Source organism: Prionailurus viverrinus, chromosome E1, assembly GCF_022837055.1.
Source record: "Prionailurus viverrinus isolate Anna chromosome E1, UM_Priviv_1.0, whole genome shotgun sequence".
Taxonomy (NCBI): Eukaryota; Metazoa; Chordata; class Mammalia; order Carnivora; family Felidae; genus Prionailurus; species Prionailurus viverrinus.
The window spans coordinates 1076847-1145198 of NC_062574.1; the positions used below are offsets into that span (position 1 = coordinate 1076847).

At 64.0% G+C, this 68352-nt stretch overlaps 2 protein-coding genes across 7 annotated transcripts in view; one reads left to right on the forward strand and one right to left on the reverse strand.

Moving 5' to 3' along the window:
* Positions 1 to 10024: 10024 nt before the first annotated feature.
* Positions 10025 to 42744, reverse strand: WSCD1 (WSC domain containing 1). 5 transcript variants are annotated; one of them, XM_047833071.1, is made up of 9 exons: positions 41098 to 41187; positions 32718 to 33378; positions 28149 to 28263; positions 26638 to 26822; positions 23244 to 23365; positions 16358 to 16517; positions 15863 to 16027; positions 14359 to 14559; positions 10025 to 13777 (listed from the first exon to the last, which is right to left on the reverse strand). In XM_047833071.1, exons 2-9 carry the CDS (start codon positions 33142 to 33144, stop codon positions 13425 to 13427), a joined length of 1728 nt encoding a protein of 575 aa, XP_047689027.1. In that variant the 5' UTR covers positions 33145 to 33378; positions 41098 to 41187; the 3' UTR covers positions 10025 to 13424. The 5 variants fall into 5 exon arrangements, with proteins under 5 accessions (XP_047689027.1, XP_047689026.1, XP_047689030.1 ...); XM_047833070.1 differs by lacking the exon at positions 41098 to 41187 and adding an exon at positions 40051 to 40150; XM_047833074.1 differs by lacking the exons at positions 32718 to 33378; positions 41098 to 41187 and adding an exon at positions 42661 to 42744.
* A 22950-nt stretch (positions 42745 to 65694) lies between these two features.
* Positions 65695 to 68352, forward strand: part of LOC125152201 (uncharacterized) — a 5619-nt gene continuing 2961 nt past the window's right edge. Inside the window, exons 1-2 of one of the 2 annotated variants that reach the window (XR_007147081.1) lie at positions 65695 to 67373; positions 67722 to 68352. The exon at positions 67722 to 68352 is cut by the window's right edge and continues 850 nt beyond it. Coding sequence is in view for 1 of the 2 variants with exons in the window: in XM_047834048.1 (XP_047690004.1) it covers positions 66609 to 67373 (765 nt within the window). In the remaining variant the exon portion in view is untranslated. The remainder of the gene's footprint in view (positions 67374 to 67721) is intronic. The other variant, XM_047834048.1, reaches the window with a different exon arrangement.

The window sequence follows — 68352 nt, forward strand, 5'->3', positions numbered from 1 at the left end:
GGGACGGGGGCACTTGCCACGTCCCGCTCTGTGTGGTCCCCACAGAGACCGCGCACCCCCCACCCCTGACTCCCGGCTCTCGTGACAAGAAGACCAGGGGCCAAGGGGAGGTGGGCACGGCCTCCAGACCCTCCCGGTTCAGGAGGGGAACCGCCTCCGTGTTTCCAGAACCACCTTAGGAAGGGATCTCACTCTTGCCGAATGGAAGTTCAATCCCCCACGTGGAACGTGTTTCCTTCTCTTCTTGCTCCCCTTGCCCATCCCCCGCGGGGCTCCGGCCCGTCTCTGACCTCTGCGTGCAAAGCCAGAAGCCAACACGGACGGAGGGGAACGGAGACGGCTTGGGAGGGAGGCGCCCACTCACCGGCCTTCGCACGAGCTTCTCTCCGGAGACAAGACCCACCCTCTGCTTGTGCCGTGAAGCCTGACGAACCCTCGGAGTGTGTGTGTGATTACGTGTGTGTGCGCACGTGTGCATCTGCATGTGTGTGTGCATGTGCATGTGATTACACGTGTGTGCGCACGTGTGCACCTGCATGTGTGTGCATGTGCGTGTGATTACACGTGTGTGCGCACGTGTGCATGAGCGTGTCTGCATGTGTGTGCACGTGAGTATGCACAAACATGTGTGTGTGCGTGTGTGTGAACACGGGTGTGCACGTGAGTGTGTATGACCGAATGCCTGTGTTCCCGTGTCTCCAGAAGTCCCCAGGATGGGAGGACGGGGCCCCCCTCTGAGCATCAGGTCAGGCTGGGCGGTGGCCAGCGGGCAGGTGGGCCACGTTCTGCGTTTGTCCCTGGCTGCGCCCCGGGTACACGTGGCCGCTCCCTGAGCCGAGCGTGTCTGCCACGTGCTCGCCAGCACCGGAGGCTCGTCTGGGACGGAGACCCGGGTCGCTCCTGCCCCGTCCTTCCAGCGGCCTCCGCTCTGCCGGCGCCTGTGGTTCCCGCAGGCAAAGTCACGGCTGCGGCCCGGCGTCCGAATATTCAGTCAGCAAACGTTTAATGAGCACCTAGTGAAGCCAGTGGGTCAGGGCCGTTAATCAGGAACCGAGTTGGAATCCCAGCCCTACCATCCCACCCTCTCTCGGGGAACCCCGTTTGCTTATCTCTTAAATGGGTGTAAACCCAGTACGGGCCTCCGGAGACCGATCTGGGGAAGCCAGCGGGATCACATTTTAAAGCCCCCCTGGCTCTTAGCTGCCGTTACTGGCGTTGATGTTGTCACGGTCAAGCCAGGTGTCAGGCGCCCACCCCGCGGAGGCTCACGGTCCGGCAACGGCAGGTAGGAAGGGTGCCCGTGATGGGGAGCAGCTTGCGACGCGTCAGATGGAGGAGACGCCCACCATTTCTGCCTGGGGGGCAGAGAAGGCCGACGGAGGAGGCAGGTAGCTGGGCCGTGAAGGATGTTTAAACGTTCGGAGTCAGGGACGGGGAGGAAAGTCATCCCAGGAAGACGGAAGAGCGTGGAAGGCCAGCCGTCTGAGGCGGCCGAGCAGATTGGGGATGGCGGCCGCGAAGAGGACGGTTGTGTGGCCGGATTACAGAGAGCCTTGAATGCCAAGCCAAGTGGGGCATCTGGGTTTAATTGTCTGGGCCGCGGGAGTGGTTCCAGCGTCTTAAACAAAGGAGCAGCAGATCTGATCATTGCCAGCGGTACGACTTGCCATTATAACGGTAAACACGTCTACCCAAGACTAAGGAAGTTGGCAGGAATAAGCGGCCAGATTTTCAGTGCTCTGCCTGTGAGCCCGCTTCCTGCCTCAGGAAAAGGGGCCAGGAAGGGTGACGTCACGGGAGCTCGGCGGCCTCCTGTCCGGAGCAGGCAGCCAGCTTGTGCTCGCCAGGGGCCCCGAGGCCGGGAGGTGACCCAGGTGGCATCTGGAGACTGGCTTCCTGCAGTCCTGACAGCCGCAGTGGCTCCTAGGTGCCCGGAGAAGCTCCGGGTGAGAAACCCAGGCGGGGTGAGGTGGGTAGGGGTTGGAGCCAAGGGGACCATGGGGCCCAACATCACCCTGTGATGCAGGGCCGGGGCAGGGTGTCCTCGTGGGTGAAGTGGGCACAGAAAGCCGGTCACAGCGAGTGGGGAGGATCTGGGACAATGTGACCTTCGGGGCACCCTGCGGGGTTAGAGCAGGTGCTCTTAGCAGGCAGGTGTGGGCGGGGCCTCTGAGACACTGAGCACAGGCTAGTCCGCCCAGCCGCACCCCTACCCCAGCACCTCTGCCTCCCGCACCCCTGCCTACCACTCCTGCCACTTGCAACCCTGCCACCCTCACCGCTGCAGCCCGGACCTCTTTGTGCTGCACCCCTGTCTCCCACACCCCTGCCTCCCTCCCCCCTGCCTCCCGCACCCCTTCCTGCCAGCAGGCTCTGCCCAGGGCTGGTGGGCGGGACAGGGCGCCTGGCCCTGGAGGGGTTGTCATCACGGAAAACCGAAGCGCATCATGCGGTTTTCTCCACGCTCTCTCCCAAGAGGGTAAAACACACATCCTGCATCTTTTCTTCTAGGACCTTTGAAGTTTTCGCTCCAAGTGGTAAAACACATCAACGGGTTTCCCCATGAATATTTATTGAAATGGCACCTTTAAGACAAAGCCGTTGTAGTGAAACTCCCAGGAAATGCATTTTGTGCAGCCACTGATCTTAAAATATTTACTACGAATGTGCTCGTCTTGCAAATATCGCGCACTGCTCTTTGTTGTTTGTTCTGGGATTTGGCCTACGTGGTCTCGTACGGTTGAGCTGGGTCGGCAAGACCATCTTCTGGACGGCGTTCAGCTTCCTTCCTCCTCCTTCCTCCTTCCTTCCTTCCTTCCTCCTGGCCCTTGGTTCGCCGGTTTTGCCACCTCTGCGCGCGTCCCTGGGCTTCCCGAGCGGCTGGCTGGGGCCGGGAAAGACACACCTGTAGCAGGTGAGCTCTGAGAAGAGACACTAGAGAGTCATGGACACTTGAGCAAGAAAGAGCTCGGCCGTCACCTTGCCGGACGCCCTCACTCACCCTCGAAGGTGCCCGTCGGATCAGAGCCACCTGGCACCCCCACCTGCCGGGTCAGCAAACCACGAGGACTCGGGGAAACAGGCCTTTGGCACGTTCTGGTGGGGATATGAACCGCTACGGACTCTTTGAGGGTGAGGCCACCCAACACCCATCACGATGAGAAGGCCACCCGGCCTCTGAGCCAGCATGCACCTTTGGGGGGTCTGTCCCTCCGTCCTGAAAGTAGGAGACGTCCGTGCACAGCAACGCGGGCTGTCACGTAGAGGGTGGCGGCCCCGCTAGAAGCCGCGTGCACACCTGCCCAAGGCGGCTGGGAAGGAAGAACCCCCCCTCCTGTAGACTGCTGGTCTCCGAGGGCTTCTGGCCTCTCCGTCAGTGCCAGCTCGCACGTCCACGGTGTGCGTGTGCATTTGTGCAACCGAATGTCTTATAGACAAACGGAAGATAGACATTTTTTTTTAATTTTTTTTTTTTTTAACGTTTATTTATTGTTGAGACAGAGAGAGACAGAGCATGAACAGGGGAGGGGCAGAGAGAGAGGGAGACACAGAATCCGAAACAGGCTCCAGGTTCTGAGCTGTCAGCACGGAGCCCGACGCAGGGCTCGAACCCACGGACCGCGAGATCATGACCTGAGCCGAAGTCGGACGTTCAACCGACCGAGCCACCCAGGCGCCCCACAGAAGATAGACATTTTAAAGGGATGGGCCAACATGCCGGATGTCTGTTCCTCCTGCCAATGGGGCGTATGCACCTCGAGTCGGACGTCCTTGCGGGATGATGTCATGCCGCGTTCCTCGAGCACATCGCCTGGTGGAGGCTACAAAGACGGAAGAGCCTGGGCCCCGTGCGGTCACGCCGCTGCAAAAACCCACGACGGCCTTCAGAATTCCCCTACCTCGGTCCGCGGACTGCGGGTAACGTTCCACGGGCACAGCGATGCAGGTCTGGACGCCATTGTGCGTGTATATGGGCGCACGGAACGGGGTGGGTGGGGTGGCCCTCCGCTGTCCCCCCCGGAAGCACAGTGGGGGCTGGACGGGAACACGGGAAAAGGAGAAGAGTGGGGGACAACAAGGGGTTAAAAAGGTAACGCAGACCGAGAAGATATTCGCGATAGCACGCTACCTAGGAAGGAAAGTAAACGGCCGTGCGCTGCGTCCGCCCACACGGGGAGAAGGTCGGCGTGCGAAAAGGCGCCTGGGCGCCCCAGGGACGAGTGCAGGCTTTGATGGGATGAGGGGGCGCAACTTTCGTCTCGGGTTTCTGTTGTCATCGTAACGTCGGCCGGTCCTCCCCGGGGCATTTCCTTCTGGGCTCTCGTCTCTGCACAGGGTGCTGTTCCTGCTTCCCCGCAGGGAGAGACCCACGACCGCGTGCCTTCCCCTCATGCACGAGCAGACGGGCTGGGGTCTTTGGGGCCCAAGTCCCGGTGCTGGAAAGAGAGAGCCCGACTGCCCCGGGTCAGGTCAGGGGACAAGGTCATGGGGTCTGAGTGGGTGTCAGAGCACAGACACCAGAGCCCGAGCCCCCAGATCCCGGGCCTGGTGGCCTGTCCACTCGTCCGAGCTTCCTCGTTCCCGTGTCCGAGGTCTGGTGACTCGAGGCAGGACGGCTCAGTGATCTGTGGGTTCAGACAGGCGTTCCTGCGGGAACAGAGGGACTCCCAGCAGAAGGTGGCTGTTTACAGAACACAGCACTTCCACCTGTGGCCCCTCTGTGCTCTGCACCAGGCAGTCTGCTCACGGACTCCGCTGTCCAGCACGATCAGCAGGTCTGAGGGTTTGCCTGCTCCCTGCGCAGCATCCGGGCCCTGAACGGTGTAACAGCTCAGCCTGCGGACAAGGACGGAGACAGAGAGACAGAGCGTGGTCCTGGCAGAGTCCTGAGGGCCCGGCCTCCGTGGCTGGGACGAGCCTCGTCGGTGCCCTGAGGGGCAGGGGACGGAGCCTGACCCGGACGCCTCCTCCATCCGACTCTGTGGGTCGTGGATGGTCCCCCTGCCCTCGGCTGCTGGGCCATTTGAGACAAGACTTGACACGTAACCGTATCATCCTTCCATCCTTCTGGAAGTCTGTCATGGTAAATAAGTGCTAATAAGGCGAGGGACACAACGTGGGTGGTTTCCCAGGGATCAAGCTGCACTGCCCAGGTCAGGTCGACACCGTCTTCAGCGGGGGGGTGGGGGGCGGTAGTCGGGCCAGCGCGGCTGAGTGAGCGTCAGGACAAAAGCGAGGAGTCGCTCAGTGTTTTCCGTTTGAACATCTCATTAGACTCTGTGTCATTCAGGGGCGCACTGGCTGGCGGAAAGGTGACGTTTAAGGTCTCTCACGGAGAGCCAAACCCTTCATTATGTGATGGAGGTTCACGTGGCCTTGGAAGAGGGGAGTGTGGGCGGCGGGGACAGTGGGTTACGTTGAGCTGTTCTGTGGGTGAGCCTGAAGACTGGCCGCCGTTTTCCGCCCTCGCGGGTCCCCTTCCAGGCTGAATGTGGGGACCTGGACGGTCGTCTGCGTCTGCAGTTGGAGGGCGGAGGCTGCGGGAAGCGGGCGTGCAGAGGCGGGGCCACGACGCTTGGTCGGGGTGTGCGGGGGCTTCCGACGGAGCTTGTTTCCCGAAGGGACTGCCTTCCGGCCCGCGTGCCCCTTGTGGCCCCTCCTCTGGGTGCTTCTAGCAAATGCAGCAAAGCGATGGGACCCGCAGGGCTGGGTCACAAGGCTGGCGTCCACATCGCTCACACCCTGTGCCCTCCCCCCTCCTCTCTCCGACGGAGCGAGTGAGCCACGTGGGTGAGGGCCTTGCGGGGGGGGGAGTCCTCTGTCCTACCACCCGAGAGGAGCCTCATCCTGTCCACGGCGGGCGAGGGGCTTGGCAGTCAGCCCCCTCAGGGCTCTGCGGGTCCGCGGGCTGCAGGGCCCTGGTCAGCTGTGCCTGGACTCCCGACCCACAGAGACTCCGAGTCTGTGAGCGTTTGCTCCGAGCCGTGGTTTAACGTGGCTGTTCTGGAGCGACCTGTGGCACGGTGACGGGTCACTCGCGGGTTCAGACTCTGCGGTGCCACTGGGGTGGGGGCTCCAGCCTCCTGGGGGGCAGACCCCCTGCACGTCCCCCCTCCCCCCCTCCCCTGGGCAGTGGGGCTGGGAGGAGGTGCCCGATGCCCCCGGCCTGGGCCGGCGCGTGTGTGTGTGTGTGTGTGTGTGTGTGTGTGTGTGTGAGAGAGAGCCCGGGGGGCTGTGCGCCCTCTCCTTGCTACGTGCAGCCAAACGTGCTTGCCCTCCTCTGCTGCCCTCGGGAGGAGGGGTGTCTCCGTCTCACACCTCGGGGCCCGTGACAGAAAGGAGGTTTCCATTTCGGGCAGGTGTCGCTGTGGGTTTGACGCTCAGCTTGAGGTGCCAAGCGGCTGAACCGGGGGCAAAAGTGGAGGGAGGCCGTTAGGCCGTCTTCCCGAACACCCACCGGCAGGGCCCTGGACAAAAACCCTGCCGCTTCAGCCACGGCCCCCAGCTCACAGACGGGAGCGCGAGGCAGCGTTTTCCGGGAAGTGGTTGTTTTCCTGGAAAACTTTTTGAAGCCAGATGGTCCGGGACCGTCCCGCCACCCTGCTTCCTTCCCCTGATGTTCGCCCCGCCCCCTGCATACGAGGCCCGTGCCAGGAGCTGAGGCCAGAAAAGTAAATACGGAATACAGGACTGTCCCCATCCTCGCTGGCTTAAAAGCCAGTGATGCGAACATGTAAATCTAGCTTTTCTAGTGAACTGAAAATGGTGATTATCGAATTTAAAACATGAAGAATGGGAGGAATACACAAAAATCATCCTGAGGGTATTTGATGCTTTTCGCGGGCACTATCCATTTTTGGGAAGACCTGGCAGAGACCAGCCTCTCCAGCGAAGGTCTGGCCATGATGGTGTCACTGTTGAGGCCAGCATCCTGAGCACGGGCACGGGTGGTCCTTGTTGGCCAGGCTGTGCAGATGACATCAGGATTTTAGAACGCCCAAGCTGGATGAGGTCTTAGATAGTTCTTCTTCCAAACTTTTCAGGGTTTGGGTTTTTTAAAAAATATTTTTAATCTTTATTTATTTTTGAGACAGAGACAGAGTGTGAGCAGGGAAGGGGGACAGGGAGAGGAGGAGACACAGAACCCGAAGCAGCTCCAGGCTCCGAGCCGTCAGCGCAGAGCCTGACGCGGGGCTCGAACTCATGACCCACGAGATCATGACCTGAGCCGAAGTCGGATGCTCAACTGACGGAGCCCCACGGGCGCCCCAAGTTTTTTTTTTTTTTTTTTTTACGAGGAACTTGAGATTCAGAGAGAAGACAGTCGGCCAGGGTCACACAGTGCTTGCGTGTGATGCTCCTAGGTCACCTGATCTGATTTTCACCACCAGGGATCTGGATCCCAAGGTGGCTGGGGAAGCAAGCATGTGCTGAGCCCTCCTGTCCCCAAATCAAATGGATGCCGTGACGTGTTTGCGCTGGAGCACAAGGAGGGCGAGCAGCGGGCAGGAACGGAGCCCACCCTGAGAGGCAGCAAACAGAGAAACAGGAGGCGGTAAGAGCCCGGGACACAGCCGGGTTCGTGCCTCAGAAAGCAGGCGGGTCCCACTGGGAGTCAGCGGGATGGGGGGAGCTGGAGGCGACCTGGGGTGATCCACGGGGTCATCGGCTGCGCTCCCAAACCCGGGATCGCCAGGGCGGTTGACTTGATGGCGAACCTCCTTCTCGCCTGTAACGAACGCACAGCCGTCAGCATTTGATCCATGAAAACCAAGAGTTTTCATGAGAGAGATGGCACGGTGGACACGGAGAAGCTCACACCTGAGGAAACAGAGTTAACAGAGCTCTGAGTGTATTTAACATCCTCGAGTAGACGTGAGGGGGCACCATCCACGGAGCCACTCAGATCGGGATCAGAATCACTTAGAAGCCCCAGGAATTAAAAAAAAAACCTCACGTAATTACGGAAATCAACAGGTAGGTTGGGGGCAAGTGTTTGCAGTGAAAAGCAAATGACAGTTTCTGACGATCAAAGTGCAGAACGTCCGTGAGAGACGGCCCCCAAGGGCTGGGTCTGGAGTCCCGGCCTCGGGGAGTGAGCGTTGGAGAAGGGACGAGGGGGCCGTGGGAGGTGGGGGCAACACTGAAGCCCAGATAGTGGAAGATCCACTGTGCGCTGTGCACGACTGATTACAAACGGGAGCTCGCAGGTGGCCAGTGTGGACTGGGGACACAGCCCTGACCGGCGCTGACGCCCCCAAACGCCCACCACACTCAGCCGCCAATGAAGGCACCGGGTTCTGGACTCTTCCTACATTGGTGCCGGGCAGACAGACCCAGAGGGGGGTCCCTGGGGGCCCGGCCTCCAGGCATTCGTGCCTTCGTGGGACCCCTGCCCCCCGGGGTGAGGGTAGGGCTGTGATGGGCTGGGGACCACGGGATGCGGCATAGGTCACGGGTGGCGTTCCCGTGATGCTGTGACACAGGTGGGACCCCGTGTCCCCCTCCCGGCAGCCCCAGAGAAGCCAAGAGCCAGGTCCCGCCCCTCCTAGGAGAGGCCCACGTGTCAGGACTGGGCTTGGGCCAGAGGGACCCGGGGCCTCGGCCCTATGACCTTGCCAAGAGTTTGGGTGAGGCTGGGCACAGACGTGGCCCCAGTCGAGCGCCTGCGAGGGGTGCGGCCCACTGAGGCCCGGAAGTGGAGGCCCGGCTGAGCCCCGGAAGTGGAGACGCCCTCAGACCCGGAAGCGGAGACCCGGAAGCGGAGGCCCGGCGGAGCCTCACCTAGCTGCCCGACCCCGGGGGGCTGCGGGACGGTGCCTGTCCGGCCGGCTGAAGCTGCGGGGTTCGTGGTGATTTGTCACGCGGCCATGGAAAACCGACTCAGGTGATTCTGGGGAGGTGTGGTGTCGACGTGGGGCCGATCCCGGGGCGCAGTCTGGACGGCAGGGGGTGGGCAGGGAGGGAAGCGGCCTCTGATGTGCGGTCCCCCGGCTTCCTCCCGATGCGCGTCAGCTGGGCCGGGGGCTCCGGCTGTGGGGGGCAGGTCATCGAGCGGCTTGACGCCGGAGCCCGGGTGAGCAGGGGCCCGTCCTGTGGTCAGGAGGGCAGGCACGAGGGCAGCCGCGGCGCCCCCTGCGCGCACACGCGTCTGCGAACACGCCCGAGGCCCGTCTGCCAGCGGCTGTGCGAGCGGGACCCGTCTGCTGCCCGGGTGTGGTGACTGAGGGTGAAGACCCCGGGCACGTCACGGCCCCTGCCCTGCTCCTCCTGGGCGGGTCAAGCGCCCGCCGTGCTTCGACCGAGCGGCCCTCAGCGCTGAGCTCCGGCGCCGCCCGAGCGCGTTTCCGCGAGCGAGCGGGGTAGGGGTGGGGGGGTCTCGCGGGCTCGCTGCCAGGCGCCGGGTGCAGGTGCACACTCAGGGCTCCAGCCGCGTCGCCGGGTCGCGGGGAGGCCGCGAGGCGGGGGAGGGGCGTGGAGCGGTTTCTGGGAACCGGCCCGCACTCCCGCAGTGACCCCGTAGGAGACGCGACCGCCCCTGGGGCCCGGCGGCCGGAAGGGCCGCGGGTACCACCCGCCGTGTCCGGTAGAGGGGGAAAGGCAGAGTCAGAGGAGGGGGCTCCTCGGCGGCCTCAGCCCCCGCCCCGGCGGCAGCCACGTGCCCCGGCCAGCGTCCCCAGAGCTGCGTGGCACCCACCGGCTCCCAGGGGCAGTTCCCCGCCCGGCCAGGCCACCCCACGTCCAGTCCAGACGGTGAGTGTTCTCGACGCCACCGCACATTATTCCCCCGCGGAGGGAGGCAACGGGGCCACCCGTCCACGGCGCTCAGATCGGTGTCCCCGTGTGTCACAACAGCCAGTCCTGGTTAGAGACTGGAGCCGCGGCTGGCCCTCCTGAGCAGCTCCCCCCGGCCCCCAGCTCGTGCGGGTGTGGGGCTGGGTCTTCACCCACGGCCACAGAGGCGGAGATGGTGCGAACCCAGCGCCGCCGGCCGTAAGTAACAAAGGCCCGACTCAAGCCGACGTAAACAATAAGGGATTTATTGGCTCACGTAACAAAACCGTCCACACGGAGCGCAAACGCCGGCGAAGCTTGATCGTACGTACTTAGCGATGTCACCAAGGACCTGGTTTTTCTGTGCCCCCAACTGTCCCCACAGCGGGATCCACTTCAGGCTAAGGATGGGGCGCCACCCACGACCCCTCACGCCAGCAGCACGGTCTCTGCTGGACATTCGCCACGTGGCGGGGTCGCTCTGGCCGAGCTGTGTCTGTGAACCAACCCGTAGCCAGAGAGTCAGAAGGAGCCGCTGGCCTCGTCCAGACTGGGGGTTCCACCCCGGAGGTGGGGACCCTGAACCCCCCCCCCCCGGCAGAGATGGGGGCTGCGGGCAAAGCAGATGGCACAGCCGACACCCCCCCACCACACCCCTGCATCTTATACGCCAGCTCACCCTGTGCTGAGCGGCGACCTGTGTGTGTCCAGCGTCCAGGACGGTTGATCCCTGGACGCCAGCGAACTGTGCTGGAGGCCACCGTTCCGACCGGAAGAAAACGAGCCTGTGCCCCAAGAGCTCTCACAGCCACAAAGGCCACCCCCAGCACTGCCCTCTCCCCACGGGGGGCCCCAGGAGCCGAGTGGCTCCTGCTACTTTTCAGGGGAAAATGCATCGTGTGCGCAAACGTTCGTGCACTCAGGATCTGATTTTAGCTGTGAGACACTTCGCTACAAGACGCGCATGTGATTAAGCAGTTTCCTTCCCCGGGGTCTGGGAGCCTGACTGTTCTCTCTCATTGACACATCACTGCGATTATCAGAAATGTGTCTTAGCTTTTGCTTTTTTTTTTTTTTTTGCGCTACGTTTTGGCTTTCCCAAATTGATCTGCGACGGGAACAGGAACCCGTGGAAATTATGTTTTCACACAGGTTCGTGTGACTTTGCAGCCTCGCCATTGAGGGTGGGGCCTGGAGGCAGTCGGGGTCCTGCCTCAGGTCTCCCCCCAGATTCACACCGGCTCTTACTCCTTGGCCGCTTGGGGTAGAAGCGGAGGGCTCTGGGAGGCTGCACTCGCAGAGACCCGACGGACGTGCCCCGAGGACAGCCGGTCCCTTCCCCTGCTTCCAGGCTCTCCCCCCGGAGTAGGCCGTGGTGCCGGCCGCTGAGAACAGGCAGTCGGGCCCCTGTGTGTGGACCCTGACCCCATTGTATTCATGTGCACGGCCGGCTAAGGTGCCCTGTGAGCTACAAGGCCATCAGAGTGGGTGGCTGTCGACCTAGAAGGGGAGGAGGTCTCGGGCACCTGGGGCAGGGAATGAACCGTCTACCGGGAGGCACGGCCCGCACTGTGGCTATTCTGACTCTGGGGAGGGGGGAGGGAAGCCCAAGGGCCAGGCTCAGGTTGGCCCTCCAGCCATACCTCTGCCCTTCCCGGCCTCCCTGGCTCCTGGGTCTTCTCCCCGAGGTCATCTGGGTGGCCGGGAAGGGTGAGGGCCGGAGCTGGGGAGCCCACCGCAGGAGGCGGTCGGCTTCCCTCAGTGGGCGCCGCCGTCCCCTCGGAGTCTCTGGTTTTGCCCCTGGGCCGCCTTCCAGGGCAGGCTTGTGAACTCTCGGTGGGCCTCACCCCCTCCTCCGACCCCAGGGAAACGGCCTCATCAGCGGCCTTCCCGGACCGGACCGCAGAGCCACAGCCGAGCCAATGAGCCTTTAAGAAGACCCAGGCGTTCCCAGCTTAGAGCAGAGGGAGGCTGTGGGGAGGGTCCAGAACAGGCAGGGGCGGGGGTGGGTTTGGCGAGCCAAGGGCAGGGAGGCGAAGGGCAGGCCGCCGGGGTCCCCCCACCCCCGGCCGTGGTGGCTCTCAGCTTCCCGTGGCCGGCAGAGAACGCAGGGTCAGGGCATTCTGACGCCTGGTCCTTAAAATCTCACATCCCCTTTTCCCGCAGTGCAGCCTGCCTCTGGCTGGTGGGGGGTCAGACCCAGGGGCCTGGCTGGGGTCACCCCAGGCCTGGAGAAGCTGCTGCGGGGTGCAGGGGCCGCTGGGCGCGGGCCTGTCCACCATCATTCGCCTCACAGGGGGTGGCGTGCAGCTGAGCCCCTGCAGCCAGCCCGGGGCCCACCCCCGCGTCCAGACCCCAGCTCTGGTCTCCAGGGCCTTGTGCCGGAGCCCGAGGTGCCATTGAAGGGAGACCCAAGTTGGCATCAGTGGCGCTGCCCCCCCAGGCTGAGCACTGAGTGGCTGTGAGGACGGTCCGGTCCTGGGTCCCCACCTCTGTCCTCACCCGCCCACTCCCGTCCTCCTGCCGCACAGACTCGGAGACAACCCCCCCCCCCACCCTATTCACCTATTTTGCAGACGCATCAGGGTTTTCCGAGCCTCTGTACATGCTGTTCTCTCCGCCTCGATACCCTCTCCCTCTGGCCTGCTGGGTTAACTCCCACAGATTGCTCAGGACCAGTTCAGGCTGTGCGCTCCCGAGACCCAGGCCCACGGTGACCCCGGAGCCGGCACGTCACACGCTCCTCTGCTGCTGGCCTTCTCATTCCCATTTGTGACCACCCCTCCCCTGCCCCCCCAAGGCTGTGAGCCGGGAATGGGGGCCCCCACCAGGCAGCGGCGTCAGCCTCCCACACACAGAGACGGTGCCAGAACGAGGGACGGGGGCTCGGCCTCGGGGACAGTCGGGAGCTGCAGCCACGGCCTTCCCGCCCCCCCCCCCCAGGGCCGTGCAGATGGACCTGGCCGCCCCCTTCCTTGTGCCCCCGGCGCAGGACCCCACTGGGAGCAGGGCCCTGGAGATGGGTTGGGCAGCCAGTCCAGGTGGCCCCCCAAGGCAGTCCCTCCTGGTCTCTCCACGTCCACCCCAAGCCCCCTCCTGCCGGCCCATGGATCCCTTGGGTCTGGGCTCCACTCACCCCCTCCCCCTCACCCCGACCCGGGATGGCGTGAATCCCAGCTTTCCCAGGACGTGGGAGGAAGAAGCCAGGGAAGGGGCCCCTCCAAGCACCGAAGCTGGATGGGGGGGGGGGGGGGCACCGAGCTGGCGGCAGGTCCTGAGGTGGCTGTGTGCACGGCGTGGGGGGGGGGGGGGGGGCGGCGCTCCGCTGTGTCCCACGCTGCCGGCCAGTCTGCAGGGAGGGGAGAGGCGGGGCTGCGGACTGCGGTGCCTGGCGGTCTCCCCACACGCGGTCACCGGGAGTCACGTGCAGTCAGCGGCGTCCACGAGCCCCCCGCCCACGCCGGGTGCCCACTGCGCCGATGCCCGCGTGGCCTGGCGTCCGGGCACAAGCCCGCAGCGGGGCCGGGCACCTGCGGGCGGGCAGGCGAGCGGCGGCGTGTGCGGACGCGCGTGTGAGCGCCGGGGGGTCCTGCGGCGGGTGCCCGCCCGGCGACCTCGGGGCTGGGGGCCGCAGCGAGGCCGCCGGGCCGTCATCTGGGCACATACTCGCCCGGCAGCCCGGCCCCACCGTGCTCGCGCAGCGCCCGGTCCACCGTCCGGATGTAGCCGTCGATGAGGGTCCTCATCTCGGGGGTGAAGGGCTCGGGGTCGTGGGGGCGCCGGCCGCGCCGCCAGAAGCTGCCCTCCTTGTTGTTCTCCACGCACAGCAGCCGCTCCTCGCTCACGGACACGTTGAGGAAGGCCACCATGTCCCGCAGCGTGGGCACCAGGCTGCGGCGCAGGTCCTCGTAGTGCACCACCAGCAGCCGCTTGCCGTAGCGCAGCCAGTCCAGCACGTGCGACGACCACCAGGCCGCGTAGCTGTTGACGAAGTCCGGCCACTCTGCGCGGGGGACAAGGCGGGCGTCGGGCACGGGGCGGGCCCCAGCGGAGCCGGTCCCTGCCATCTACCCGCCGTGTCCCGCGGGGGCGGGGGAGGGGCGCCAGCACAAGCCGCCAGCCGCCGGCGGCAGGACCCGCTGCAAAGCCGCGCGACGCGCCCCGCGAGGTTTCTCCGCCCGCGAGCCAAGAAACCAGGTGGGCTTTTCGTCGTGTTCCGACTTGTTTCGGAGGGGGGCACGTGCAGAGGTCGAGAATCACCCCCACAGGATCAGTTGCCGGAACAGGGCCGCCCCGGTGTCCAGGATGAGGGGACTGAGCCAAGGAGGGACCAGAGCTCAGCCTCCCGCCTCCGGGGGGGCGGGGTCAGCAAGGGGCGGGGACGGCTGGCGGCCACGGTGCAGACCACGGGGACAGGAGCACAGACCTGCTGGATGCAGCGGCCCCTCCGAGCACTCAGTTCCCCGTCCTCACCGCCCTGACCCGTGTCTCCTCCATCCATCGCCCACGGGCCAGACCCGGGGCCCCCGGGGCAGATCTGGGGAGCGAACCCGTGTGGGCTGCCCACCGACCCCTCCCGTCTACCTTTGCTCTTCCAGTTGCGGTCGGCCGCGTAGCCCAGGTGGCCGGCACATTTGCGGTTGAACTCGGCCACCAGGGACCTGTACGGGTTCCGGATCAGCAGGATGGCCGAGTCGAACATCTCGATTTCCCTGCGGCCGCTCTCGTGGGTCTTCACGCAGATGGTGCGCCGGCTCCGCCAGTGGTCCTTCTCGCCCTTGAACCCTGCGGGGGCGGGGGAGGCTCCTGAGCAAGGCGTCGGGGATTCCACCGCCCCCCCCCCCCCACCCCCCCAGCAGAAGAGCTGAACCCACTTCCGCGAGACACCAGAGGCTGGGAGGCTGACCTGAGTCAGTCACGGCTGCAGGCTGGCCAGGGAAGAGACAGAGGCTCAGAGAGGGTGTGGACCTGCCTGCCATCACACAGCAGCATGGCCGCAGAGCCAGTCACACACGTGCCGACAAAGACAACCGTGTGCTCGTCTGTGCTGGACTTTACGTTGGGGGTAAAAGGGCTCAGCTTGGGTCTGGCTAAACAGCAGCCCTGGGGCCATGCCGAGCACAGGGGCTCATGGGAACATGGAGGAAGGGGCCGGTCGGGGGTGCGGAGGGACGTCACTGAAGGACTCCGAGGAAGGTGTCCCTGAACCCGCACTCCCGGCCGTGCCCCGACAGAGCCCCGGTTGGCCAGCCCGGGACACGTGCTCCTGAAACGAACCCACGATTATCTTGGGCTCCTGGGGACCCAGGTCAGCAGGCGGGAGCCCTTGTACGTGGAGCAAACAGGCAGGGGCTCTCTGATGCCGGGAAGCACGGGCCCCCTGTGAAGGTGGGTTCGCCCGCTGGAACTGAACACATTTCAAACGCACCCCTGCCATGGGCCAGATGCCACGGGCCTTCACTTTGGCTCCTTCTGGCGAACGGCTGGGGAGCTCCAGGGAACCCGAAGCCAGACCACGGCTGTAAACACGAGATCTGGTCCCTGACACCCTGGGGACTGTGGTGCCTTCCCACAGCGGCCACCCTGAGCCGGCCCCGTAAGCCTCACAGGGAAGCCTCCGGGGCCATCGCACGCAGCGATTCCAGCCCCCGGGCCCCTTGGCCGTTCGCAGATGGAGACCGCCAGCTGTGCGGACAGGTTAGGCCCCCTGGACCACAGGTGGTGCTACAGCCTCGCGGGGGTCGGCCAGAGCGGGCAGGACCCCGGGGCGGGATCATCCAGCCACTACCCCCACCCCCGCCGTAGGTACAGGTGACACTTGGGACCCGAGGACCAGAGGCCTGGTTCAGGGACCAGCTCCCCTGGCTTCTCCCGCCAGACCAGACCCACCAACGAGCCCAGGGCGTTAGGGAACCAGAGTCCAGGTGAGAATCCCAGAGAAACTGGCGTTAGCGCCTGATGACCCAGAAATGCATCTCGTGCAACTCAGACTCTGGCCACACGAGCGCGGCACCACGGACCGGGGAGCCCCTCCCTGGCTCCCGTCTACACTCGCTGCTTGGGGCCCCTGCCTGTGGCCCCCACTCACCCTTGTTGTACAGCGTCCCGTCAAAGTAGTAGCTGCCGGTGTAGAAGCCCGTGGCATGCTCGATGAGGTGCCGTACCCACGTGTTCCCGGCTCCCGGGAAGCTGGACAGAGCCACGAACACCTTGGACTTGGTGGGCAGGAACCTCCGGTCCGTGCAGCGAGTGTCTGAAAGGCCAGAGCTTGACCACGGACCGCCCCGCCAGGAACTGCTGACCCCAGACTCCCACTTCACAGACGGGGAAACTGAGGCCCGGGGAGGGGGTTGCCACCTGTGCCTCGGCCGCAGAGACAGCCCCAGTGATGACGAGACCTCTGCGCACCACGGCCCCAAGATGGGACCACCCGCCACCAGGCCAGGGATTGTGCCCAGATGCCCCCCCACCCACCGCGGCTCCGCACGCGGCCCCGGGGCATCTCCAGACCCACAGGGCGCAAACGGGGGTAGAGCCTGGGGGGGGGGGGGAGGAGGGGAGGGTCCTCGCGGTAGGAACTCACCCTGCACGGGCGTCTGGTAGACCTCGCAGTACTCAGCCTGCCTTGGGGCCTCGGGCCCCCGGCCACACAGCGAGCTGTCCACGGCGTCCCGAAGGCTGAACTGAGGCGTGGGGTAAGCGCAGTAGCACTCCTGGCCCCGGACGACGGCCAGCGGGAACTCCTGGCGGGGAAGAGACGCATCCGGGGTGGGTGCGGGGCCTTGGCGGCTCGTGCCGGGAGGCACACGCGGGATCGGCGGGGATGACGAGGCCCATCCTCCCCGTCCCACCCCACGACCGGCTCCTGGCCTCTCCTGCAGTCCCCTGTCCCCTCTGGGAAGGCCGCCTCCGCAGAGGACGCAGCGGGGGCGCTGGGCGACCTCGGACAAGGTGCCGCACCTCTCTGGATTTCACCACCGAACACGGGCAAGGAGGCCGCCTTGCTCGTTTGTTTTGGGGACGGGACGAGGAGGGTCCCACACCTGCAGGACACTCAGGGCACTCAGCCCCACTCGCCCCTGCCTGCCCGCGCCTCTCGGCAGCCCGGGAGCGTCCAGGGAGGGAGACGGGAGGCACGGGAAGCGTCTCGCAGCTTCAGCAACGCCGCACCGACCTTTTTATTTTTTGCCCACAGCAAAATCTCATAAACAAATAAATAAAAGAAAATCAATAGTGTTTTCTGCGTGTGGTTTGGCAAAGCCGAGGATCTCTGTCCACGCTCAGAGAAGTCACCGGGCCGGGCCCCGGTTGCCGGAGGGCGATGCGGAGCCTGGCGTGGGGGCTCCAGCTCGCTCGGGCGTGTTCCCCGCCCCCTCCCAGTGTTGGAAGCTTGAGAGCGGGACAGCCCCGCGTGGGCCCAGCGCGTCCCAGGGGCCCCTGCTCCCATCTCAGGACTTTGCCGTCCTCGGATGCTCGGGGCACCTGACAGTTTGAGTACGGAAATTCTGCCCGCGGGCCCCCCTCCCAGGCCCCCAAAGCCCAGGATGGAGACCACCCCCCCTGTTGGGCGTGTGACGCTCTTTCTAGGGCAGACCCACCGAGAACGGACCCCTGTGAAGATCCCCCGCCGCAGCGGCCCCAGCCCTCACCGGTCACTCGCTCGGCCACGGGGCCGGGGCCAGCCAGTGTTGGGGTGCAGGGCCGGGGCCTGGATGGGGGTGCAGAGCAGAGCCTGGCAAGCCCTCCAGCAGTTGCAGCAGGCCCCCCCCCCCCACCATCCCTCAGCACGACGTGGAATGTGTCCCCACCCGACGTTCTAACCCAGCCTCAGAACGGGCCTGTATCCGGCGACAGCGCCTTTGCGGACGTAGTTCAGGTAAAATACGGCGGGGGAAGGGGGGGCTCCAATCTAATCTAACTGGCGTCATCGTTAAGAAAAGATTAAGACACAGATGGACAGAACACCGTGTAAAGACACAGGGAAAAGACCATCTCAGCCCACAGGCCTGAGAAGAAACCCCCCATCTGGGGCTTCTGGCTTCCAGAACCGGGAGAAACAAGCCTGTGTCACGCAAGCCCTCATCCGTGGGACGTCGTTCAGGCAGCCTGGTGAGCTGTGACACCGGAGTCCTTACTGGTCCACACACGGCAGGCCCGTGCCCACCTCAGGGCCTTTGCACCTGCTGTGCCTTCGGCCTGGAATGTCCTGCCCCCGGGCACCCTTTTCCAAGCCTACTTTTCAGAGAGGCCTTCACTGGCCACCCCTTTTCGTGCCTCTGCGCCCTTCCCACCCTCACAGGACCCCTGTGCCCTTGCTGAGCTCTCTGGCTCTGCTTCACTGCGAGGTGGAGGTGGGACTTCGGGACCACAGTGAAACACTCTGCTCCGCAAGAACTGTCCAGTCTGCTCTGACGCACACGCAGCAAGGCCCCCGGTGGTTCCCCCACACGCGCGGTTCGTCGGCCCTCCCCACGCCCTCCCTCCCGCCAACGGCCACTGGGCCGATCCAGTCTGTCCCACCGCGTCCTATGGACAGGATCCCTCAGTGCAAACTTGGCATCTGGTTCCCTTCGCTCAGAATCACGTGTGCAAATCCCCAGCAGAGACCACGCCCCAGAGAATGCCTAACGGATGCCCGAGGGACGAACGGCGAAGGAGGGAAGGAGCTAATGGGTGAAGCGCCCCCCCCCCCCCCCCCCCCGCCGACAGGTGCTGGTAACACACTTGGGGGTGAGCCCTCTGGGGTCGCCTGAGCCCCAGCTCCACCTAAGCCCTCCTGCCACCAGGTTCCCGGGTGCCGGTGTCCTGGATGTCCTGCTCAGGGACGAAAAGGCCAGCACGCGGGACCCCTCGCCAGCTGCGGTGGCTGCCCCGCGACCCTGCGCCCCACCCGGCAGCGACCCTGGCCCCTCCGCTCCCTCGAGTGGATTAAACAGTCAAGTTCCCTGTCGTGGGCGGAGCAAGGGGGGACTGGAGACAGTAATGCGGTTTATTTACAACATAACCGCTTCAGGACATCACCGGATTCCGAAAACACAGAACAATTTTCAGCCCCTTGGGGATTTCTAGGACACGATTTCCATAAAAATTAAATATTGATGAATCTCTTCTCCGCCAGCCTCCCCGCTGCCCCCTCCCCCACCCGGGCTTCAGAGTCAGAGGAGAGAGCACGGCGATGGGAGACGGAGGCAGGAGGTGGAGGACAGAGACGTGGGGCTGTTTCCCTCACAGGGACAAAGCGGAGCCTGCTCGGGCGGCATGGGGTCAGGGGGTGCACGCCCCCCGGAACTGCATGCGGGGCCTGCCGTGCGGGGCGGGGGGCTGCCTGTGGGCAACGGGCACTGGGTCACAGCAAGAGCTGGGCTCTCCGTATGCGAGGGGTGGTCGTGGCCGGGGGTCAGGGAGGGGACGTCCCACCGGGCCGTCTGGGTCTCATCACCTCTGTCTCCATCCTCCTGGAGCGCCTTTCGCAGGGTCTCCAGGATTACAGGGAATTACAAAGACGTGAGATTTCAGAAGGGGAAACTGAGGCGTGGAAGCAGGGGCGAGCTGCCCAAGACCTCAGGCTGTGAGAGGGCGAGCAGGGACAGAAGCTTCTGGACTCCCAGCCCCGGGTTCCGCCACACACCACATTCAACTCCGTGGACACGGACACACGAACAGTGGGGTTTTTGGTGAAATCTTTGAACCAGCACGGAGCTCACCGTGAGCCTTCTCTCCGGAGGCCGGTCTGGACATCCAGGCCCAAACGGGAGAGATGCTGCGGGAGGAGGGCGAGTCAGGGTGAACGGGAGCCTGTCTACTGAGCCCGTCACTGAGCGTGTGTCCTCCTGCGTGGCTGCAAAGTGGGGGCCGTGTGGGTGGAGGGGCAGCCATGGAGGCAGGACCTGTGGCTTCGAATCGCATCCATGAGAATCCATGAGAATGCCACGGCTTGGGGCCATGAGACTGGCCAGGACCTCGAGGCGGGACGTGGCCATGTGGGGACACGTGCCCGGGTCACTGACTCTGAAGCCACCGTCCACGGTCCATCCTCAGAATGGGGCCAGAAGAGTCGCTTCTCGGAATGTGCCGGAAGGCTCACAAGCACACACAAGAAATGCACAAATCCTTCACTCCAGCGATTCCAGAAACGTTGATGACACAGCCCGAGGAAACAGCTGGGACCCTGCTCACGGGTGGGCCTTCGGGAATGAGTTCTATACAACAGCCGGGCAGCAAAGGCAGAGCCCAGAGGCCCAGCAGTGGGGGGCGAGGGTCCTGGCAGCCACGCGGGACACACCCAGCCCAGGGAAGACACGGAGGGAAAGGTTTAATCTTCAAGAAACGAATCCCCATACACTTGGAATACAAGACCAGAGGACGTGAAACCTCATTGGTGGTTTTCTCTGACGTGCTACAGTTATAGGTGAGGTTTAACTGTGCGTCTCCAAATTTTTTTAATTTTCAAAGATAGATATGCATTACTTCTGTAACCACCAACCCCCCACCAAAAACCGGTAAACGTTCTTTAAAGACACACGTAGTATAACGTGGACAGGTTTAGCACAGAAAGGGCACGAAACACAAAGCCGTGCCGGACAGCGGCCTCCTGAAAGGACAGCGCAGCCTTCTCGCGAAGGGAAAACGTCCCGACATCGAGGCGGTCAATCCACAGAACCCAGACCCGGACAGACCCAACCCCTGGCAGAGCGGGGAGGCGGTGGGCCCACATGGGACCAGCTGCACCTGCCGGGATCCAGGCGGGTCAGGCAGGGCCACGGCGGCGCAGAGAACAAGCCGGCCTGCCCACGGAGCTGGATTCCCTGGGCGGCCCGGCCGCGGGGCCTGCGCACAAACACCGGGGCCCGAGATCGACCACCCCAGGTCCAGGCTGGTGGTGGGTGAACACCTGAGCTCCCCTGTTCACCTTCTTCTGGCCCAACGGAGCAGGTGAGAGCGTCCGCGAGAACGGAGACGGGCGGGTGTCTCCCCACGACCCCCGAAAATCCCACGAGACCACTTCACTATGTTCACACTCCCACGACACGGACCCCTGCCGGCAGAGTCAGGCCGTCCGGCCGCGGAGAGCACCCCGAATTGTTCTTTTTCTGCCCAGCCACACCCCCGGAGCTCCCTGAAACCTCACTACTGACCAGCAAGCCACAGTAAAGGCGATCCTCCGCGCCGGGGAGGGGGAGCTGGGAGACGACCCCCTCCCTCACTGGCCTTCCTGAAGCCCCACCGATCCCAGCCGTGGCTCCACGGTGAGTGTCCTGCACCACAGCCCGTGAAGACACCTCCGGTGGCCGTGTGGCCCGCTGCGCGCGGTACTCGCGTCCTCGGTGTCTGCACCTTTCCGCCAAATCTTCCGGGTTTGTGGCCTTGGCGCCGCTGGCCTTTCTGGGGCGTGGCGCTCGCCAGGGGCGGCTTCGCCCGCAGGGGACAGTCCGGCTGTCACACAGGGTGGGGGAGCTGCCGGCAGGTGGTGGGTAGGGGCGGGAGGTACCGACTGATCCTAAAACGAGGATCTACCCGAAGCGCCTTCTCTGCGCCAGGAACCCCGCCCTGGACTGAGGCGGGAGCCCCCAGACTCCGGCGGAAACCGCACGAGGGCTGCCGGAGGGGGGACGCCCCGAGGGCGAACCCCGTTACACGACGCCCCGGGGCGTGCCGAGGGGCAGGGGGCCGCGCGGTCCGGGAGCAAACGCCACTCCGCTGGGTAGAAGGTGGCTCTACCTGGACGCGGCAGCCCCGCCCACCTGGATCCGCCCCCTGGCTGCGACCCCGCCCCCCCGGCCGGCCGTCCCCGGGGGTCCACACCGAGCACCCGCAGGGCGTCTCACCTGCGGCCGTGGAGCTCCTTCCACGCCCGCCCCGCCGCACACGGTCACGGCGCCCTCTTTCCGGCCTGGGCGTGGCCCGGCGCCCTCCGCACACACGCAGCCCCCGCCCCCTCGCCTTCCTGGGGACACGCCCGCGTCCTCCAGCTCCGCCCCTTCCCGAAACTGCGGACGACCCCCAGGCCCCTTCGCAGGCTCCTGGCGCCGATCTCGGCCCCTCCCCGGCTGTGACCCCGCGTCCCCCCGCCCCGGGCTCTGCCCGCACCCCCGGGGGGCGAAAACAGCCAGAACGCTTAACAGCGGGCAACTGGTTAACTCTGCAGGATGGATGTCCGCGCGGGGGACGGGGGACCGGAAGGCCCCTCGGTGCTAGCATGGAGCGGTCCCCGAGACCGACCCTCGGCCCAGGAACAGGAGCTGCCCCGTCCCCTCCCCCCGATGCCACTGGGAGTGGGGAGGGCAGCACAGGAAGCCCAGCGTGGTGTGGAGACTGGGCCCCGCCTGCCCCACTTCCCGGAGCCGGCTGGTTCTGGGGGCATGTGGGGGTCCCTTTCGGGGGCGGGGGGAGTGTGTCCCCTCGGAACCCCGGTAGGTTAAAGCAGGTCACGCGGGGCACCTCCAGGTTTGCAGACTGAGGCAGCCTGGTCTGGACCTGCCTGCCGAGTCCCCACGATTCCGGGTGGGGGAGGCTCTCGGGGGAGGGGAGGGGGGGGGTCTGTGACGGCAGGTGTAGTGTCCCCCTACCCACGGCATGCTCCTGTGCAGGGGAGCAGGGGCCCAGGCCAGTTGTGAGCCCGAGGGCACCCCAGCACCCGCAACCACTGGAGATGCAGAGACCCGCGTCAAAGGCTGTGGTCTGGGAGGACAGTACACACGAAAGGCTCCATCTGGGGTCCAAGGGATGCATCTCAAGAGGAACCAGGGAGGGTGCGTCCCTCTGGGTTCCCCAGCCTGCCTCCTGCGCCTCCCAATCTGCAGGGTCAGAACCACGGGCCCAAATGGGCCCAAATGCCGGCTGCCCCTGGTAGGGGTGCCGTGACCTCGGGCAGCATGCTCCAGCTTCTCGACCTCTGTTCCCACTGCTACAAAGGCAGAGTCCCAGCGCCCACGGCTTCCTGCCACCCCCCGGGGGGCCACTCTGGGGCTGGCCGCTGGACCCAGCCCCTGACCTCCATGCTCTGCGGGTCTCGTCACTTACGAGCCCCATCTGGCCTTGACGGGCATGTCCCACCCAGAGCTATGGTGCGAGGCAGGGACAGTGGCCTTAGAGCCCGGCCCAGCCTCTGCAGAGTCGCGCACCTCCCGTGAGCCCGGGCTGGGCCAAAGGTGCACCTGTGCCCACAGTCCCTGAAGCCAGGTTCAGGGCCCGGCCCTGTCCCCGATCCCCGAGCCAGCACGTCTCACTAACAAACCCCATCAATTTAACAACTGACACCTGTGTCAGAGTTCCCATACGGGAAGGCACGGTCCCGCCAGCCTCAAATCCGCCGACCGCGCCCCTGCCAGCCTGGGGGACCCACACTAGCCACGGCCACGTGGCCCTCCCTCTCCTGTCTCCTCCGTCCCAAGACTTCGCATCCGGCACGGCACCTGCCCCTCGGCCTCCCGCCCCCCGCACCCCCGCACACACTCGTTACAGGACCTTACTTTCTGGGAACAAAATCCCGAGCACGCCTCTGCTGTCGCGTTGGGCTGCAACAGGGAGTCGGGGAAGGTGTGGGTGCCGTTCTCTGGCAACCTGAAGCATCCGCGGTACGTGACGGTCCTCCCTGCGGGGACAAAACGGTTTCTGGTGAGAAATGGTGCCCGTCGCCGGGAAACGGTGGCTTCGTGGTCTGAAATGGGTGCTAACATGCTCAGAGGGGCAAGTTTCAAACCAGAAAGCAGACCGCCCCAGAGAGGGTGTGGGCGGGCCGGACTCTTGAGACCGCGGTGCCCAAACCTTGTCACTAGCGGTCACCCTCGTCACAGGGGCCACGTGGCTGCAGCTGTTGACCTCAGGCCTGCTTCTCCTGCCAGCTCTGGGGATGGGGTCCATCCTTTCTTCCTTCCCTCCTTCCCTCCTTCCTTCTTTCCCTCTCTCCTTCCTTCCACAAATCGGGATCAAGCATCCCTTACATGCCAGATTCTATACTATGTGACCCAAGAGGCCGGTATTCTGGAAAATTCTATGTTCCCACAGCACAGGTGTGAGAACTACATCTGTTAATGTGAAATCCCGCCACCATCCCCCCCCCCCCCCCCCACCAACCGCTGTGCGGCCAGGTCAGACCCGCTTGTTGTCTCTGATCCTGAATTCCCACCAGGCCCCACGAATGCTCAAGCCCGTGTTAGAGGAAGCCTCCTGCCATGTTGTCATCCAGACCTTCTGGTGGAAACGTCCAGCCCCTAGCTAGCTTCCTTGATGAACCTTCTGGAATGTTTTGGCTCCGAGGGCTCGTGCCCCTTCCGCATTCATCAGGGTTTCTCAGATGCCTGCCTCACTCTTGTGCCCCCCACGCCCCAGCAGCAGCCGGCACCCCCGGAGGCGTCTCCGTGCACAACTGTGGAACAGGACCAGGCCTGGGGCCCGGGAGCCCGCCCGATGGGCCACGGCTCTGTGGCCTGGGCACCAGGGCGCGGCCCCTTCCCCGACTGCGGCGGGCCCTACAAGTGCCCAGCGAGTGGACGGCAGGGGACGGGGCACGGGAGGTGTGGGGTAACCCGCCTCAGGCTGGTGGTTGAGTGGCGCCGGCCGTCTGTGCACGGCACCGTGTCACTGGTGGGGGAGAGCCCGCCATCCCCTTGCGCTCAGGGGACAGTCCAGGGCCTCCCGGGGCACGAGGGCTCCTCCAAGGTGAGGCACTGCTGAGCTGCACTTCTGGGCACTCACTGCCCAGGGGCGCGTCCGTGGGCCTCCCTCCTGTGAGTGCTCCCTGCCAGCGAGAAGCTGAAATTTAAGGCGGGTGGTCACCTGGGCAGCTCATGACTCAGACCCTGTCTGCTCGGTCCCTTGAGGAAGACGGGCAAAGGCAGCCAGCCAGCCCACAGCCTGCGGGAGGGGCAGCCTCACACCGTTTCAACATTAACCGTGATGGCAGGTGCAGCCGACCCAAGACCTGGGGCCGGCTTGAGTGACCAGGCCACGTGGCCCCAGTGAGTGGGCAGCCTGGAGTCAAACGGTGACGTTTGAGTCGGCGGCAGGGCACACAGGAGGGGCCGGCAGGGCAGCCCGGAGCCCCCGTGTGGACGGTGTCCGAACCCAGGGAGGTCAAAGGTCCAAGAGGCCAGCCAGGAGGCCCACGCAAACGTGCAGGTGACGGTGCAGGGCTCCGGTTCTCCACGGACAGGCGTCGACGAGTGTCCGCTGAGATGACGGCTCATCAGCGAATCCACAGTGCGTGGTCAGGACCTCCATGCCGTCGCGGATGCCCGTCCCGAGTCCTTGATCGCATCCTGTCTGAACACAGACACACCACGCACGGCGCCAGCACTGGCTTTCACGCTCACCCGGAGTCGGAGCAGCGGGGTTCCGTCCCGCTGGGCAGGTTTGCTCGTGGCACGGAGAGCCGGGGACCCCCCTGCAGTCCCGGCCCTTCTCCAAGCTGGGTCCCGGCCCTCCGGGAGCATGCCACTGCCGGGAGGCACTGTGGCGGACGCTGGGCGGTCCCACCTCAGCCAGGGGCGGGGGAGGTCTCCCAGGTTCTGGCTTCTTCCCACTCCCAGCCTGGCCGTCCCCATCGCGACAAGGACGCTCCGACGTGGGCAGGTATTTTGGAAAGAGGCTTTCGACGATCACGTTATGTGGATCCAGGCTGAATCATCTTGCAGTGAGGATGCATTGGAGTTTCAATCGCACCTCGCTGGGCACTTGCAGTGGAAATTTGGGGGGTTCGCTGTGGCTGCCCGGAGCGTCAGCTCACTGCCCCTCGCGGTTGGTGACGGCCTCCTGTGTCCTGTAATTTGGGATCGTAAGCTCATCTTCAGTGAGGAATTATCTACGGGAGCTCCATTCGCCTGGGCCGGTGGTGCAGCTCTAAAGAGACCGCATTTGCTGTGTCGGTACCTCCACGCCGCCGAGAGCCAACTGTCAAGCCGGGGCATCGGGACCAGGCAGGCGGTAAAAATCTGAACGTCAAGCAAAACTCACCCAAATGCAACCCTGCAATTACAAATTCTTAGCAAGGGTTTTGCTTTGGTTGTTGTTTTGTTTTTAATTTCACCTCCAGCTGAGGTCAAAACACATGGGTTTTTGTACCCTTTCTGAACTGGTAGGTGGTATTTTCTTTTGAATCTAAGATTGCACAGATTTATACTTGACTGGAATTCTGTGCGCGGAGCTCTCAGTCCAACCCCACCCCACAGGCCCACAGCCTCCTTTCCTGCCCGACTTGGACGCTAAACCCTAAGCTTCACTTTCCTTCTTTTGGTGGGAGCTCAGCTGCACACAAGAAACAACAGCTAGGAAACTTCCAGACCCTCCGGTAGGCCTCACTGCTGCAGATCTAGGTCTGCCTGGGCACTTCACGGAAGAGACTGGAACCAGAGAGGCAGACCAAGCTGCCTGAGGCCACACGGCATGTCCCAGACCTACCTGGGCCGCCAGATCAGAGTCTCTCTCCCGCCAGCCCACAAGGAAGCTATGCCTGGCCCTGAGCCCAAGCAGCCCTTCGCAGAGCCTAACCGGCCCCTCGCCGCCACGTGAGCCTGCCCCCCAGTCCGCACGCGAGCTCGCCCCCCGCAAAGGCCTTGGGATAGAGAGGGCACAGATTCTTCCCAGAGTCCCAGCCGGTGTCTGGAGGAGGCGCTGAGGGCGAGGAGGTGGGGCTGCGGGCGGGGAGGCGGGGCTGAGGGCGAGGAGGCGGAGCACAGCGCGGGGAGGCGGGGCTGCGGGCGGGGAGGCGGGGCGCAGCGTGAGGAGGCGGGGCTGCGGCCGCGGAGGCGGGGCGCAGCGCGGGGAGGCGGGGCTGCGGGTGCAGCGCGGGGAGGCGGGGCTGAGGGCGGGGCGCGGCGCGATGGGGCGTGGTTGAGGGAGGGACACGGGGCGGAGCCGCACACTCACGCTTCCTGGAGCCGGGCTGCAGCTCGTGGACGCGGTACACCGACAGCCGGCCGACGCCCCCGCACGCGGAGCCTTTCTCCCCTTTGCACTCGTGGTTACAGGCCTCCGGCCCGACGCTCGTCACAGGGAGCCGGTTCCCGCAGTAGCACTCCGCCCCCGCCTCCAAGCCCGCGTAGACATAGGACCTGCCGGGAGAGCGTCCTGCTGAGCCCCTGCCCAGGTACCGCAGCACCCACCGAGGTCTGGGTCAGGATGGTCTCGGGTCAGGGCTGGGGAGGAGGCGGGGACCGCAGCGGTCAGCACACGGCTGGCCTTAGGGGGGTTTTCAGACGGATGTGAGGGTCATCGGCTGAATGTAGGGGAGCAGCCCTTCCTTGTGATAAACGAATCCCATCAGCAGCCCCCCCACCCTTGCTCTGGTCACCCTGAGCTTTGTCCCCAAGGCACCGCCTGCGGGAGCTGCGGGTCCAGCGCCATGGTGTGCTGTGTACCCGCTCTCAGCTCCGCAGGGCCAGAGACCGATTCTGTGGCACGTGTCAGTCCCCCTGGTGCAAATATCCCAGCGCAGACGACTTCAGCCATGGAGGGCGCAGCCCCGGGCTCACGACATTTACAAGACTTCAGTGCCCGGGCTGAGATGGCACGAGTCTGAAGCACCTGCCGCCAAAGGCACGTGTCCTCTACCTGCTCCCACTGTGATGGGGACCCAAGTAAGCCAAGATTACAAATGGGACCTGCTGCGTGCCACACGGGATGTTAGCTCTGGAAAGGGGCCCACAAACCCAGACTGATCCCCATCCGGCCGCATGCTAGCCGTGTGGCCCCAACCCCCACTTACTACCGCCCAGTCTGTCTCCCCAACTGCCGGAGAAGGAGAGGACACCGTCGCTGTCAGTTTTAATGCTGTCCCAACTGTAGAAGCCCCTCCGAGCAGGGACCCGCCCTTTCCTTTCTGGGCCTCGGTTTCCCTGTCTATAAAATGGGCACAATTAATTGCAACCAACCAGAAGGTGGTGAGGACTTAAGTCACAGCAAATGTGGGCAAATCTAATGTCTGAGAAACAACACACGAGGAGCCCCTGCCGCCTCTGGTGCCCCCGGCTCCCGAGTGTGAGCACGCATGCGTGCACGCCCACAGTGAGCTGGGTGCCTCGGCGGGAGGGGCCGCTCCAGCCACACTGCTGCTGTCTGCTAACAGCAGGGGGAACAGGCAGCAGCAGAATCAGCGGATCTGGCTGTGGAGTCCAAGAGAGAAATAAGCTTCTCCTGTGGAGCTAGAAGGGTCCCCGGAGACAAGCGGGCAGAGGCCCTTTACTGTAGTTGAAACACCGGAGGAAACCGAGGCCCAGGGAAGGAGGACAACTCACTAATGTGGCGGGGAGCCCCTGCTCTCCCTGCGAGCCCGTGCCCTCATCGGTCACCCGCGGTCTGATCCGTCCAGCTCCCCGGCTGCCACGGACCGCCTCGCTCGGGGACCGTCTGAACCTCCTTCCCGGCGGACTCACACTCACCGCTCAGCGCACGCATCCTGGCAGTGGGAGACGGTCATCTTTCGCAAGTCAAAAAACACGGCCCCCTTCAGGGTTCTGTCCCGGCCACTGTCACTGAAGCATCCGACGTACGTACCTGCGGGAAACACAGCAGAGACTCAGGCCCCGGGGACGGGAGGGGTCCTAGCCGTGGGACACCCCCCAGGACTGACCAGCCGGCCCAGGCACTTCTCAGAGGCCCCGGAGACCAGGCTGCGGCCTCACCTTTCTCCGTGTCTCTGGACCCCTCCGCCTCCTTCGTTTCCTGCCTCTTTCCGCGGTTAACGGCCCACCGTCCCCACAGACGCCTGCCAGGGGCTGGCGTCAGCCTGAACGCCTTGTTCTTCTTCCGGCCCCAGCTCACCACGTCTGCTGGCTTATCACCTCCCCTGGACCCCTCCCCGCCATCCCTACACGCCCTAGGTTTGGAAAGGCCTCCCTTCACAAATGTCCTGATGGGCGGTTTCTGTCACCTCCTTATGACCCAGAGGGAAGAAATCAGTTACGGAAAGTCTGACCTTCGCTAAAATAAAGGACTGGCAAAGGGGAAGAGCTATTTCAAGAAAACACCTGCGGTGCCGGGGGGACGTGTCAGCAGCGTGTGCGGAATCGACAGCACCGAGGGACGGCTGAGCCCTCACCCGTCCGGGCATCACCCCTGGAAGGGGACACGGGGGGCACGTGATCCCGCCAAGCGGTGGTGCTGCTGCCCCCATGGTAACATGGCAGAGGGAGCCTGGAACAGCCCTGCCTGTCACCCCGACTAGGAGGGGTCTCCCAGTGCGCCCGGGGCAGGCACGTGCGGTGTGTGGATGCACAGCCACGTTGTGCAGGAGCCCACACGGTCCCACGCCGCACGCACACGCCACGGGCAGTGCCGAGACGTGGATGGGGCGCCCACGATACAGACGCTGCCCGTCTCCCCCAGGACGTCCCCCAGGACTCCGCACGGCACACGCAGCCTCCGAAACTGGGCTGCCCCTGGGGGGGGAGGGGGACGCGCCCAAGGCCTCCCTCCGGCGGCGGCTCCCAGATGGCTCCACGGTGGGATCACCCACCAGGCCGGGAACCCCGAGGGCAGGCGAGGCTCCCTGCTGCCCCTGCCAGGATCGTGGCCCCAAGCAGCATCCCTGGTCCCCTGCTGAGGGGTTTGCAGAAGCGGACCCACCAAGCCCGACTCCTGGGACCGAATCCAGAACAACCGTCCTGTCTGTGAACACACCTCACGCCACCTCTGACCTCAGCTAAGTTACGGCCACGTTCTGTGCCTCAGTTTCCCCAACCGTCCAACAGATAAAGGCCCACCCACCTGCCTCACCCGGCACCAGCCCCTTTCTTCCTGCCCACCCTCTGTTTCCTGCCTGTCCTTGACGGGCGTTCCCGACCACTCCAGCCACTGCGGCCACCCCTTGCTCCAGATTCTTAGATTTTCTGACACGGGTCAACACCCAATGACGACGATAATGCTTATCACTAACTGCTGTTGTTAAAGCTGCTTTATCCCCATGCGTCCCGTGTCCACCAGGGCCCTGCTGGGTCTGGCACACCGTCAGCACCAGCCCCCCCCACCCCAACATCAGGGGTGGCCCAGGGCTCCTGAAACCAGGCCGACATGCTCCCAGAGGCCGGACGCGGCTCCCGGGCCCCGACTTAGGAGAGGCAGAGCGGGGGAAGGGGAGCAGGTGGCAGGGTCGGTCGAGGCACGCAGACACCTCACCTGCAGGACGTGGGCGCGGCGGGGGGAGCAAAGGTCACCCTTGTCAAGGTCTGCCCGCCGGGATGAGCCTGTGTGTCCCCTCAGCCCCAGGACGCCCATCACACGTCGGGCCGCACCTGCTCCCGCTCAGGACCCGGGACCCCCAGGGTCACATACGTGTCAGCACCACTGAGACCCGAGTGGCCGCAGCGGGAATAAACGCCTATCCTTGGCCGGCTTACTCAGCGAAAGAAAACTAATATTTGAGAAATTTCTGGCGTGCTGCTCGGCAAAGAAGAACGTCTATTATGGTTTTCAATTAAACATCCAAAACATAAGCTCGAGGGTTGTTAAACATTTATCACCGTTGATGGGAAATTAACCGAGAGCGTGTAAAGGGGGCCGGGCTCACGACCCCGAAGGCCGAGGCTGGCGGGTGTGGAACGTGTGTTTGGGGGCGGGGTGAGGGGCACGAATCTAGGCCCCTCACCCCCAGGCTGCGAGGCCTGGCCCGTGCAGCCCCCTCCCTGCCTGTGCCTCAATTTCCCCATCTGTAAAGTGGGCTCGTGGCCCCCCGGGCTCACAGAGGGTTGAGAGGGGACACCACCTCCTCATCGGGCGGCCGTCTGGAGGCGGAGGTGAATGAGTTCTTGGGCGGGGACGGCCATCCCTGCGGTCCTGCGCTCTAGCCGGTGGACTGGAAAATAGTAGCTGCACAGTTAACACGCGAAGGAGCGGGAAGGGGAGCATCCGGGCCTGGGTCCTCCGGACAACGAGGTACAGCCGGCGTCCGACGGGGCGGCCAGGTCTGGGGCGGCAGGGGGCGGGGGTGCAGGAGGCCCGGGACCCACGCGCGCGCTCCAGCGGCGAGGGGGAGGGGAGCCTCCCTCCTGGAAAAACACCGAATGACTCCTCCGGCTCTGACAGAGGCGAGGGTGTGCGGCGGAGGAAGGACGTCCGAGGGACACACTGGGACACATTCTGAGGCGGATTTATTACTTTCGGCTGAAACGGAGGCAATGCATTATTGTCTGTGACTCCGCATCTGTTCATTTGCACATCAGAATGGACACGCCGTGAGGCTATTAACGATGGCTTTGGAGATATTGGAATGTCTTTGGAAATCACTATCAATAAAAAACAAACTGGCTACGGAGAAGTTACTATTTCTCCCCTAGTAAACTTACTGACATTTTATTCCATTATGGATGTTGTCCAAGGTATAATGAAATGCTCGGTGATTGATGGGGCCTCCTGCGGCTTCCCGGGCCTTGCAGGAACCCCTTTCAGGAGCATGGCGGGCTGCCCGGCCGCAAAGAGACGCCCTCTTTGTCTGCGGCCCCAGCAGCTGGCCCGCAGGCCGCCATCCACTGTGAGGAGCCGGTGGGGGGAAGCGGGGGGGGGGGGGTGCTTCCAGGCCAGCGCCCCCTCCTGTGAAGCTCTCCCTCCAGCCCCCTGACACCACGGCCTCCCCGGAACACAAATGTATCCTCACGCTCTGGGGGGGGAGCTCAAACCTGTTTTAACAGCCTACAGCAGAGGGGGCGCTGACCCGCTGACCGCTCAGGGCCCCCAGCATCCTGCAGGGGGTCTCAGACTCCTGCTGCACCAGCCACTAACCCTTCACGTGCTGGGTCATGGGGAGGCTGGGGGTCGCTGGGGAGGAAGCCAGAGAGCTCCCACGGGGCATCCCAGGGGCTCGGGGAGGTCACCGGCCCAACCGGCCCACAACGGCCAAGACCCTGCTGCTCCATGCGACCCTCCGGGCCCGTGCAGTCTCTCCCGTCTCCTCGGCCGTCGCTAGACCCCGCCCACGGCTTCTCTAGGTCCCTGGACACAGCTTGAACCCAAAGGTGCCCCCAGGGCCGTAACTGGGTCGCCCGAGCCCTGCCCTCTGCTGGCTACGTTATAAAGACCCTCGGCCCGTGCCCCAGTCCTGTGGTGCAGATCTGGTTCTGCCCCCACCCTGGGCTCCTCGAGTACACAGAGGATACTAGACCGGTACAGGGATCCTCAACAAGATGGACTGAGAAACAGCGGGGAATTGCAGCAAATCTGTTCAAGGTCACAGAATCAAAACCCGGCAACACCAAGACAGAAACCCAGGTCTGTTTTCAAAACCTGTGCTCTTTCCATGGCTGCCTCTTGAGGACTCCGTGTTGACTTTGTCAGCCATTCACATTTTAGTCTAAATGAGTGGTGGTGTAGTCTGCCTAGAGACCCAGCTTCCTGGTGTGCCGGGGCGGGTCTACAGAAGGCAGGCCTGTGTAATGTGAGCTGCAGAATCAGTTCCTTGTGTCCCCCTCATTCTTGGGCAGAAGCCTCGCTGAGGAATCCCACAGCAAGGGCTCCGACCTCTGTGACCCCAGGAGAAACTGCCTTCCGTGGAGACAGGAGCATAGCATCCTCCGGGCTTCACTCACTATCGGGGTCGTTCCTCCCCCACCACTGACTCGAGGGCCACCGGGCTCCTCCCTCTCTTCCCTGGACCGTCTCACCTCCTGAACACAAAGCCAGACTCCCAGGCCCTCGTTCCCCGCCAGCCGCACCCAGGCTGCATTCTGAGATGCGCGCCCCCTCCGAGTCCCTTCCCTGGCCGCCTTCTCTTCCCTGCCTCGTCCCCACTTCCTGCCGGTGTCCTGGGGCCACATCCCAGGCTGGCCACGGCCACGGGGAACGCAAACGCGGGCAATGACCCCGGCAACTGTGCCGCAGTCCTCCGTATCGTGTCTCCCCCGCCCGCGGGCCTCCCCCGCCCAGGCAGCCACAGGGCCGGACCATCGAGCGGCACCCCCCCAAGCACCCCTCCCCCGCCGCCCCGCCCGCGCGAAGGGCAACCGGGCCCGGGCACCTACCTCGTCCCCCGATGGCTGGCCCGGGGGCCTCGGGGCGCAGGGCGGGCGGCCCCTGGGGGTCGCCCACAAAGTGGTGGAACCAGCCTCGCCGCGGCTGGCGCAGCTCCGGGTTCCGGGTCCGGAGCCAGCGGGGGCCGGGCCGGGCCCGGGCCGGGGGCCCCCGCGGCACGTCCACGCCGAGCGGCAGGTCCGGGCTGACGCGCGGGGCCCGCAGCGCCTGGCTGTCCAGCAGGCCGACGCCCAGCGCCACGGCGGCCACGGGTAGGGCCTGCAGGGGGCCGGGGGCCCGGGGCCCGGGCGGGAGGGCCACGCGCGCTCGCTGCAGCAGCAGCAGGCTGCCCGTCATCAGGTAGGCGGCCGACAGAAAGAAGAGCAGGAACCGCGTGCGGCGAACCAGCTTCTGGAGCCGGAAGGAGGGTTTGGCCATGCCCCTGGGCGGCAGGGCTCCCGGCCGGGGCCCCGGGCACGGCTCCTAGCGCCCGGCCGGGGGGCAGCCCGGGGTCTCCAGAGGCCTCATGCCCGCATCCTGACGCCCGCCGCGCTCCCGCCCCGCTTCCGGCAGGTGCTCCGACGACTCGGTCACGCGGCTCCGGCCACGGGGCCCCACGGCTGCGGCCTCTGCCCCAGGGTCGCCGGCCTCGCCATCGCCGAGCTCCGGGATCTGGAAGAGCAGAGAGCGCGCGCTGACACCGACGGAAGGGCCCACCGCGGCCCCCGCGCCAGGGCCGGGAGCCCCTCCGCCCCAGGGCCCGGCGGTGCTGCAGGAGCACCCGACGGACGGGGGGGCTCGGTCCCCGCCCGGCCGCCGGCCGCCGGCCGCGGAGCGACACCGGCCCAGTCCGTTAGGCCCCGGCCTCCCCGCGCACAAAGCGGGCGTGAGGCCCTCCACTGGGGCAGCGGTGAAGGAAGGGCTCAGGGGCGGCTCCGCACCGAACCCTCCTGGCGTATCATCTCATTTAACCCTCGGGGCAACCGACCAGCCGGGTGGACACGGTCGCAGCCCCACTTTACAGGTGACGCAAAAGGAGGCAAAGGCACACAGCCGGCGAACCGAGGAGCCCAGCTTTGGAACGGCGCGTTTCAGAGCCTGTACCGCAGACGGCCCGGCCAGCGATGGACGCCAGCACGCACAAGGGCGCCCGGCCCAGGGCGGGAGTACCCAGCAGGCGCTCGATACATGTGTACGACCTGCCGAGTCCCTCCCGGGTGGGCACGGGGACGGCAGGCTGTGTTCTGGGAACTGCGTCTGCAGAGGCTTCAGCACAAGAGAGGGGGTGGGGCCGTACACCTGCTATGGAGCCTGGGGCACCTGGTGGGAAGGCAGCAGGGCGCCCGGAGCGGCCTTCAGGGCCGCCCCTCGCTGCCCCGGGCCTCCGCGCTCACACTGGGCTCGGGACCCCGTCGGCGGTGCCTCTGAAGTGCGCTGCGAGGGGCCGGCGGGGGCCTCTGCAGCTGCCGGGAGCCGGGCGGCTGCTCCCGGCTGCCCCTGAGCACAAGGACAGTCTTGTCCCGGGAAGAAAAGCTCCCAGCAGCGTGACTAACGTGGCCCGGGACCCCCGCCAGGCCCCGCAGCCCCTCAATGACCACTCTGTGCGCAGGGAACAGCCAGCCTGGTGTGCGTGGAAAGACAATGTTTGGGCTCTTGTGGGCTGGCGTTCCCGGGGCGGCCAGACCGGCACCACCCTTTCCAATTCAACCCCCAGCCTCCACGACCTGAGCCCCCGAGAGTGCAGGGACCCCCCCGAGGCTCGGGCGGGGGGTGGGGTGGGCTCGATAATCAGCAGCAGACAGATTTAAACTCTGAGCCGGGAAGCCATTTCGGCTGGGCCTCCAGACCTTTTATTTTCTCGTTAAGCTGGTGCACGCCAGGCCCGCCCCGGCCAGCCTCGTCAGACTTGTAAAACCATAGAGAAAATCCCAAGAAATCCTGCCTGATCTCCCTGCCTCCAGCCTCGGCCCTCCAATCCGCCCTCCGCGAGGCCGCCAGGGTGATCCTCCTAATGCACAAATCTGATCACGGTGCTCCCCTGCTCAAAACCCTTTTCCGTAGCTGCCCGTGGCTTCTGGGATAAACTCCAAGCTCCTTAGCGTGACACACAAGCCCCCATCTGGCCTCGTCTCTTGCCAAGCCCCTTCCTTCGGCTTCCCGACACACGTGCGTGCGAGCACGCACACACGCCCGCACCGAGATCTGGGAGGCACCTGAGCAGTCCTCCTCGGCACCTCCTGTGCCTCCAGTGCCTCCTGTGTCTCTTCCACCCTCTCGGCCCAGCGAATCCCTGTGTGTCCGCCAAGGCTCAGCCCGGTGTCTCTTCCTCCAGGAAGCTCTTCCTGACTACCCCCACCCCCACCCCGCCACCACACACACACTGGTGCCGACCCCTGAGCCCAGCAGTCAGCACCTGGGACAGCTGGGCCGTGAACAACTCTGGGCCCGGGGCCGCCCCCTAAGCCTGCCCATTCCTATAATTCTGGTGCCCGCACGAGGCCTGGGCAGCGCAGGTGCCCCGAGACCCTTGTTCTGAGTACACTTTGTAAGGTGACTGAGCGGATACGGTGACAGGCACATCCCGACACCAGGAACCTGATTCTGTGGGGCCTGAAGTCAGAAAAGCACGGGGACACAGAGCAGTCCGGCTCCTTCAGGCACAGGGACTCGAGGGCGGCCTGGTGGCCCGTCCACGTTGTAATTCTAGGAAGGGGGTTTCCAGGTCTGCTCACAAAGGGCTCCCGGTCACAAGACTGGGATTCTGTCGGCGAAAATAAACGGGGAGAAGGGAGGCCTTGCCGTGGAAAGGAGAGGCTCGGAGAGCCGGGGCGGAGGGCAGGCGGGTCAGCAGTTCGGGGTCGGGAACCACGGTGTGTGGTGGGTCCCGTGCCGTGCCGGGCGCAGGACTTGGAAACTGGCCACAGGAAGCGAGGGGTGGCCGGTGTGCCGTCAGGGCCCATCAGTCAGGATTTGAATGACCACACCCAGCTTCCCCAAGGACCCCCAAAGTCCCCCCCAGGGCCATCCCGTCCCAGAGGGGCCTCCCGGTCTGTGGAGGGGGCCTGGACGTGAAGGTGGGGACAGCCACTCTCAGGGTCCTATAAAGCAGTGGCCACCCCGGACCTTGAAAATCGCGCAGCTGGTTCCGGGCCCAGAACGCCTGCCTCGGGCAGGGCGGGGGCTGGCATTCCCTGAGCGTGAGAAACTCGTCCCCTGCCCTGGACCGCCAGTGTCACACTTGCCGTTGACCCCTACCCCCTACCCTGTCGCCTGTCCTCCAGGCTGCTGGTCCCTCCAAGCAGGGCCCCGGCCACACCCCCAGATCCCAGTGCACAGCCAGCAGCTTGGGGATGGAAAACGTCTCTGGAGTGACCGCAGGTGAGCGCAGCCTGGGGGTGGCTGGGTGACCTACAGCCGCTGCACAAGGGGCTCCCGCCAAGCCTTGAGGTCGGCGGGACCTGCCAGCCCCCGGGGGCACACCCACCACGGCCTGTCTGCATGGCCGGGAGCCCACCCCATGCTGCTAGCGGCCGCTCGTTTTCAGTGCTCCCCACCCCACCGGGGCCGTGCTCCTCACCTGCCCCATCCCGGCTACTCCGCACGCCCCCTCCCTCCCCGCGGGCGCCACGCTTGTCCCCATTTGAGAGCCACAGCCACCAAGGCCCCACGGTCAGACACCAGGGCTAGCCCGCCCACGCCGGCTCCAGCCCCACACCGGGCAGGACTATTCTGGAAAGGAGCTCAGGGCGCCCCCACCAGCACCTTTGAAAACAAGCCAGGTCCAGGCTCGGGGAGACGGTGCCGTGCATGGCGTGCCCCCCGCCCCCGGCACACACCCCTGATGTCGCCGTGGGGGTCAGCGTTCCGCCCTCCGGGCCCCTCCTCCGTCCACTCTGCTCTTCCCATGGGGCCCCTCCCATCTCGGAATCCAGCAAAGTGCTTCGGGGGGACGGGGTGGACATCAGCCCAGAGAAGGGCAGGCAGGGCCTGGGGGAGGGTCGCCCCACTCAGGAAGGAGGGAGTCGGGGCAAAGGGGCTTCTGTGGGGTCTCGGGAGGGAGATGGGGCCTAGCGCAGGTGGGGACGGGAACACCCGAGCCCTCTCCTGTTACTTTGCTGCTGGCTGGGCCCCAGGGCGCAGCAGGTGCCCGGCCTGCAGGTGGGACCGGGAGTAGAACACAGGCTCCCGCCTCTCAGCTAGGCTGAGGGGTCCGGGGACTGGGCAGGTGACGGTGGCAGTGGGGAGAGGAGAAGGGCAGCCCGTGGGGCCTGGGGGCTGCACAAAGCCCTCGGAGAGGCCGGGGCCTGACTCCCGGCCGCCGGGGTTCAGCCACGTGACTGCCTCCGTCCCCTCCCCGGCCAGAGAGGACAGGCGGTGGCAGGTGAGGAGGGAGACTCCAGAGGCCCCCAGAAGCATCTCCGCACCTGTGGCCAGGGCAGTGGGGACGGGGACCCTCTGGGCTCAGAGCCACGTGCTCCCAGTCGGGTGAGAGCCTTAAAGACAAAGGAGCAGGCCCAGCACGTCACCCTCCCGATGAGAGACGGGCGGTGGGGTCCCAGCAGCTGAGTCCCAGCCTCCAGGACCCGCGGCCGGCACAGTGGGGAGGGGTCCTCAGGTCCACATGAGCCTCCAGCTGGGCTCAGGGCTCTGGATTAGCCCTCCTCTGTCTTTTCTCACCCCTGCAGGCCTCCGCCCTGCTCAGCTCCGTGCACATTGTGTGGATACTCCCCTTCTCGCAAAGGCCAAGCCTAAGAAAGTGATCTTTCTAAAGAAGGAAACAGTAATGCTGCAGCCTCCAACGTGTCCGCAGGACTCGGACGGCCAGGCCCAGGCCTCTCGGTCTGACCCCCAGTCTGCCAGCCCCTTCCTCTCAAGGGTCCTTCCAGAAGGCCGTGTCCCAAGCACAGTGCCCCCGGCCCCCGTGCCCTTCCTCGTACGGCTCGCGCATGCTTTGTGGCCATCAAGGTTCAGGTCCGATGCTCCCTGAGGCGGAGCTCGACGGCGGGACGGGATGCTCTGTGAGCTGACCCCGGCTGACGTGTCCCGCCTGGAGTCAGCGCTCCGAGCCGCTCTGCCCACTCTCCCTCCCGGCCCGTGAGCCCCCCGCGGGCACCTCCGAGTGGAACACAGGGCAGACCCCCAGGAATCGGTGCACCCCGCCACCCTCCAGGGCTCAGGGGAGAGGGGCGCGTCCATCCCCTACTCAGGAGTGGAACCCTCTGGAAACAGCCCATCACCAGCTCTCTGGTCTGTCGCTGGGCCCCCTCTTTCATAGATCCCTGTTTTGTTCCTCTGTTTCTCCCACCCGATGGCGAACCCTTGAGGGTTATTCAAGCCCCTTGGGCGATTCGGATAAGTCTGGGCAGGCTCAGCCTCGCCCCTCTGGCTCCTGCGGGCGCTGGGATGGGGGCTTCCCGGGCGGGCGCCTGGGCACCCCTGTCCTCAGCACCCTCCGGGCCCCCTCAGGCCAAGACAGCCGCCCTCTGGGAGGGGCTCAGGTCCCGGAGGGTCTGTCTCCAGCAGCAAGAGAAGCCCAGGAGAAGGAAGGGGCCCTAGCAGCCAACAGGTGTGCCCGCGTCAGTAGCTCACAAAATGAATCTAGCCTACTCTTCCATCCACATCACACGTCCACACGGCAGGCGGTTCTCACCAACCACAGTCTGCGCAAGCAGCACACTTCCGATCATTGTGCGGCGGCCTCCCCGCGGCCGACCGGGGTCTGAGCCAGACGGGAGCACGAGCCGCGAGTGTCTACGGGGGAACCGGCCCTTCCCAAGAGTGCCTGCTCAGGCAGGACCCGGTCCTGGGCTCCAGGCAGGGGGAGCCGCCCCCGTGACTCGCTCCCCGGGGCTGGGCCTGAACTGACCTGGCCGGAGACTGGCGGCCGGGACAAGCACCCCCGCCTGCCTGGGCACACAGGAGGGCAGGGATGGGGTCTGGCCTTCTGCCTAACCAGGCTTCTTTTCCCTTCCGGCGGATGGGCTGCAGGCCACAGGACACACCCCACAGGGCTCCAGCAGCCGCCGAAAAGGGGGAGCCCCTCACCCCCAGACCAAGCTTCCAGGGAGCTGGGAAATACTCATGCTGGGGATGGGGGCACGCGGCCGTGGGCGGGGGCTTCTCCTGGGGAAGGGGGGGCTGCCGGGTCAGCCCCCCACCCCCAGCCACTCGCCAAGCTTCCTTCGGGGAGCGCTTGGGAGACAGCCACTCTGCTGCAGCTTACAGGGGCTCTGGTGGCCACTGGGCACCTTCCCCAAGGGGCTTCTGAGGCCCCAGCCGAGGGTATGGGGGGGGTGAGGGGCACACTTGGGGAACCTCCCCTTTGCCTCCTCTCCTGCAGTTTGCAACCATCAGGAAGGGGCCGGCTCTTCCCTCCTGCCTCCCTCCCCACGGCCTCACTCCCTTCCCTTGCCCGGGGCCTCCCAGGCAATTCACAGGAGAAAACAAAAGGCCCATCTCCTGAGCCTGACGTGGGACCCTCCCGGTTCCAGCGACAGGAGGGTGACAGCGTCTGCATCTGTCAGAAAAGTACAGCAGAGTTCCCAGTCTGTCCATCTTCGCAGCAGCCCCGGAAGGGCGCGGGGCCGTGGCAGCCCGAACCCCGGTGTCCAGCGTGCCCCTGCTCAGACAAGGACGGGAGTCCCTCTGCGCCACCCCCTACCCACGGGGGCAGGGGCGGGGGGTGGGGGGCGAGCCAGCACGTGCCATCCCGGGGAACCAGACCACCGGCGGGGCCACCCTGAGGCTCCAGACTTAAAAGAAGAACGCAGTGAGCAGCCCCCAGTCCGGCTGCGTCCACACCTGGGGAGGTGCACGGCTCCCTCCACTACTTGGGGTAATTTTCCGGACAAGATCCGCGAATACCTACGTTTCGCCTTTGCCTCTGCCCCTGTTCAAGTTCACCCAGAGACAGCGGGCAGAGCCCTCCGCTGACCGGAAGCCTCGCTCTCTGGGTGAGTGAGCGGCTCCTGCCAGAGGCAGCGCGCACCCCGAACCCCGCGCTCGCCCCCTGCCCGGCCGGATCCGCCTCTCCCTCCCTCCCTCCGCGGACACTGACGGTCGCCGAGGATTCCAGGAGGGGACGCCGCGTCCAAAGCTGCCCTGCGCGCCCCCGCCCGCCCCCCGGGGCCCCTCCCGAGCGCTGCCCCCGCGCGCGCACCCACACCCCTCTCCCCGGCCCGCCGCCCGGAGCAGGTGCACCCCCGCCGCGCTCCGGCCGCGTCTACACAAACTTATTCGCGGGCGGCTGGGAAGGAGCGCGCCCGCCCCCGCCCCCGCGGGGGGTCCCGTTGGGGGTCCCGCTGGGGGTCCCGGCGGGGCGCCCCGGAGACAGGACTCACTCACCCCGCGATCGCGGCCGGCTGGGGCGCCCGCTCCCGCGGCCACGCGCCCGCTCCCGGGCACCGAGCCTCGCGGCCCCGCAGCACCCGGAGCCCCGGCGCCCCCACCCTCCCCCCCCCCCCCCGCCGCGAGCGGCCCGACGCGCGCCCCCCCCCCCCCCCCTCCGGGCACAGGGCGCCGCCACCAGGCTCCGGGGCTGCGGGCGACCGGGCGGCGCGGGCGGGCGGCGGGCGGGCTCTGCACATGCTCACTCGCGCGGCCCGGGGACAGCGGCCGGCCGCCGCCGGGTCCTAGAGGCGCCCGCTCGGCCCGCCGCGTGGGAGGGGTCGTGCTGGGGGCGGGGGCCCGCGGGAGGGAGCGGGCAGGCGGGCGGGGCACGCGCGCACACGCTCCGCCGGGCTGCCACGCTCACTCGGTCGCAGACACACAGGGACAGACGCACCGTCTGGTGCAGACACTGAATCCCGGCCCCCGGGCCACGCCGACAGCCAGGCTTTCTCACGCGCGCGTGTGCGCACACACACCGGGCTCTGTCCCGCTCGCTCGCAGACAGCCCGGGACGCCGTGGCAGGCACACACACAGGGTCGCACAGACACACGCGGGGCCACCGTCCCACGCACATCTGGCCACAGACACCCTCGTGCACACGACAGGCGGGGACAGCCGCGCACACAACCGCCAGCCCAGGAGCGGGCGAACACACGGACACCATCCCCCCCCCCACCCCCGCCCCCTGCACACTCAGGGCACGACACCGGGGACTGACCCACGCCCTGACAGGGTGCCCCACGGAAGCAGGGCCACACACCCGGGGTCAGCTGACGGGCGCACTCCTGTGTGGTCACACTGGGCCACCCCACAGGCACACACGCACGCACGCTCGGAGGCGGACAGGTGTGCCTCCACACTGCTATCCACAATCCCCCTCGTGAAACGGGGCTGGTCCAACCCTGAGCGTTTCCCCTCCAAGCGTCCCCCTGCCCCTGCTCCCCACAGTCCCCCAGCCACGGGGCCACCCCTGTGGGCGCATCGGCGGGTCCCGTCCTCACCCGGGGCCGGCCGCCCAGATGCTCCAGGAGGCTGAGGACCCGCACGGGCGGTGCAGCTGGTAGGGCTCTGGTGGTGCGGCTCTAACCCGGCTTCCTGCGAGGGAGCGTCGTGCCTCTGATGACCGCTAGGGGCAGAGCTGCTTGGCGAGGCTCCCGGGAGCCTGTTTTCAACAGGTGCAGGGGGATAAGGATTGGCCAGGGACCAGTGGGAGCCCCGCTTCATGGCGGTCAGCCAGGTGGCAACCAGAAGGGAAAGGGGCTTGCTCAAGGTCACACACTAGCAGGCCCAGCCCTGGAGTCAGAAGAGAGTCGGCCCCCTCTGGAGCCCTGGGGACACCGGGCGAGGGTGGCAGGGGTGACAGACGCATCCTGTGCCGCCCCGGCATTCCTGGCTTTGCAGAACAGCCCCGTGCGTCTCCCTTACCGCGTGCGCGTGACTGCGCCCATGTCCTGCCGGTGATGCCGCCCCAGGCTCCCTCCTGCCCATTATGTCCCTGGAATCTCACAGTGAGTCAGGGGCTGCCTTCCCGCGGCCACTTTACAGAGGAAGCGCCCGGGGCCCAAAGGGGGACGAGTGTCCGAGGCCCACAGCGAGCGAAGCCCAGGGGAGCTTAGCGGAGAAGTGACGTGGCTGCGGCCGGGAGGAGAGCTGCCTCAGGAAAGAGAAGGAAAAAGCCTGCTGGGCGTCTGTGCCATTTCCGTGCCCGATGCCACACCGCTCCTGCTGTGCAAAGCCCTCCAGGGACGCTCACCGCCTGTGTGTGGGAGACAGGAGCACCTGCTGACTCTGGAGGGATGCGGAGAAGGGAGGAGGGTGGTGGGATCCAGGAAGTGGTTGAGAAGGCGTGGGCTACGCGGCTTGGGTCACCCGTAAGGGGTGCGGGTGGCCGGGAGCGTTTCAGGGCCGGGATGAGGTCCTTCTCTGTGGCAGTGGTGACAGATCAGAGGACATGAGGGGGCCACTTGGACTAGGCTTGGTGGGGGAGCCGCTCCCAACCCCCCCCCCGGCCAGCTCTGCCTCGCAACTGTCACGTCTGCATCGCCGGGACTGTTCGACACCTATCTGCACGTCATCTCAGCCCGTGTCTCGGAAGGTACCCTAATACCACGGGGGGCTTCTCTGATGGGCCCACAGCGGTGCTGACGTGTCCAGGTACCGTTCAGTGAAGCACCACCTCCCAGTCCCCTGCAGGTCCGGGACCGGGGACCAGACCGTCGGCTCGCATCTCAGTCCCACCGTGTTTGGCTCTTGATTCTATCTGCTTCTCTCTTTGTGGATCCCAGTGATTGGACCCCAAGTATCCACATTGCCTCCTAGCTTCCTGTCATCTGCTGGGTTATCTACCCATCCATTGTTCCACCCACTCATCCAGCCATCCAACCAGCCAGGCTTCCTTCCTTCCTTCCTTCCTTCCTTCCTTCCTTCCTTCCTTCCTTCCATCATCCATCCATCCCTCCACCATCCATCCATCGTTCCATCCACTCATCCAGCCATGCAACCAGCCAGCCTTCCTTCCTTCCATCCACCCATCCATCCATGCACCCACACATCTTCTCACTTACTCACTGAGCAGGGCACCCATTGTGTTCGATTTTGTGTCGAACGCCGGAGACTCTGAGAAGAACCTTCACCGAGTGTCCAGTGAAGACCTGGACCAGGAAACACACCCGAAGCAAGAATGTGCCACCGAGGAGGAGGTCTGCTGTATCGTTTGGGTGCTCGCAGCCTCACCACATCGCCACTTGGTCGGCGCTGTCCTCCGGCAGTAGCAAAGAGCAAGCGGGTGATGGCTGCATGTCACCAAGTCAGGAGGAATTCAGGAAAGGCTCCATGGAGGAGGTGGCATCTCAGCTGACTCCTAAGGAAGAAGAGAACACTCTCTGGGGTACAGGGAGCAGGGGCCGGTCCAGGCAGGGGGCCCCCCGTGTGAAGGTAGGAGGCACGAAACACGTGGCGTGTTGGGGGAGGCGCAGGGAACCTGCCGGGCCTGCTGGGAGGTCGCCGGTGGCAGCAGAGGAGGCTGGACCCGGACTGGCCTGCCGAGCCCTCACTCAGATCGCTGACCCCAGCGGGCAGGGCGGGGCTGCAGGCCCAGCCGGAGCCACCGCCAAGGCGCCTGGGCCTCAACCTCGGGAAACACGCATTCGGTCACCTGGGAGCCGTCAGCCCCGCGTCTCTGCCCCCCCCCCCCCCGTTGACGGAGGCGCCCTGGTCGTCACCGGCCTCAGGGTGACAAGCCCAGGCGGGGGCGGGTCCCGGCTCCCCTCCCCCACCACCACCACCACCTTGAGAAAGTCGCCAGCTCTCTGAGCCTCTCTGTCTCCATCTCCAAAACGCACCCGTTGCCGGGCTCTTGGGAGGACCGGCGGAATGCTCGTGGCCCGAGCAGCACGCGGTCTGCCGCAGGATGAGCCCGCAGCGCATTTTAGCAAATAGCGTATGGAGGGCTTCCTCCCGAGCTTCTGCGATCCGGAAACGCCACGTGTGGGTGCTTTCTCGACCTACGAGGCTGCTGCGTGCACCTCCCCGGGGAGCCCCCGCCTGGCCGTCCAGTTCCCGGGTGGCACCTGTGACCTGGGGCACCTGTGTTCTTGTCTGTCACCTCCTTCCCGACCCCCGGGGCCCCGCAGCCAGCATTCCCGCCACCACGGAGCCAGGGAGCTCTCTGTCTCGTTCAGAACTCTGCTCTCAGGGTCTAGCTGAATTCTGGGCACATCGGCACCCCCGCTAAATATTTATTAAATAAATAATTGATTGATTTTTAAAAATGCGGTAAGTCTAGCGTGACATCTTTTTAATGAATCTGACCGGGTCCCCGGGGGTCGCCGTGGTTCTTCTCAGGAATTCAGGTAGTGCTCCCTCCTGCTCAGGTCACAGACTGATCCCCGTTTACGTCCAGCCTGGCCGTCGTCCGTGGGGTCCTGCCCGCCGCCTGGGAGACCCCGGGGGTGGGGTACGCATGGCCTCCCCCCCTGCCGCAGCCCCCTGCCGCGGGGTCGCGGTCGGATGACGAGGCACGGCGCCCGGCCCCACCGCCCGGAGTGGCCCTCGAGGCCGCATCTCACTCCCGGCGTCGTCGCGGGAGGCAGCCTGCCTCGGGGATGGAGGGAGGAGACGGGGAGGGACCCTCTGGCAGCGCGGGTTTTGCAACGCCGTGGACTGCTTGGGCCCACTCCGTGCACGCAGACCCCCGCGGGATGGCCTGTTTGCCCGCCTCTCCCAAGACGAGGGGCCACGGTGGCCTCAGCGAGCCTCCAAAGACGGGAAGTCTGTCCACGAAAGGGGTTGTTGGGTTCCGCCCGGCCCTCGGGAGTCTCCGCGGCACAGGGAAGGGGCCATGGCGAGGCCACGGGGGCCGGCCGGCCCTCTAAGGGGGCAGAGCACAGGGGAAGCCGGCCTCTGGGGTGGCCCCGGCTGTACCCCCGGGGGCCCCCTTCCCGCTGACACGTGTCGGAAAATAAGGTCTATTCGTGCAGAAGAAACTGCTGTTGGCGTATGGGCCTTCACGTGGTTTCTTTCCCCCGAGGGTCCGCGCGGGGTCAGCGAGGTCTTCACGAGTGCCGGCCGCCACGTGCGTGGGGCTGTCAAGGGCACGCTCCCCGCCCGCCAGCGCCCGCCGGCGTCCCCGCGGCCTGTGCTCCGGCAGCGGCTGGGATGGGGGACCCGGGGGCCAGGTAGGAGGCACAGGGGTGTGTGTGTGAACCCGCAACCACCCGTCCCGCTCTCCGCCTCCCGCTGGGCCCGGCTGGCGGTGGGAGGAGCCCGGGTTTGCCGGGGATGTTGCTCTACACCCTCCTCCTCGAACCCCCACGACACGGGCTGTTGCAGTGGCTGAGCCCGGATTGCAGGGCCACCCGTGGACGGCTGGCTTCCGTGGCTGCGAGGGGCCCATCCCCCACCCCCATGGGGCCCCGTCCCTGTGTCCACTCACCTGCCCGCCTGCGGGCACGCGGCCACTGTCACTTCTCCACCCAGAGGGGCTTCTGGCCCCTTCCCCGTGCGGCCGCCTCGTGGCCACACGCACGTGCTCGCCCTCCATGTCGGAGATGAAGGAACGTTGTGGGAGGACAATGCTAACTCACAGAGGATGCGGCCGATGTCACCGCCAGAGCCCCAGGGACCCGGGAGGGACGGGGCGGGGGGGGGGAATGGCTGCTTGTGTCTGAGAGGCCCTGGGCCGCATGGAGGGACCTCGGAGGACAGGCCAAGGAGAGAGCCAGCCCGCCGTCGAGAGAAAGCTGTTCCAGGCGGGACATGTGCAGGAGCACAGGGCCAAGTTACCTGGACAGAGCATCCGCCGTGACCTAGTTCCTTCTGTTTCCTTCCACGTGTGACCCCAAGGGGACCCGAGGGAGGGACCTGCTGTGAAGGGGACCGAGACCGTGCCCGCCTGCCCCGCTCCCCGAGTGCTATGCGTCCGAGGCAGAGCCCCTCACCTCGCGGAGCCTCAGTTTTCCCATCTGAGAAGTGGAGGGAAGGAGGAGACGAGGCCCCTGGGGTCCTCAGCCCGGAGCTGCCCGCCCCACCCGTGACTTTGTCACTTCTTGTCCTCCCCATGCGCTCCGACACTTTGCAGTTATATCTTCCTTCGGGCCCTTTTACGTTCGCGTCCGCCCTGGACGCCAGACTCAGACCCACAGGCAGGGCCGAGGTTCGAGAACGCGGCTTCCCCGGAGCCTGGAGGCGTCCGCCGTCCTCCGTGGATGGGATGCGGGCAGGGGTGCGCCCGACGCGGGGAGGGGGTGTGTGTGTAGCTCGGACGGGCCTGCTGCCCCTCCTGCACCAGGTGACAGAGCAGTGAGGACAGAGGAGAGCCCGAGGGCGGTTCCCAGATGAGGGCCACGCAGGTGGGTGGGCGGCCGGGCCAGGGCGGGTGTGAACCTGGAGACTGGGGAGGGGGGGAGGAGGGTGCTGAGAGGTACCCGTTGGCAGGTGGGCGGGGGCAGGGTGGACCTGTGGGGAAGGGGGGGGGCGGGGGTCCTGACCCAGGCTGCCTGTTGTCATGGCAACCGCAGCGGGCGTGTGGGACCCTCTCTTCTTGGTTCTGTGTGTATGAGTTGGACCCACAGAGTCTCAGGCTGAGTTCCAGACATTTCTGTAGCCACCAAGCCTCCTTGGAGGCCCCAGGTGAGGCCGACCCGGCTGGTTCCCCCCCCACCGTCCCCCCTCCCCCCCGCCTCCCGCCTGCCTAGCCGAGGGAGCGATGACAGGGCTCAGGTGGCCGTCAGGCTCTCAACGAGCCTCCACCCAGCTCCCACCCAGCTCCAGGGAGCCGGGAAATGGAAAGTGACAGCAAGTGCCAGGAGCCACTAAGTCTCTGTCACCTGGATTTGCAGGCAGACGGAGCCGTCTCCAAGTGAACACGGCACCTCGGAGCCACCCGCGCCCCTGCAGGCGCTGGGCCCCGCTGGCCCTGCCTCCCGCCCCGAGGTCGGGCCCTGCCGTCTCCCGGACCCTACCCTGGAGCCCGCGTCCAACCGCGGCCGCCCCGACGCCCCGGGACTGCCCTCCCTGATGGCAGGCCTGGCCCCTCATCCCATCACGGGGACCGTCTCCTCAGAACCCACCTCTCTAATGCGCTCTGCAGAGATAACCTCCCAGAGTTTCGCCTACGGTGACACCGACAGTTCCGGGGCCAGACTCCCAGGAATCATCGGTTACTCCATCTGTATTCAATTTCCTCATCTCCTTCCATTTTTTGTGGCCAGACTGAGGGGTTTCGGGCAACCACATCTTTCCCTAGACGGCCCTGCTTTTCTCAACAACCGAGGCAGCGTCCTGTCTGTTACAGACTTCGGAAGGAATCTTCTCTGAGGGAAAAGTTGGGAGAAAACTAATCTCCCCTCAGGCGCGGGCGTTTATATTTTCTAAACTGCAGATCTGACCAAGTCACTCCCACTAGGGGTCCTTCAAGGTCCTGCAAGGTGGGGACCCATGAACCAGACCAGGCCTGATCCAGCCAGACCTGCTACCCACCTTTTGTCAGCCCCGCCCAAGACGCGACCATCAGCCCCTGGGTTAAATTCTTTGACTCCCCCGGGCTGGGTTGGGTGCCCCCAATCCCAACGCAGGCACACACATACACACACGCAGGCGTGCTCCCACGAGCGTGCATTCGTGTGCCCATGCGGCCACATGAGTTGATACACAGAGGTGCACACGTGTATGGCTGCACGCGCAGTCACACAGATGTATGGCGTGTGTGTGTGTGTGTGTGTGTGTGTTGTGATCGTAACACTGATAGTTCATTCTTACCGGTGACGTGGGGTCCTCATCTGCTGGTCTGTCCCTCCGCGTCCCAGTGAGACATCAGTGGGAGCGCCCGCCCGGCCGTCCGGAGGTCCTGACTCTGTCCCTGCCCCAGGGTGGATGGGTCCCTGCCCCCGGACGAGGCCCGTCTCCCAGGAGGAGACCAGGCCAGGAGGGCGTGGCCTGGCTGGGGTGGCAGCACGTGGCCCAGGCGGGGCGGGCTGAGCCCTGAGCTTGGGGGGGGGCAGGGGGCGGGGAGGCCGGGAGGCCGGTCTATCAATCCCCACCGCAGCTGGTGCGGCCGCACAGCCGCCCAACCCAGCTTATTTACGATGCTTTTAGCTCCGAGCAGACCCATTTCCGAACTCCTCTCCGAGATATAAATTATCCTAAGGGCTGATTTGTATCACCGTGGTCGGACAATGCCTAACCAGAAATCAACTCCTACCTTTCAGCAATTTCAATCCAGGGAGAGCGATGGATTTTTTTTTCCCCTCCCTTATTGAGCACTTCAGAAAGGGGGCTGAAAATCTTCAATAGGTTTCGTTTTTAGGGAAGGCAATTTTGGCTTATTAGACACTGTCGGCTTCAGAAATATGCTCACTAATGACTTCTATTTAAATATTTTCCTCCAGCTGACAATTGTTCAAAAATACCGTGTTAATGGATTCAGCATCCCCTAAGTGGGTGCTCTCCCCCACCTCAGCCTCTGAACTTCCTTGGCCGGGCCCTCAACCAAGTCAAGAGTTTCCCAAGTGGCCCGTGTTCGAGGACCACGCTGTCAGAATCACGAGTAGCAACGGTCCCCTCACCCTCGTGGCGCCCACGGCCGTCGGCTCTGTGTGAGCACACACTCAGGAGGAATCGCCAGTCCCTCAAAATCCTTCGCCGGCCCCCCGGCTCCTCCAGGGTGAAATCCAAACCCTCCGGGCTTGCACAAAAGGCCCCCAGCCTGCCCTCAGTGGGACCGCGACACCCACCGCGCTCCCTGTCGAGCCCCAGGCAGGGAGTGGAGATGCGGGCGTCCGGGCTGCAGGCCTGCACCTGCTTGAACGCTGTCGCCTCTCAGCTCTCGGTCGTGTGTGAACGAGGGTCCCCCCACACCGGCGTCTTCCTCAACGCGGCCACAAGGGAAAACGCGTTAGCTCACAGCCCTCTGACTTTTCCTGCGGGTTCTACCCACCGGGAGGAGGTCCCCGATCCGGTCTCAAGGTCCTGCAGAGGGAGGGAGGCCTGAGCGCCGCCCCAGGGTCAGGTGCTCTCAGCGGAGCCCAGACTGAAGGACCACCTTACGCTCCAGGATGCCTCGCGCCCGCCACACCTGTCTTCCACACACGCCTGTATTTGGAGGGCCGCAAAGGACCACGCGCTCCTCGCCTTCGCCTTCTCCGCGACCCAGTCCAGTGCCCGGAACACGCGTTTTGTTGAACGAAGGAAGGCGTGGGTGATGGGGGAGGGGCTCGTGCCGGGACCACCGTGCAATGTCAGGCAGGAAGTTCGTGTGAGGGGTCCCGGGGAGCCCGCCCAGCCCAGCCTTGCACGCTCGGGCGGGTCCGTCCGGCCCCCCACACACACACCTCCAGAGCGACCGCCGCCTCCGTCCCCCGCTCTTTCGCAAGCGAGCCAAGGCTCCGTCTTCTGGAACGTGCGGCGTGCGGCTCCGGGATTCGGGTTGATTTCTGCAGGAGGCAACCCGCTCGCCCAACAGAATCTACACTCCCAGAAATGATTAAAGGAACAGAATTAAATTCGCTGGGGCCGGAGGGCAGGGAGCGCGGGAAACACGGCATTCCCGGCACGGCCTCAGCTCGTGGCCGCGGTTGGAGATGCCGGAGGCGCAGAGACGCTGCTCGGTTATTTTCTTGGGTCCAAAGACCGGAGAGAGTAACAGAACCTGACAGGCGGCCGTGATCCCCTGAGCCGAGGGCGCCACCGTGGCCGGGGGCTCTTGGTACCAAAGGTGTCTCCGGACCCCGACCCTAGCCGTCCCCCCAGGTGAGGGTGTGAGGGCCGGGAAAGGGCGTCCACTAAGCGGACCCGGCACGCGGCCTGGGATGCAGGCTCCCGAGCGACCGGCTCCCGGGCCCCCACCCCGAAGAATGCCTCCTCCCCCGGCCCGGCTTCCGAAACCCCCCTCCTCCTCGTGAGCCCGCGTCCCTCCACCCCCTTGGCAGCCAGCCGCGAGCCGCCCCGGCGGGGGCACCGGCATCCCCAGGGCGGGTCCTCGGCCGGCTACCTGCACAAGTCCAGATCTGTGGGCCCCACCTTTACTCCCTGTTTGCTCAGCTTGGGCCAAAGCCAGGTGGGGAGCAGCTCCTAGCTTTCCCGAGGGCGCTCCCAGATCCCGAGTTTTGCTGTGCATCAGAAGCCGCGCACACAGCGGGCATAGCTCCTGGCCTGAGGCGCGATCTTTCCGCCGGCACGGAAGAGAGGAAAGACAACCATCCATCCAGAAACCAGCAAGGTCAAAGCGCCCTGCCCAAGGTCACAGCCACAGGCTCTGGCTGTCCCAAACCTTCCGTGTATGTGTTTGGCTTCTTGAATTCCAGTCTTTATTATTATTATTATTATCACCTCCTAATGGAACAAATATGAGGATCTTTGTGGAAGCTTTTTTTTTTAAGTTTATTTATTTTGAGAGATACACAGACAGCGTGAGTAGGGGAGGGGCAGAGAGAGAGGGAGACACAGAATCTGAAGCAGGCTCCGGGCTCCGAGCTGTCAGCACAGAGCCCGACTCGGGGCTCGAACTCACGAATGGCGAGATCATGGCCCGAGCCGAAGTCGGACGCTTAACCGACTGAGCCACCCAGGTGCCCCGCCCCGGGGGAAACTCTTAATAAATGGCACCCCTCCCAGATTTTGAACAAGTTGTAAACTAAAATAAAAAGCAAAGATAAAGACAAGCATATCGGGTTTACTGCTGCCAGACTCCAGGGGGAAAAGGCGGCTTTGGGGCTATTAGGTGAGTGGTTTGCTAGAGCTGACCCCGCCCCAGTCCTGACCCCGCCCCCAGCCCTGACTCCGCCCCCAATCAGACCCCGCCCCCAGCCCGGCCCCCTCCAGCAGGTGCAGCCACCGGTCCAGGCTCAACCTCAGAGCGTGGGCGGCGGGATTTTCTGGCTCAGAGTGAGCGGGTGACCCCAAGCCCCTCTTTCCAAGCTGCACTTCCCAGAGGATGTTCTCGGGGAGACCCTGCCGCACGAGAGGGAGACTCAGGGGACCCCCCCCGGGGACCCCCCCCCTCGGGGAACAGAACAAGAACCACGCATCCCCCTTGGCATGTGGATCTACTCGGGCCGTGAGCCGCACACGCTGTTTACCGGCACAAATTAAGATCACATCGAAACTGGTCCTGAGCCCAACGTGCCACGTTTCAAGGGTTCAGGTGCCACGTGTGGTCAGCGGCCACGTTAGACGATGCGGAGTCACCGAACGCTTCCGTCCCTGCGAGAAGTTCTCGGAGACTGCGCGGATCCGGGAAGGGTTTCCCGGGTCGGCACCATCCACACGTGGGGCCTGGGAACCCTTGGCCGTGGCCGTTGTCCACATACTGTGGGGGGTGGGGGTCTGGCAGTATCTCTGGCCTGTACACACTCGATGCCAGTAGTGCCCCCCCCCCAGATTGCTGGGTGTCCTTGGTGGGGACAAAGCCGCCTGGGTAGGGAACCACTGGGCCAGACCCCTCAGACCATCACCGGTATTACCCGGGGTGGGGGAGGAAGAGACAAGACAGCTGGACCAGCCTTCAGGGCCCTAGGGCGGTGGCCTGGTGTCAGGGAGTCTGTGAGGGTCACCTGGGTCCCTTCCTCCTTGGTCGCTGCCGCGGCCTCCCCCCCACCCCCCATTGCCTGCCCGCCGCCCACCGCCCCCCTCCCCCCCACCGCACACCTGCTTCCGTGACTTTGCCTCTGTGGTTCCCGTACCTGGAATGCCGTCTCTCCCTGCTGTCCTATTACCGGTCCTGGCCAGGGGTCCCCAAGACCACCCACACGCCCGACCCCCCCCGAAGGACCGCGAGCTTTCCACACGAACCGTGTAACGGTCACGGTCCGACCGCAAGGGGGGTTGTGGGTTTCTCAGTCCGGAACAGCTCCAGCTGATGGGTGCACACCTCCTTTCCCAGACCAGAGCCGCCTCTTGTAAACCCTCTCGCCCCCCAGGTAAAGCTGGCCCTCGCTCGCTGTGGCTTTGCAAACTCTGGGGCTCCCTGTGCGCCCCCTGCAGACTGTGGGCGCCCGGAGGGCAGGGACCGGCATTCTGTCTCGTGTTTCTGGGGCCAGCTCGGGGCCCGGTGCCCAGCAGGGACGTGGTGCGTGACGCTTCAATACATGAGTGACTACAAATATGCTGGGAGCCCCGGGTGCGGGGCACAGACCAGAGGTGATGGGGCCCCGGCCCGGCACGCTGGGATGGATGGAGCAGGTGAACACAGCCAGACAGAACGTCCGTCCGTCCTGGCCCGCCCAGAGGCAATCGGCCAGACAGGAGAACCAGCAGCCGCCTGGCCTCACACCCTTTCTGCTGTCGTCCAGGGGGCACACCTCTCCCAAGTGGCTGGGGAATAACACCCAGCATCCCTCTAGGAGAAGGCTCTGGTAAGAGGCCACCAGGGCATCTTACCAGGTCCAAGTCCCAGGACCCTGTCGTTGAAGAGCGCAGGCCGTGCCCGTCCCGGGGCCTGGAATCGGCCCGGCCGTCTGCTGTGACATCTGGCAAGTGCCTGAGCCTCTGGGGCCTCAGCTGCCGCATCTGTAATATGGGAATAACACCTCCTTCCCGAGGACACCATGAGGCTCGATGGAATAAGGCGTGTGGGCCCCGTGCCCGGGGCTGTGACCGCCACACGGGGAGCCTCGGTTTTGCTGCTCGCGGCCCCGGGGCTCAGCACACCCCGCGCCGTCCCTGTCAGCGGGCTCGCCCCGGGTCAGCACCTACCAGCCGCTGCCCAAGCGACAAACCCCCGGAGACTCTGGGGTAACCATGGCAACTGCCTTCCGAGCAGGGTGGTTGCGACTTAATCGGAAAGTTCCCTTTTCCCTTCGCTTTCCGATGCCCCAAAGTTCACTGAGTTTCGGACTGTGGCCTTATTCTATCTTGGAGCTGACTCTTTTCCCCTGGAAACGCTTCCCGGGTCCAGTAACCTAGCGGGCACAGCAGGGCTCGGGCTCCGTCCCTGAGCCGCCCCTGTCTGCCCCGGTGAGCACGGTGGGGGCAGGGCGGTCTGGGTCAGCTGCTGCATCCGAGGCGCCGGGGTCGTCCCCCCCCCCCCCCGCACAGGGGGCCAAGGGTATTAAATCACGCACACATGCTCTCCGGGGAACGAATGAATGAATGAATGAATGAACCGATTTCTCGCTGTGTCTCTTGCAAAGCTCGAATAAAAGAGAACGAGAGAGATCATGACGGGGCTGCTTTTGGGTTTAACCCAAAGGCACCTCCAGCGGCTCAGCTCCCCACCTCAGAAACCTTCCCTCCCCATGGAGAGGCCCACCCCGGCCTCGACAGGGAGGACCTGAGCTCTGGCCCTGCCCCGTAGCTTGTCCTGACCCCCAGGGCTCCGCGGGACAGCCTCCTCCTCCAGGCAGGGCTCCGAGGAAAAGCCTCCTCCTCCCGTGGCCGGTGAGGACGGAAGCACACGCTGGAGCCACGCGGTCTGAGCTGACTCCACCTTGTCAGGGTTAAGGGAGGAATAGAGCCCTGGGGGTCAGTCCGTGAGATGACCCTGCCCCAGAAAACGGCCCGGAAGACGGGTGCCTTCACCCCTCCGTTTAGAGCCTGCACCAAGGACATCCGCTTCCCAAAGCGCTTGGCTGGGTGGGGAGAGGAAGGAGGTGTTTCTCCCTGGTTCCAGCTGGTTCTGGCAGCACTGGGTGGGGGGGCGGGGGGCAGGGGGAGGGATGCCGTGAGCAGCGGGGCGCGAGGCGGGGCTGTGGCACCCAGCAAAGTGCCCGGACGGAGGCCCTCAGTGCGGTTAGTGACGGGTTCCTCGTGGCCACCCTGGGGGTGCGGGCGGGAGGGATGCGGGCTCAGAGGTAGACGCACGGCTGCGGGGGCTGCCTGGCCCCAGGGTCAGCCAGGACGGGGACCCGGTCTGGGGACCGACAGGCACGGTCCCGGAGCAAGGGTGTGTCCATCTCAGGCGTCTGTGTGGGGCCCCGAGAGGCTCCCTGCTCTGCCCCGGGTGCGGTCGTCCTAACACACGTCCTGCCCAGCAGGTCGCTGGGACCCTGTGACAGACGAGGCCTGAAGGGGCCTGGCGGGTGGCTCCCTCCCAGGGGCTCCGCCTGGAGGAAGTCAGCAGAGGCTCGGAGGGCGGCTCACAAAGGTGAGGGCAGGGGAGGGGTCAGGTGCCTGGGCGGCCGTGTCCGGCCAGGGGAGAGCCTGGTCCTGCCGGCCAGCGCCTGGGCAGGGGACACCTTCCCTCGACCAGGTCGCCGTGGGTGCCCAGGCCGGCGTCCGTGGGTCCTGGCTCCGTGTGTGAGTGAGGCCACCGGGCATGCTCTCTGGGACGCCCCCGGAAGGCCTCCTTCCCTGCATCACCCGCTGACGCCGTGTCTAAGATTAGCGGGTCGATACTGTAAATTGTGTGGAAAGGTGAGGCCTCCCGAGCCCGGGGGGATATCTCGCACCAAGAGGGTGCAGACGTTGGACACGGGGAGCCAGCTCGGGCTGCACCGTGTGGGACCCCCTTCTGGGCCACGTGGGACCTATGTCGCCGCGTCCTGCTCTGACCTCAACATGCCACCTGCAGGGTCAGTCAGCTCCCCCCTGGCCGCGGCCCCGACCCCGTCACCCCCACGCGGCCCCTGGACCCCCCGCTGGAAGAACCCGCGTCCTGCTGTGAAGTTAGCACTTGCCGAGGGACGGCGGTACGTGCGGCCCAGTGCCAGGCACTTACAGGAACCGGTTCTCTCACCCCTCCGACGACACTTGGACAGAAGCACCGCCATCACCCCATTCCACACGGGGAAATCCAAGCTGGGAGTGCTTGAGCACGTACCTTAGATGCCCCAGGCCTTATTCGGAGCCTCTACATCAGGCCGCGCATCTGGACACAAACGAGGCTCCCTCGGGGGCGCCGGGCCCCAGGGGAGACGCAGGCACTTACTTACAAAGCTGGTCACGCGCCCTTCCTGGTGGACAAAGTGCGCCTAACCGGCAGTCGGGCGGGTGCTGAGGACTCGGTGGGGTGCGGGGTGGACGATGGGCCGGAAGGGCATTTTACGCACAGGGCACAGCGTGCGGGGCCGTGGCGCGCAGCATAAAACCGCTCTGGCCCGGGTAGCAGACCGTGTGGCAGCCAGAGGGACAGACGGGCCGCGCACGTTCGCTGCGCCCCAAGCCCAGCTCCTGCTTTGCCGGCGGGTCTCCGTTCGCGGCTGCTCCGCCTTCCCTGGCGCTCAGACCAAACCCCATGGGCTCCTGGACTCCTGGAGGTCTGTTCCTGTTGTGTCTGTCTCAGCAAACTCCGCTGACCCTCACGTGACGTCCTGACCGCCCGCCGCCTGCCGGCCCCCAGCCAGGCCACCCTCATCTTGCCCTCGGATTGTCGCCATCGGTGGGGACGTGTCCTTGGCCACGGTGTCGGTTTGCCACAGTGGCCAGAGGGAACTTTCTTTTAAAAAATGCTTATTTATTTTTGAGACGGAGAGAGAGACAGAGCGTGAGCAGGGGAGGGGCAGAGAGAGGGGGAGACACAGAATCTAAAGCAGGCTCCGAGCCGTCAGCACAGAGCCCGACGCGGGGCTCGAACTCACGAACCGCGAGATCATGACCTGGGCCGAAGTCAGACGCCCAACCGACCGAGCCACCCAGGTGCCCCCAGGGTGACCCTTTTTCAACGCCATGTTACTGTCGTCTTCAAACTGGCCAGTGGCCATACCAGCGTGGATCAGAGAGGACAACAGTCAGGCCGGCCTCTGTGCCCCTCCCCTCCCGCCCAGGTTCTCCCCTCTGGCCACACCGGGTGCTGTCCCAGGGAGCCGCCACGGCTCTGATCTGGGTCAGGGCCCTGGCTCTGCTGCCGACTCACCCCTCTGAGCCTCAGTTTCCTCATCTGCAAAGTGGGCATAAAAATGTCTGTCTTGCAAGGTACCCGTAGGAATTAAATTAAACGGGGTACCGTGTGCACAGAGAATGCAGGCCGCGTGCTTGGTGCTCAGCAAACCCACCTCTCTGAGCTCTAGCTTCTTCGTCCTCGCGCCCGGGCTGGGGCCACCCACGTGCGGGGCTTCTCGTAAGGATTAAAGGGCAAGAGGTAGGTGATCACTGTCATCCAGCTTAACCCGCCGCCGTCTCCCGAGAGTTCTTCCCCATCCGGACCCCACGCCCCTGACCGCGTTCCCCGACCTGACGGCCTGTCCCTGACCTGCGCACCTCAGTCTGTTAGTCCCACAGCCACCATGAGTCACTGGTTGACTTGCGTCCCCGTTAGACTGTGAGCCCCGGGGTGCGGAGCGGGGCCCCCACGCGGTGTCTGCAGCCCCGGGCCCCGAGCCCCGCCCACACAGCTTCCCGTCGCCGCTGGTGTAATTGGATTACAGTCACAGAATCGAGGGGACCCGCCGGCGTGCCCTCGACTCCTCTTCCGATCAGATACCTCACTGCTCCTCCAGGATAGGAATTAACTGAACCGAGGGCCATTTTCTAGAGAAAAGAAGCCAATTTAGGATTTTAGAAATAATTGCAGTTCTGTGTTATGTCCCATGTGGGGAAGGAAGGGGCCTCAGATAAACAAAATCACAGCGAGCGGGCAGAACGTCACCATCCGTCTTAATAAAGGACGCACTTAATCTCGTAAGATCACTTGCAAAGTGCCCTCCCACCAGCCAGGATTCTTCCAGATGCCTCCGCGCCCCCGCCCGCCGCTCCCGGCTCCGCTTGAAGCCCCAGTTCCTGCACCCACTCCAGCGTGGCCTTTGACCCCCCTCTGCCCGACTCCAGGAGGCCTCACCTCCCGGGGCCACGGCCGGCCACTTCTGTCTCCCACCTGCCCCTTCTCCGCCCTCCTCCCAGACACCTGCGTCTCCAGCCAGGACCGTCACACGGGCTCCCTCCATCCTTACACAGGCTGTGCCCGGATCCTTCCGGAACATGCATCTGAAAACTCCTCCCCCTCTTTCTCTTGGGAGACTCCTACTCTTCCTTCCAAACCCAGCCTAAGCGTTACCTCATCTCTGAAGCCTTTTTCTGACCTTTCTGAAGGTCATCCCTTAACTCCTGAGTCTCTCTTGTTAATGCCTGCCATGTCACACGGGCTCATTTCCACGTGTCTGTCCCTCCTGCCACGAGCCCACAGAGAATCCGGACGTTCAAAGACTTCTCCGTGTTCCTGGAGCCGGTGGGGGTGACCGGGGCAGGGAGTGGGGGAGGGACAGAAGGGGACCGGGGCTCCCCGTCTGTGACGAGGTGCCACAGCTTGGACGCAGGCGGCCTGGGGCTCACCTGGGAACAGGGCCAGGGCACCCGGCCCGGCAGAGGGCCTGCCGCCAGCCCGGAGCCCCCTGACCGCCAGGGGGTCGTCAAACCTGGGGCCGTGGTGCTGGGCGAGGCCGGGCAGACGCCCCGAGCTCGTCCCTCCCCAGCTCTCAACCACTCACTGCCCCTACGCTTGGGCTGCCTTCGTCGGGGCCCTGGGGTCCGTCACCTCCTTGCCGTGACTTAGAGGCCGGCTGGGGGCGGGGGACGTGAGGCGCGGAACGGGACAGCGGCTCTGTGTGTCCCGTGTGGGGCCCGACGTCCCCAGCCCGGCCTGCACTGTGGGCTGTGGGCACCGCGTCTCCAGGGCGTCAGGGAGCCTGCGATGCCCCAATTCTCCCCACACGTGCACACTCACTTATGCACATACACACACGCACCCTCATGCAGACACACACGTGCACACCCGTGCAGGTGCACACACACGTGGAAGCCTCTCTGACCCCTGCTCCCGAAGTGCCGGTTCTGTGGCATTTAGCTTCCTTGGTAATTACTTGTCCCGCGTCTTTCCCCACCTCTGGCTCACGGTAGGCATCCATTCAATGCGTCCTTACTAAACAGGCCTGAGCCCGACGTCCAAACCCAGCCCATGTGGCCCCCAGACCAGCGATGACATTCGCCCCATCCGGGTAGGACTCCGGAATTCCACCCGAGCAGGGCTTGCCCACTGCACGTGCCTGGACGTCCAGATGTCCCCCAGCATCGTCCGACGGCAGGATCCCGGTGGAGGTTGGGGTCCCTGCCCAGAGCCTCCCGGCTCCTCCCTCTGGTGCTCCCCCCTGAGTCCGTCTGTCCGACAGCCTCTGGCCTGGCATGGGTCCGAGTCGGGAGCTCAGCGGACGCTGGTCCTGCTCTGACCGGGAGCCCTGCCGCTGGTACCTCCCATCCCGGGGTCTGCCGAGGGGCAGTGCCCGTAGCCCCAGGTACGGCCCAGTGACCGCCGGGTCCCCCCACCTGCACGGCTCCAGGAGGCCCCCAGGGCTTCGGGTCGGGACCGGAATCCTGTTCTCGCCGACTCAGGCTCCTCCTTGGCTATTACCTGAGCTCCGTCACAGCACGGTCACCTCACCCGGACACCAGGCGGGCAGGCAGGGTGATCGCCGTGTTCTCCGGAGTCAACGTCAGGCTGGCGAGGCTGGAAATTCTCGCCCCGCTGGAAGCCGGCCACTTCCCCTGCCTTATCCCATCCCCCAGGTGCGGCATCACGAGGTGTCCCCGCGGCGTAGGCGAGGACGCGCACCCAGGCCCGTTACGTGAGGTGGCACAGCCCTTCGGTGCTGTGTGTGTGAAGGCGTGCACACGGGGGCCCTGCGTCCCCCTCCCCCGCTGCGGACAGGGACCTTTCCGAACAGCGAGGCCGGGAGACCTCCGTCTGACCGCGTGGAGGTCACACGGAGCCAGCCCTGTGCTTTCCCGGGCTCTCGTGCCGGGTCACGAGATAAACCACCAGGGGGTGGTCCCGTCCTGCCCCCGATCACGTCACAGTGTCACCTTCCCCTGAGACCACAGTCCAAGCGCAGATGACCTCTCCGGAGCCCGGGAAGGGCATGGGAAAAGCGACCCATCGCTGGAGAACCTGATGAGGGCTGATTACTGCTATGCCTGCTGGATTTCCCCTTCAATTATTCATGAACACAAGCCAGTGTTTGTGTGCTGGGGCCGCCGTCTAAAAACCAGATAAGCTGACGCAGTCCGGAAAAACTGTCCTGTTGGAAACGGCAAAACCGAATCTCACGACAGATTAGTCTGTGAGTGAATTCGTTCTGTGTTTCGTGTCTCAGTTGGACTTGGGGAGCTTGTGATGAAAGGAAGGAGGACAGTCGGCACCGAGTGGTCACTGAACCCCGTGTTCGGCTGGGCCCGCTGGCCAAGCCCCCTTTGCTAGAATGAGCAGGAATCCTGCATGGGGCCCACAGGACAGTGTCTCCAGAGGGTCATGCCCTGAACCAGCAGACCTCACACTTGGGAGTTTGCCCCAAGGACATGAAAAGCATGTGTGCAAAAAAGCATGGCTGAGGGGAGGGGAGGGGAGGAGAGGGAAGGGAGGGGAGGGAGGAGGGGAGGGGAGGGAGGGGGAGGGAAAAGGAGGGGAGGAAAGGGAGGGAAAGGGAAGGGAGGAAGGGGAGGGAAGGGGAGGAAGGGGAGGGGAAGGAGGGGAGGGGAGGTGTGAATGAGGGGAAGGGAGGGAGGGGAGAGGAGGGAGGGGAGGAGAGGGAGGGGAGGGGAGGGAGGGGAGAGGAGGGAGGGGAGGGGAGGGAAGGGAAGGGAGGGGAGGGGAAGGAGGGGGAGGGAAGGGAAGGGAGGGGAGGGGAAAGAGGGTAAGAAGGGGAGGGGAGGGGAGGTGTGAATGAGGGGAGAGGAGGGAGGGGAGGTGTGAACAAGGGGAGAGGAGGGAGGGGAGGGGAGGTGTGAGTGAGAGGAGGGGAGGGGAGGGGAGCAGAGGGAGGGGAGGGGAGATGTGTACAAAGGGAGCACAGAGGGTTTGAGGCAGTGAAAATACTCCATACGACACCTGTCATCACACATTTGCCCAAACCCATGGGCTGTACACACCCAAGTGAACGCTCACGTGCACAGGTACCACCTGTGTGTGATCACGACCGGTCAGTGTGGGTTCATCCTCCCTGACAAGTGCTGAGCTCTGGTGGCCAAGGCCTGTGCGCGTGGGGCCTGGGGAAATCTTTGCACCCTCCTCTTATTTCGCCGTGAACCTAAAACTTCTCTTAAAAAAGACATTTTTAAGGGGCGCCTGGGTGGCTCGGTCGGTTAAGCATCTGACTTTGGCTCAGGTCATGATCTCACGGTTCGTGGGTTCGAGCCCCACGTCGGGCTCTGTGCTGACAGCTCGGAGCCTGGAGCCCGCTTCGGATTCTGTGTCTCCCTCTCTCTCTGCCCCTCCCCCGCTCATGCTCTGCCTCTCTCTGTCTCAGAAATAAATAAGCATTAAAAAAATTTAAAAAAAGACACTCCTGAACGTGGCAAATCTACAGCAAATACTACACTTAGTAACAAAATATTGATGTTTTCCCCTGGAGTCTGGGGATAGTTGGCTACCAAAATCTCTATTCTGCAGAGAGGTCCTAACCAGGGCGATAAGGAAGGAAAATATTTCTAAATGTATGGGATTAGAAAGGAAAATATTGACTTTGTCATTTTTCACCAATGGCACGATTGCATACTTAGAAAATCTGAAAGGATCTACTGATAAATTATCAGAGTAAATACACAAATTTAGCAAGGTCATTAAGCATTAAGATCAATATACAGAAATCAATTATGTTTCTCCATGAAAGCCATAAATGGGAAAAAAATGTTAAGTCTACCAGTTGTAATGGCATAAAAAGCCAAATACTTATATAAAACCCCAACAGAAAATCTGAGAGACCTCTGCTGTAAAAACCGTAAGCTATAAACCGTAAGATGTCACTGACATAAATTAAACAAGGTCTAAAGATATGAGGGGACACACTGTGTTTATGGGCCAGAAGACTCAACATTACTAAGACGTCAGTTTTCTCCCAAATTGATTTGCAGATTCAACGTTAACACCAGTAAAAATCCCAGAAGGTGCTGGGAGTATGTAGAAATCAATCAGACAGCTCTGAAATTCATACAGAATTAAAAGGGCTGAGAAGGTACAAGATGATCCTTATGCTCTCAGATACCAAGATTTTAAAAATAAAGGTGCGGTAATTAAGATAGGACAGCACTGGTACAAGAGTAAACAGAGAACCCACAAAACGGCACACTTGTGTGACTTGTGACAAAGACGTGCCTGTGCCACGGTAGGAGAAAGACGGTTCTCGACGACTGGTGGCAAGCAGGCCAGGTGCTGGATGTCCACATGAGGGAAGTGAGTGCTAACCCCTACCTCACGCCACACACAAACACAAGTTCCGCCTGGGTTACAGATGTAGGGAGAGAAGTGAAAACTCTAATGCTTCTGGGACACAATAAAGGGAACTATCTTCACAGCCCCGGAGTCAGCGGAGATCCCTCAAACAGGACACAAAATCGCTAAACGTGTAAGAAATGACAGCACTGGGAAGGAAGCAGACGGGCCAGGGTAGAAAAGACATTTTCAACACATATACTGACGCGAGGCGATACAGAATTTGCTGAGAATAGCTGCAAATTGGAAAGAAAAAGAGACTAAAATCCAGGCCGAATATTTGAGCAGGTGCTTTAAAAATGAGGATATTTAAATGACCAGTACACTGAAAATCACTCAAGGTCATTGGTAATCAGGGAAACACATTAAAACCACCGTTCCCTCAAAGTCCAAAATAAAACAGACTTTAGGTCTCGAAAAAGGTATGGAGGAACTTGACGTTCCTGCAATGCTTGTGGGTTCGTGGGAAGGTGAGCTTGTGCAACCACATTAGGACACAGTTTGGTAAACCTCGCAAGTCAAGAAGACACAGACCCTTAACCAACAGTTCTCATCGTGAGCACGAGCGACAGAATTGCCCGCCTATGACTGTAGCCGTACGTACAAGAATGCCCACAGCGGTGATACCCGCAACGGGGAAAAAAATGAGAGGCGACTCCAAAGTCCAGTAACACAGAAGTCATTCTATTTCATTATTCTATTTATCCTGTTGGGTAAACAAATTGTAGCATATTCATAGCGTGAAATATTAAACAATAGTGAAAAATACAAGCACCTGAGATTTGTAATAACACATATGAACATACATGCACGCACACGCACACACACGCTCTTTGGCTCTCAGCCCACACTTTCCCCTTATTCCCTGCGTCCTCCTTGGACATCCCCCTGCCCTCTGCTGAGTGATAAATTCCTGCCATGTTCTTGGCCTCAGTTTCCCCACCTGCACAAGGAAGGGGCTGAATAAAACGACCCCTGGCCCGTTACTCAGACCCCGGACCGTGGTTTCCTGAATCCCCTCTCGTCTGCTGGGCACAGGCATGGTCAGGGTTCAGGGACTTGCACTCCCGGCGGAGAAGCGTCAGCTGGGGCCCCAGCGAGGCCTCAGGGCTCCGGCCTCATGCTCTCTCCCGCGGGCCCGGACCTCTGACGGGCCGGCTCCTCCTTCCACACCGGCCCCAGCCTGGTCTCCTGCCTCACCCCTTCCTTCCTACATCATTTCATCCCTGGACTCTGCCGGCACGACCGGTCCCCGGGCTTGAAGAGACGGGCAGGCTCATCAGATACAAATACGCCCCCCATGCACCACAATCCACCCGGCGCCCATCGAAACCCACGGTTCCCCCGCAAGGTCAGCCGCCAGGGACCACGCGGCCCTCCCGGGAGCCACCCTGCAGGCCGGTGCCGTGAGGTCACCGAGGGGTCGGGCACTGGCGGCTCGCGGGACCCCCGCCCCAGGAAGCAGAGAGGCCGGGGTCTAAGGCGGGGCCTCCTCCGGGCCGGCGTCGCGCATGTGACAGCGGTTGGTGCTCGTGTGACCTCCGTGACCAGATGCTTCCCTGCCCACGTCCGGCCTCGGCCGCCTGCTTCCTCTCAGGGCGGAGGCCCCCAGCGAAGGCTGTAATTTCCCAACTCTAATGCGTGACGAGGCCTCGCTTACAGGATGTGACGAAATTGCCTCTGGAGGCCGGCACTGGGGAGTCACAGCCACGGCTTCCCCCGCAGGGACCGCCAGGTGGGACAACCGGAGAGAGGGCACGGGAGTCCCCCGTGTGGAGTGGGGGGAGCAGCCGGCCTGTGGCAGTCCCGGCCCCATGGCCGGGCCACGACAGGACCCTCTGGTCGTGTGCTCCATGGAGCTGCCGTCTCTGGCCTCGGGCACATCTGCTCCCTGCTCTGACCACTGGCCTCAGGCCTCCTCTTCCTCCGACGAGGACCTGCCGTGGGTGGCCTCACCGGTGGGGCACGTGGCCTCACTGACGGTGGGGGTGGAGTCAGCGCTGAGTGCGGGGCGGTCGAGGGGCCCTGGCCTGGAACAGAAGAGACGCGGCCGCGCCCCCAGGGGGAAGGAAGGCCCACCTCTCACGTGACCATCTGACGCCCGCCTGGGTGAGGGAGCAGTGAGACCGTGAGGGGGGCTCCTGCCTGGGAGGCGGCCCCTCCGAGGGACAGGCCCAGGTCAGAGCATCGCCTGGGCCCGCAAACTCTCCTTCCGGAAAGACGCGAAGGTGTCCCAGCACTCCCCTCCCACAGGGCCTCTAAGGGTGCGGCTGGCATCTGCGTGCCCAGAGGGTGCTGGCGGGGAGGGCCGCAGCAGACCCTGCGGCTGGCGGGGAGGGCCGCAGCAGTCTGCACAGGACACAGAGGCGCACAGCTGCCCCCGTCCCTCGGCCTGCAGAGGTATTTGGGGCTGGCCATTCGAGAAGCCAGCTTTCTCTCATTCTCAGGACGACACAGAGGGGCCCCAGCCCTGGACTCCACGGCTGACCACCGGCCCCCACTTGTGTCCGGGGCGTGGGGAGCCCTGATTTCTGGACCCTCCTCGAGGGTGGCAGTCAGGGGGTCTAAGCGGCCAGCATCGGCCCTCGGTGAGCGGGCTACGGCCAAGGGAGCCGGCGGTCACGAGAGGCGTCACGAGAGCCCCCGCGGGGCCTGCTTGCCGGGCTTCCCCACAAGCCCCTCGACCACCTGACCTCACTCTTGGGTGGGGACAGGGCTGTGATCAGGGCAGGCTCCGGTCCCAGGTCCTAGCGTGGCTCATAAGCGGCAACTACGAAGTCACGGGGAGCTGGGGCTGCAGGAGAGGGAGAGCCTGAGCAGGACGGCTGGAGGCGGGATGAGCCGGGCCAGAAAGTCCCCCCCGACGGCGCCCCTCCCAGCTGCAAACCTCCCTTTCCTCCGGGCAACCCGCCCTGCACGAGCCTGCAGTGACCTCTGAGGGACGCCGCCTCTGAGACCCGAGGTCGGATCACATAAAGTCAGGTCCGCGGAAAACCCCAGGCTGCGGAAGGGGCCCCCTCACTCCCCGGCCGACTTACCAGAGCTTTGAGTCCACGGGCCGTCACCGGCGTGCCTGCTCTGCGCCGACTGGCTGCAGACTCGAATACCTGCAAGGTCTCGGGCGGTCTTCACGGGTGCGACACCGGCCCCTCCGGATGTTCATGGATCGCGTTCCGGCTGGGGCACAGGTGTGGAGCTTGGCGTCACGGCTGGACACGCGGGTCACAGGAAGACCTAATTTTAGAGTCGTTTTGTCATTTTTCCAGGGTTCACTCACTGGGACCTGGGAGATTAGGAGCCGGAATTAGGGAATGCTGCTTTTTTTTTTAATGTTTATTATTTTTGAGGGGGGGGAGAGGCAGAGAGCGAGGAGGGACACAGACTCCAAAGCAGGCTCCAGGCTCCGAGCTGTCAGCACAGAGCCCGACGTGGGGCTCGAACCCACGGACCACGAGATCGTGACCTGAGCCGAAGGTGGACGCTTAACCGACCGAGCCACCCAGGCGCCCTGTGGGAATGCTGCTTTTTATTTATTTTTATTTTTTTATTTTTATTTTTTTAATTTTTTTTTTCAACGTTTATTTATTTTGGGGACAGAGAGAGACAGAGCATGAACGGGAGAGGGTCAGAGAGAGAGGGAGACACAGAATCTGAAACAGGTTCCAGGCTCTGAGCCATCAGCCCAGAGCCTGATGCGGGGCTCGAACTCACGGACCGCAAGATCGTGACCTGGCTGAAGTCGGACGCTTAACCGACTGCGCCACCCAGGCGCCCTGTGGGAATGCTGCTTTTTAGAGTGTGTGTCTGTCCAGCCACTTGGGAAGCAGAGAGACACCCCCAAGCAGAAAAGGCCAGGAGCCACTTTGGGAAACTGCACCTGACTTCTTCCCGCACATATTTACCCGACACAGGAGACGCACGTCCGCAGAAGGCGCCCTGTTCACGGCAGTCAAGGGCTACAATAATTTTTACAGATCTATTGGTATCTGCTGCACCGTGGGGTTTTTTTTTCTCGATGTGACTCGAAAGGAGCCAGACAGGGGCACCCGGGTGGCTCAGTTGGTTGAGCATCTGACTTTGGCTCAGGTCATGATCTCGCGGTTCGTGGGTTCAAGCCCCGCGTCGGGCTCTGTGCTGACAGCTCGGAGCCTGGAGCCTGCTTCCGATTCAGTGTCTCCCTCCCTCTCTCTCTGCCCCTCCCCCACTCACACTGTGTGTCTCTCTCAAAAGTAAATATTTTTTTTTTTTAATTAAAAAGTGAAAAAAAAAAAAAAAGAAAGAAAGAAAGGAGCCAGACGGGAAAGCGCATGCAGAGTGTGGCTCCATTTATGTAAAATTCTGGAACATTCTGGAACAGACAAACTCACTGTGTTGATCAAGCTCAGGCCAGAGGCAGCCTGTGCAGGGGTAGGGGATCTGGGAATGGACAAGAGAACTTTCTGGAATACGAACATGTCTCTTCTCTTCCCTCCGAGCCTTCTGTTCAAGTCAAACATGATTTTTCATCCCCGTGTCTCCAGGCTCCCTTTTGGCTCATGTGGTGCCCGTTCCCTGGAAACCCTCCTTAGCAAATCTCCACCCCCGGGAGCTAATTGACACGCCACCTTCTCCGGGAAGCCCTCCCTGCTGCACCCCTCCCTAGCGGCCGCTACCCTGCCCTTCTAGTCCTGATCCTACAGCTTTTCCGCGGTCGTTTCTTTGACGTGATCATCTGAGTTTTTCATTAACAGTCATCCTGTCCCTGCTTCGATTCCCTTGCTATGTTGTGACCTTGATGGCAGCCGCGTCTGTGTGGGTCCCGGCCACCCCGACCCCAGCAAGAGGCCCGGAGTAGGCGCTCGATTCGGACATGGGGCAACGAAGGAGCGGAGCGAACGAAGTGTGAAACTCCTCTTTGTTCATGTCAGGCTCTGCACTGAATTGTGCTGACTCCTGTCACTTTTCCGCCACGCAAGATGCAAGCCATGCCGATGTTTTCCGGAACACTCTCGGGGGGCCCCTGCGGGGGGTGGGGGGGGGGGCTGGGCTGCCAGCTTCTCACCCGGTAATTAAATGACACAGCACAAACCTGTAGAAACACAGCCTTCCCGCGGTCACCACATTGAATCAGACCCGAAAGCTCACAAGACCTTCAGAACCTTTGTTCTAAAGGGTTTCGTGGCCACGGACGGGGAAACTGAGGCTGGGAGCAGGACAGCGGTGCGTTCAAGGAAGGGGGAGCTCCTGATCTGTCATGCTTCCGTCGGGGGGGGGGGAGCGAGCTTCCCCCCCACCCTCAGGACGAGATACGGCTGGAGGGACATTTCCATCATCTCTCTGGCCCCTTCCTCCCAGAAGAGGGAGAAACTCAGCTTGTGTCTATTCTCACCCGCACCCTCAATGGGGGCAGGAGGCGACGCCGTGGATAGCCAGCCCGCCTGCCACCCACCCCGCAAGCCCCCACACGCGACAGAGGACCTCCAGATCCGGGGCTGGTAAGCACTGGAGAGCCTGCCCCCCTCCCCCGTCCCACCGGGACCACCGGACACGCCGGCAAAGTCAGGGACGGCGAAGTCAGGGACGGACGCGGGTTGCCTGAAGAGGCCCAGTCCCGGCTTTCTCAGATCTGGGCGGGATTCTGTGCCAGTGAGCGTGAACAACCCGGATGGCTTGTCCTGGGGTTGGGACGCTCGGGGCTCAAACGGGGACAGTCTCAGGAAACCCCGGGTGGTCTGTCACCCTAACTTCTAGCTCAGCATCCACAGAGCTGGGCGGCCAGGGGGGGGGGCCTTTGCTACCAGAGTCCTGCCAGGTTCGCGCGCGGTCAGCACTTGGAGGTGGTGGCCACCGGGGGTCGGCCCCGGGTCCCACACGCCGGGACGGCAACTCCTGGTCACCCTTCCCCTCCTGATGCTGAGACGGACGAGTCCTCCGGGTGGCTCCCGGCTCACGGCCGGAGCTCCGTGCAAAAAGCACCTGTTTTCTCGCAGCCGAGTAAGACTATCGCAGGCAGAGCTCGAATTCTCTCCAGGTTTTATTGGGTTTAAAAATGACACCATTTGCAAGATGCTGGTCGTCTGTGTGAGCGACACACGCATGCCGGGATATGGAGATGACGGCTGGAGCGTCGCCTCGAGTGTCGTGGGTGAGAGAACACGGGTGTGCGGAGGATTGGCCGTGACCCTGAGCGGGCGAGAGACCCCGCCACGACGGTCTGCAGACTGTGGTGCCCACGCCAGCAACAGTAACGAGCCGTGGACGCGACCGGTCGCCTCCCTCCCTCCCTGGCTCCTGGCGGGAAGGGGTGGATCTTCCCAGGGTCTCCCAGAGGCAGGCGCTGACGATGCAGGTGTCCTGGCCGCTGGTCCCGCGTGGCCACTGCCATGGCCCAGGCTCACAAGAGGCTTCCGGAACTTTGCACGCCGCAGGGAGAGGTCGGAAGGGACACTGGGTTATAGAGCCCAAGCTTGGGTCTTAGCATCAGCCCCCCGGACCTCGTCCCCCCGCCTCACCCCACGCCCCTCGGATCCGGTGCACCAAGGTCACCGTGTTGCCACCTACCCTGTGGTGACCGTGACAGGCGGGGACGGGCAGAGGACGCTGGAGCCACGGGGCGAAATGACATCGAGAAACGGGGTCTTCACGCCATTTCCAAGCATCATCCCACTGCTACTGGTTAGTTCCAAAAGGAAAACGTACTTGGGCAAAGGAGGGGCCGGGGGGGCTCCCCTTCAGCAAGCGGACGGGCTTCTCGCACACGTAGCGCAGGCCGACCACACGTATCTCCCGGGAAATACACAACAGGGTGTATGTGGCAGCCTTGCCCGGACGTCGGCGCGGCTCGAATCGCGAGGAGAAAATTAGCATCTCTGATGGCGTGGGCTCTTCAAAATTGGCAAACAGAAGGACAGTCAGGCAGACCTCTGTGTCTGTCTGTCCATCTATCCTTGTATCCACCCGTCTATCCATCCGTCTATCATCATTGCATTCATCTATCATCTATCATCTTTCTCTCTTTTTAAGGCAGAAGACTATTTGGGGATAAAGGAGACTAAGGAGAATTAACGGCCAAATGCAACGTGAGATCCTTGCTGGATCCTAGATGTTTTATTTTTTTTGAAGAGTGTAAAGGACATCGCAGGGGACGCGGTCCCTCTGCCTGTCCCCATTCTCCTGGTCCCGCCTGTTTCCCCGAGCTGGGTGTGTGACGAGCCGGACCTCCCGGGGCAGCCCCCGGCCTTCCCCGGCCCCCCCAGGACGGGCTGCCCTCGCACAAGCTGGAAACGAGGCTGGCACTGTCCCCGGCGTCCCCCACGGCCACGGGATCGTCCTGCAGGCAGACAGACCCCTTTTCAGCGTCAAACACGAGTTCCTCGTATCGACTTTTCCTGCTGCTGGGACTTTGTTTCCCAAACACCTGCCCTCAGGCCGCTCTGGGGGGCTCAAGCTCCCCAGACGGGAGGACGCGGCCGAGGCAGGAGGGGCCGGCACAGGGCAGCAAGCGCGTGGCTCCGCGCACCGTGCGCGGCAGGTAGACCCCGGGGCGCGCTGGCCGCGGAAGCGAGCTGTTTCAATTTCTCTATCTCTGCGATTATTTCTATGTGCTCACTTTATCTTTGGGGGTTTCTCCTACTCTCTCATTTCTCTTTTAACA

Bases quoted from the DNA above. Each gene is read 5' to 3' on its own strand.
- WSCD1 (XM_047833071.1), bottom strand. From the start codon at position 33,144: ATGGCCAAACCCTCCTTCCGGCTCCAGAAGCTGGTTCGCCGCACGCGG. The intron at 23,366-26,637 runs GTGAGTGTGCGG...TTGTCCCCGCAG, and splicing joins GCAGCCCGGCTCCAGGAAGC to GGAGGACCGTCACGTACCGC. The intron at 16,028-16,357 runs GTGAGTTCCTAC...CTGGCCTTTCAG, and splicing joins CTACCAGACGCCCGTGCAGG to ACACTCGCTGCACGGACCGG.